Genomic DNA, 72,089 nt, shown 5'->3' with positions numbered 1-72,089 from the left:
AGACAACCTATGTGTAGTTGAGAATTTTCAGTTATCTTGCTGCAGTATTGTATATATTCTGATACCTTTCAGCTTATAATCTACTCACTTTTTGCTTCAGGAATTAGAAGGGTGTAAGACACTAATATATATATATATATATATATATATATATACAGTTGTCACAAGACTGAAGCAGATGAAGGACGTTTGCATAGTAATTGTAGTCAGTTAACTTTAAAAGTCATAGACAAACCATAAGCTGCCACTTAAAATATAATGAATACTGTCAACCTGATATTGGATAACCTTTGCTGCCACAATGCCCTTGAAATGCAACCCATAGAGCTCATCTAGAAACTAGATTACATAACATTCAGCATTTTCTTTATTTAGTCATATATGCATCTGGACTGGGTTACACTTCTTTGTGAAGACACCTATATGTTCTTAAGACATTTCATAATTTCTCAAAGTAAGGACACAAATGGAGGTGAGCCAACCATTATATCTATGATATAGTTGCATTTAAAAATATCTGTGTAATGCAGTGACAAGCTGCTTGCACCCTACAGTCAAGTATTGACACCTACAGTGTAATTACTTTATGGAATGGGAACTTTCTTTAAAATTCTCCAGGAAGTGTCAATAAATGTCTTATTAGAAAATGTGAATCTTCATTATCCTCAATGGCCTAAGTCCTAAGTGTGGTTATTTTAAGGGATGCCTTTATAGCATCTGTAATGTCTGAATTCAGTGGGTGGATTGGACACTCTAAACTGCTTACGAGTGAGTGTGAATGCTAGTGTGTGGTATGCTAGCCAACTGGTGGTGTAAGCCTTGGCTCCAGATGATTATCACAGAAGAAGTGTTACCCTGACCCCATGTGTAAAAACTGGAAAAAGGGGTTGTGGATGGATGGAGTAAGTTTATAAAGGTGCATGTGAAGAATACCAAACTTCCGTCTTCCGTCGGTTATGGGCCGTAGGTAACTTATTTATTGACCAGTAAATCAGTGGAAAGGCTTCTAAGAGATTTGTGATATTGCCCACATTTTCTGTTTCTAAAGGTGAGAAGCTAAAAGATATCCATACTGAAGAAGTTGACTTGTGATTTATTGTAAAAGCCAGGCAAGTCTGCTAGGCACTGGTGTCTCTTTTCAGAAGTGTCTGGTTAAATTGTCTGCAAAGAGTTGCACAGTAGGTAAGTGGAGAGTAATGGAATCAAACCCAGTGCTACAGAATAAAGCTCTTTAGCTACTCATAGCCTTAATCTTATGTGCTAGATTGCCAGGCTACTTGAGCAAGAAAAGTGTCTGTAATCGTTCCACTAACTTTATGTTCTGGAATTATTTACCAAAGATTTCATCTATAAGATGATAGGTTTGATCACAAACTTAAGGTTTGTTGGCCAGTGAAGAGTCTGATGCTTTGAATTCCATGTCAGAACTTGCGGATGACCAAGTAGTCATGCCATGCCTTCTTGAATGTATGAACTGATGGGCTAAGTTTGGTTACAAGCTGGTGTTAATTCCATAAGCGTAAGAGTCATTGAGATATAAAGCCAGCATATATAATGTTATGGTTGATTTGAATTTTCACTAAGGCTGAGTGTCCTCTTGTTTCCAGGTTAACAGAGCTTATTCTAAGCAAAGGTTACAAATATTAAGGGTCCTTTAATGCACTGTATATCAAGCATAAGTCTCAGCTAAGAAGGTGATGAAATAAAGAGAAGTGAGAGAGCTACTGCAGTATTTTGCTATGATTCAAGTCTTAAAGCCCTTTGATTGTCTTTTTTTCACTTTTTTCTTTTTGTCCTGTTGCCCCATGTTTATGTCGGGTCTACCAGTCATCCTCTAATCCCGTGAACTATGAATCAAACAGGCTTTTAACAGTATCAGGTTTTTTACAGTTTATCTGGTTGTATGTATTTGGTGTGGGCTCATTAAGAGGCTTTAAGGCAGGCCATGTGACTTAGAGAAGTTATTTAAGATGGTGTCCACTGTTTTTTAATTATCTGATGAAGTATTGGGAATAACTAGGATGAAAGAGCTTATTTATTTTTTACAGTTTTGCACATTTTAAAGAACAAGTTGGTTTATTAATAAAATCTACATTTTAAAACTGTTTGGAGCTGTGGTTTACCTCACTGCCTTCCTTCTTGTTTGGTTCCTAGTTCACAGCAGCGGTATCTGTGTTTTCCTGTGTTTTTTGGTGGTGTATATGGAGTGGAATGGCAAAAGGAGGACCTGCGGTCACACAGTTACTTTTTGGAGATTCTTTGAATGATTTAAATAAAGTCTGGAATGGAATTGGCAATTTAACCCTCCTTATTGAGCAGCTTTCGCAGAGGGTAGACCAGCTTGCCATGCAACATTTTGAGCCTTTAACCAAAGTGAACTTGGAGAAAGAAGGAAACTTAATGAGAAAGGAATGGCTACCCTTGAATCACAGCATCTTTCTGGGATAAGTCACTATAATAGTAATATTAGACTATCTGCTGGTAACTGTTTAAATGTAAAAGACTAGTTAAATTTGGACATTTGCTTTTCTGCAAGTTCCCCCAGCTATCTAACCATTTGAACAACAACAACATTATAGATTTGTTGGGGGAACTTGATCATATGCTTTTCAAAATTAAGAAGCTTCAAATAGAAGATGCATATTTTTTGGAATGTATAAAATATAATATAGTTCCTAAAGGGCTGAGGTTTTGGAGGTACCCGTTGGGCCTGGAAAATGACTCACCTCGTCATGAGGAACTTTTAGCCCTATTTAACCATCAAGAATAAGAATACATGGAACGTTTAATTAAACATAACAACAAGGTTATTGAAGACTTGACAGCAGACACCATTGCCTTAAATAATACTATTACCAACAACTTGAATTATAGCTCCTATAAAGGGAAACAATTACAGATTTTTCCCATATTGACTACCAGCTTGTTAAAATAAAGGAGAGGAAAACCAGAAAGCTTAACGGGGACCACAAACTATGCTAATGGTGTAGCTTACCCAGTTCTACCCTCCTCATAGGTTTGGGTTTATAAGAAATTTGGAGGCCTCCGAGGGCAACCACAAGGGGAATATGAAGGGAGTGGGGGTAATGGAACTTGTGGTAATGGGCTGAGCACTAATAGGCACCTAGAGAGGCCTACCCGCCACACCCATGATGTTCCTATGAGGACAAATGATCCTGAAAGGCCATTTGTTAACAACCTACTGGATTTTTCACCATTACAGAGATCCGAGAGATTGAAAGAAAATAATCAGAGGTATCAATGGCAGGAAACAGATGTATGAACCTCCTTGAGGAGGAATCAATGGGGCAATCTTATTATGCACATCCCCCTCAATGCAGGATGAACTTTTGGGGATGAAACCTACTATGGAACTGGTAGGAGAAGCTGTATCTTTAGCTATGGCTTACCTCAACATAGTTACTAACGATGGGGGTGACTTTACCATTTATAATTTTTCTTCATTTACAGTTGACATTGAACTTGTTAATTTACTGTCTAAGGAATTGAACTTTGTCCCTTAAAGAATGGACCTGGAGCATTTTACACATAAATTGAAGTTTAGCCTTATATTTAATGTTTTTTCATCTGTGTTTTCTGGTTTAAGGATACCCACCACTTATAACACACCATTAAACCACATTTTACAAACATACGAAAAATATGTGAAATAGATCTTAGGGCCTCATTAGGGCATAGAGGTTCCAAACAGGAAGAATATAATATCACTAAAATGAATCGAAGAAAATTGGATGAGTTAAGGAGATGACAATTAAGGGTCATGAAACCAGATATAGAGGGTGATGTGGTAATTATGGAGAAAAAATGAATATATTAGGAGGATGGAAGGGATTTTAAGGTCTGACACCTATACTTTAGCCAATATTAATGAGCTGAATCAGGCCCATAGGAAAGTTAAAGGGCTATTAAATGATATGTTTATTGAAGGCAGATTACTAATGATGAATTTATTTATATTTCTATGTCTTCCCCTATCATCCCAGCTATTTTTGGGATTCCCAAAATTCATAACAGTATTACAGATCCACCTATGAGACCAATGCATGTGGGAAATTCCTGGACCAAAAGTTAAAACCTCTTTTAAAGGAAGAAAAACAGGTGTGTAAGGACAGATGGGATTTTCTAAAAAAGATGAATCATCTAGCATTTGGAGATGATGAATATTTGGTTACTGTAAATGTGAAAGACCGTAATTCCACACCAACGGGGTATTGAATGGTTTTGTGATTTTTTTACAGGAAAAGAACATTGAACAAAGTAAATTAACCTGTATGAAGAACTACTGGAGATTATTTTGAAAAATAATTATCTCTTTTGAAGAGAAAATATACTTGCAATTAAATGGGGTGGCTATGATATCCAACGTTGGTTCATTATTTGTCAGCATTGTAATGGTCAAATGGGAGAGGGATTTTCTTTTAAATGGTGCTTTTAAAGGGTCATTTAGATTTTATAACGGGTACCTGGATGATTTGTTTTTGAAATGGAAGGACACCAAGGAAAGACTTAATGATTTTATACCATACATAGATTCATAGGCAGGTACTAGGCTATCTGCCCGAAGGCATTTATAAGCCTAGACAGAATGTGTTGGCTTTCGCTGCCCCCTTAGATTAGTTCCCTGTGCCTCTGTCCAGCAGAGCCACTGCAGTGATCCCCGGGGTAAACTTTCTGTTTCCCATCCACTCGTCAAGGTTTCTCTTGAAGAGTGTTAGCGAGGAGCTCTGCCTAATGTAGATTGGAATCTTGTTCCAAAGCATGGGAAGTCTCTGAGACAGGAATATATCCCTCCAGCACATCATATTTATCATTGTGGTGAGGTTTACACCCCTATAGCATGTGGCTCAAAGGGATAAGGTTTTCTTTAGGTGGAGCATGTCCATCAATTCTGGGTTGGACATGGCCTTGTATGTCAGGCAGAGATCACCTCTGAGTAGGCGGTATGCAACCAAGTACAGCTAGAGTTTCTTCAGTCTAGCTGCATAGGGCATCTGTTTGAGGCCAGTGATCCTCTTGGTGAAGTACTTCTGTGGTCTTTCCAGCTGTTGCAGATGTCTTGTAAGGTACATCCCAAATTGGGCATTGTACTCTATGATGGGTCTGATGAGTGATGAGTAGAGGGGGAAATGACCTCTTTTGATCTGGATACGAACCCTTTTGTGATAAGGTGGGCCACATAGAAGGATTTTCTAACCACTTTGACAATGTGATTATCAAAGGAGAGATTACTATCTACTTGGGTCCCCAGATCCCTTATTATGTCTTCTGTATTTAGGGACTACCACCTATGTGGTAGTTTGTAGGTACTTTGTTTTTTCCAAAGGGGATGACTATACACTTTTTGGCATTTAACTTGAGGCCATGATTTTGACACCAGGTATCCGTCTCAGTGAGACCCTTTTGGAGGATGTCTGTGTCAGCCGGAGAGTCAATTATAGCCCCTAGTTTGCAGTCGTCTGTGAACTTGGTCAGCCATAGTCCTCCTGTGCTTGCCTGTACCTCTGAGAGGTATATGCCAAACAGGAGGGGTCCTAGGACTGAGCCCCTGAAGAATGCCACTTGTAACCGGTTTAGAGTCAGACCTAGCTCCCGCAACTCTTACCACATGGGTTCTGCCCGTGAGCCAGTTGGCAACCCATCTTGTGATGTAGGGGTTTATGTTCAGGCTGGTGAGCTTGTCTATAATACCAGAATGGGGAATGGTGTTGAAGGCCTTTGCGAGGTCTGGCTAGGCTGTGTGTACCATCTTTCCCTCGTCTATAACCTTGGTAACTGTCTCAAAGAAGTCCACCAGGTTTAGGAGGCATGATCTGCCCTTAACAAAGCCAAACTGGATAGGGTCCAGGGTTTGGAGGTTCCCAATGTCTCTGTTAATGAGTTCCATGATGATGTGCTCCATAGCCTTGCAGGCCAAGCTAGTCAGGCTTATAGGGCGATAGTTCCCAGGGTCTGTTGTGGCTCCACCTTTGTGGAGCGGAATAACCATTGCTGTGCGCCACTCTATGGGTACGTAACCTGTGGAGAGGCTGAGCTTGAACAGTGTGTTTAGGTGAGGGGTTAGTTCATCTTTGAGCTCGTGTAGGACGCAGCCTGGGACACTGTCTGGTCCCATTGATGTTGTGTTTTTGTTTTTGGAGAGGGCTGTTTTAACCTGAGTGTCTGTGATTTCAAGGGGCTCTACATTCTTCTAGTATGGTTATGGGCCCTCATTAATCAATCTACTGAATTTTCAGTATTTACTGCACAGGTCAAAAAGGATAGAACACCTTATTTCAACATACTTCTTGAGAAAGACTATTTAAAAAAGACATATAGGTCTAATGAATACCATAACCCCACCTTTTCTAACACTATTCTCCACTATTCTAGCATGCACTCAAAACATCAAAAAAAGGCTATTGTGAAGGGACAGTATGTGAGAGCAGCTAGGATGGTTACTGAGGATGAGGACTTTATTAATGAATGCAACCTTCTGAAAGGGATGTTTTTGAATAGGGGTTACCCTAAGGGTATGACTGAAGTATTAATGAAAGAATTAATTGAAAAAAGGAAAAAAGATTTTTGTCACATTTTATCATTGCAACATTGGGTAAATATTAGGGACAAGATGGTATGAGAAGTTATCCCCTGCCCATATCAGTGTCCCTTTATTATGACTTTTAGCTTGGATTGTGATATTATTCGGTGGGTCCTAAATAAAAATTGGATTATTATGAAGGAGAATGTGGACGTGCACACTAAGATGGGTGAACGACCTATGGTTGTATATAGGAAGGGTAGTAGTTTTAAGAATCTACTTGAAAGACCTATAAAAGTACATGATGGTAAGAGGAATGGCATGAAGAAGTGTGGGCAATGCCATTATTGTAAATGGATTAACATGGGAGCCAAATGTGTTATCGGTGGTAGGAATTTCAGCATCAAGGGTATTGTAAAACCCAGGGGGTTGTTTATGTTGCCCTCTGTCAAGTATGTAAATCTTTATATATAGGGAAAATGGAGTGTGCACTTAAAGTACAAATTTATGAGCATTTATATGATATGAAGAAATGGAACAATAGTAATGCCCTGACAAAACATCTAACATTATATCCATAAGATGATTTTAAATTTGCTATCATAGTGCTAAGTATCTCCATCGAAACAGGGATGTGCTTGGTCACTACAGCTGGAAATAAGGGAGCTGTATTGGCAACTGTTTTTTGACACTTTTAAAATCCCCGGGTTTGAGCGATAATTGTAATATTACATGTTTATTGAAGAAAAAAGCAGTTGAAAGATAAGTAAAACCTCATTGTTAGGGGATGTAGTTTTGTAACCTGTTCCGTATATAAGTGGACCTGGATTTATTGAGCTACTAGGAGTTACCTGATAGACCCTGAAACTTTTTAGATGTGTTATTTTTCCATTGTATTGTTTGGATGAGTAAATGGGCTGATATGGTTTAATTCAAACACTGTTTTAACTAAGATGGGTAATGATGGCTAAACCTATTTTTTTCTATTAGATAAATTTGTTTGTTACAGTTTTTATAATCGACCATGGTGTTATATAATATTAACTATGGCCATACCACCCTGTACGTGTCTGATCTTGGAAGTTAAGCAGGATTAGGCGTGGTTAGTACTTGGTTTGGAGATTGCCTCAGAAAACTAATTTACCTAAAAATGAAAAGGATTTTTTTGTATTTATGTGGGCTACTAACTAGATTCTTTTATAGGGTTTTTCACAGGTTTTATATGAATGTACTGCATTTTTAGTAGTCCAGACATGATTTTTAATAGAGAGTATTTGATTGCATTTATTATTTAACAAGCTTTGGCTTTTAACAGTTTATCTGGTTGTGTATTTGGTGTGGGCACTTTAAGAGGCTTTAAAGCAAGTAATGTGACTTAGAGAAGTTATTTAAGATGGTGTGCACTGTTAGTCTTAGGGGTAACCAGGATGAAAGCTATTATTTATTTTTTACAGAGTTTTGAATATTTTAAAGAATGAGTTAGTTTATTAATAAAATCTACATTTTAAAACTGTTTGGAGCTGCAATTTACCCTACTGCATTCCTTCCTGTTTGGCTCATAGTTCACAGCAGTGGTATCTGTGTTTTCCATCCTATGATCCCCTTGACAATGCTGATATTGCTGAGGGCAGTTGTGGATCCTAAGGACATCCTGTGGGCTTGACCATCTGTAGTTCTGTAAATTTTTCTTTTATAATTCTACCTGATCCATTTCCCTGCCCCCCCCCCAATGCTGGTCAATTACATATGAGGGCAACTCACCTGTTTGGACCCTGCCTACTGTTAGTGAGCATCATCTACACTTCCCACCATGCACCTCCATCAGTCTCCCAATCTGCTAATCCAGTCTGGGTCACCTGAGCCATAGCCAGAGCGTTATCCCTCCATGCCACTGGAGCAGCTCATGCCTTTTGATTGTTTTTGTGGAGAATCATTATATTGTCTCCAACTGCAGCAGGTGGAATGTGAGGAGCCTACAGAACAGGTTATAATATTCTATAATTGGTCTGATAACAGCAATATAAAGAGGGACAATTGCCTCTCTGTCATGGCTTTCAACTCCATGGATGATCAGGTGAGTATTTCCATATGCCGATGACAGCAACTATATAGATATCATAAGAAAGGCAAAGGTGGTCAGGAGTTTTGCTTATACCAGAGCACTTCATTTTTGACATTGAAGATAAAGTCGTTTCTACAGTAACCATTTTGTACTATGAGACTCATTAGTGGGAATGCCAGAATTGCGATTCTAAATGACTGAAAATAATGTCAAAAAATGACTCCAGGACAGAACTCTGGTGAAAGTAGGTGGTTAGGATATGAGTCCTCCTGTTCTTACCTGTTGTATACAACTGTGTAGCCATTTGTGAACACAAGCCACTACAATTTCATTTACCTTCATATCCCTGAGTTTAGACATGATCATCAAACCCCCCCCCCCCCTTGCACGATAAGGCTAATGCACAGGCCCAAAACTCATTAGAACTTCAAAAAAGCAAAGCCAGCACCATTAGAGCGTATAAAAAGTTTTTCTTTGTGGCCCCACCATTATAAAAATCAGACCAGTTTCGGCTACCAAGCCTTCATCAATGATCAAATACAAGGCATAAATCCCTCCATTTATACCATAGTTAATCATTCTCAATTAACCAAACATCCATATTTAAAGCAACAGCCAACCCTTACACCAGAACCATGTTTGTTACATATGGTCATTTAATCCTGGGAAACTAAACCACCAAGTTTGATAATCCAACCCTTCTCCTTTTTGTTTAGTATAGCATGCTGGTCTGATTTGTATCATGGTGTGGCCACAATAAAGAAAACCTTTTTATACACTCTAATGGTGCTGGCTTTGCTTTTTTGAAGTTCTGATGAGTTTTGGGCCTGTGCATCAGCCTTATCATGTAGGGGGTGTTTTTGGAGTTCTTGGATTGTCATCTTGCTGTGGGCCTTGTGTGAGAATTTGAATATATTTGTGGCTGAAACACAGTGAAGGTATTTACATTAATTTTTGGTTCCCTGCACCAGATTGGTTAAGACTGTTTATTTTTTGCCATCTCTTTTATGTTGTCAATGATTTTCGGATGGTATGAGTAATGGCATGTTAAAGAAGATCCTCTGCTTTATTTTGTTTGAGGCATGCTGGTTTGCATGAGAAGGGCTGAATTAACAGCGTGTCGTTAAGCTTACGTATTCACCTTCAGACGATGGTCTGGATGCCAGCAAAACTGAAGGTGAGCCATTTCATCATTTGAAGGCTGTAAATAGGACCAAAGGGTCTTTTGTGAGTGGAAGGTGGATATCGTACTAATGGTCATACCATTGTTTGGTGGGTGGCTTTAGTGTTTATTGTGCTTGGGGTCCGTTGGTGTGCTGGAGGAGGCTTAACTGAATAGTGTGGTGTTTGGACCATATGTGCAATCTATGGAGGATGAGAAGGTGACTGTTGCGGTGTCAATGAGCTGATGGTGAGCAGTTTCATCTTACTGAAGGAGAGAGCAGGACCGAAGGGTCGTTTTTGAGTGGATTTTCAGTTGACTAGGGGATTCATTTCACATCGGCTATTTATTATAATCTAGAAGGGCTCCAATAATTTTTTGCTGAGGACTAAGTGGGATTGTTTTGACATTGGCCATTTTCCCTAATCATGAAAGTGATTTTGTTTTATTTTTTTGCATTATTTTTATCGCATGGGCCAAAGCTAACTTTGAATTGGTGTTTTGGTGCTTATTATTTTTTTGAAGGAATAAGCATCAAAGCTTAACAATATTTCAAGTGTTCACTTTATATTTTTTTGGCGGGCATTTTTCTGCTTTGAGAATAAGGTGTTCCAGGCATTGCTGAGTTAAACAATTATAAGGGGCTAATTGTGACCAGTTTGCAGAAAATATTCTGTTCATAAATAGGTTTAATTATTTATGTGAGTATCCACTCTATCTATTAAGGTTTACTGGGGCCCATGGAAGAACAATAACTGTATGTGATTAAGGCAGGTTTACTGCCCAATAGTAACATCTAAACTACAGATTTAATAATGGTTGATGGCATTGGGGAACCCTGTGATGGTCTGGGCCTGTTTAAGACTTGTGTTTGATTAATGAATAACAAAATTTTAATAATTTTGTTTTCAGGAAAGTGCTTGTTGTTCCAGTTTGGAAGGACAGCACATTCTTCTTTTTGTCTATCTAACACATGAGGATTTGTTGGGGTCCATGGACAAATGTTTGTCACACCTGATTGAAGTTGGACTCTCATATTCATGAAAAACATTCTGGACTACTATCCACTATTAAGTTATTTGACTTGTTTTCAATGTGACAGCGGATTTGCTTACTTGGCTTAGTGATAACTGTGACGAATATTTTGGGAAATCGAATGCAATTTGATTTGGGCAATATTAAAACTGTATCCCGATTGTGGAAGAGAAGATTTTTGTCCATTTGTTTGGACGGACTAAGAACATTCATATTAAATTGTTGTGGCCTCAGGGGTTATGTTTGGGGATAAATGTGCTTATTATGTTCAGGCTTGTAACAAATGTTTGGTGAAGGTATTGACTGTGTATATATCTAGCATTTATTGCCTGTTCTGCATTGTTCCCTGAGGGTTACACAACAATTGGAGGGATACTTGTGTCCTTTATGTATAATTGCATTGTATTCTTCGAAAGTGTATATTTTTAGTGAATGTACAAGTAGCCAAGTTGCATTGTGGTTTACTAGGATAGGTTATTTCTGTGAATGTGAGTATGTCCAATATAATTTATGTGATTTTGAAAACTTCATGGACGAGTAGATTATAGATGGTCCAGTTGGGGAGATTCATGTATATCCTTAGGTACACAATATTGCTTGGAACCAGCCAATAAGATTATTGATTAGATAAGGGGGATTTGTTTAGCCCTTAGTCATTAAGGATGGATTTGGTGACATTATTGCAAGGCCTTTCTGCTGATAAGCATGATTTGCAGGCGTTTGGTTTGGATAGAGCTGGAAGGCATCAGAGTGGGGTTGATACTCCTATTATGGTTGACCAATGTGGTGAATTGTTTAACAAAGGACCAAGCGTATGATGACCTTATGAACCAATGTGTGGCATCTGAAGTTGTTCAAGGCCTATCAGGACAAAAATATTGTTCCTATGGGTCTCAGGGTTCGCACAGTACCGTATGTCAGCATGGCTGATGATGCATTGACCTTGGGATGGGCACAAGCACAACAGGATGATTCTATGTCATTTGTTAACATATTGTCTTCCTATTATGAGCGGATAGTGGACAAAAATTGTATTGATGTACAACAGGTATGGGGAGATCTCAAAATGTTTGAAGGATAAACATGATGTCAGGAATGTCTACATTATCTAAAGATTTATCGGGTATTGAAAATATTTGAAAAATAAGAAACTTCAAAAGTTTAATCGTGATGTTAAGGACTATGAGAGGGGGAAGCCTTTTGACTTTAGGAAGAGTATCACATTTTCTGAGGGTGGAAGTAATGTGGTTAGAACAAAAAAGAAGAGACTGAGGTCGATTCTCAAAAAAAAATCAGTTAATGATCATAGTAGTACTTCAGGTGAGGACTCTTCAGCCACAGATGTGGAATAAATACTCACACAGGGGTCACCGAACACTAAGAAATCAAGAGGGTTGGACCACTCTTTGGGGCTAGACGACACCGGGGAGGTAGGAAACATAGAAAACATCAACAATGTACAGATGCTGTTACAAACATTGGGGCATTGGTAAATATGGTGTACAATGTTCACAATATCGCCTCTGTAAGTCTCACAGAAGTTGAACGATTAATAAATAAATGGTTGAACTACATATCTGGTTTCTTTGTGAGTGAAGATAATGTGGTGGATGATGTGCTGGCTTTTTGTCAGACATTGAATCTGAGGTTGTTTTTTGGTCCCCAAGATAGGACTCCGATATCTACTGAGTTTCGGTTTCGGAAATCAAAATTCATGCCCCCAATGGATAAGCATGTGGCCATTTTTCAGAAATCAGTTATTAAAGATTTGCACTTTAAAAATTGTGAAGCTAGGGTATTGGATCAGAATTTGACAGTAGAAGAACAAGGTGCCTTTAAGAATGTGAAAGAAAATAAAAACATTGTTATTATTCCTGCAGACAAGGGTGGGACGGTAGTGGTGATGAATACTGAAGGTTATATTACAGAGACTCGTGGACAGTTGAATAATGCTAGACATTATATGTCAATGCCTCTGGACCCCACTTTTCGTTTCAAAAAGGAAATAGATGCTTTTTTGGATTTGGCCATGGGTGAGGGAGTTATTTCTCCACAAGTTAAACAGCATCTAACAGTGGATGATCCCAAACAGCAGATCCTCTACCTTTTGCCTAAGATAAATAAGAATCTGAACAAACCACCTGGGAGGCCGATAGTGTCTGGTATTGGTTCTTTGACTGAGCTTTTATCAGCTTTCCTAACTGAGCATTTGCAGCCATTGTTAAGATTAGTTAGGGCTAGAATTAAGGATACCACTGAGTTTTTGACTATCGTTGAGAATTCTCAGTTGGAGACACATTGGCTACTATGCACACTTGATGTATCAGCATTGTATACAAGCATTCCACATTAGTCTGGAATACAGGCTGTTGTATATTGGTTGGAGAAGGTGGACATCTACCCTCTGGGTTTTAATACCCTGTTACTATGCATGATTGAGCATTTGTTGACCAAAAATGTCATTTTTTTTCATGGTGAATGCTATTGGCAGATCCAAGGAACAGCTATGGGGCCATCTTTTGCCCCCATATATGCGGATTTGTTCATGGGCTATGTAGAGGATCTGTTGATTTATGATAGTATGCATAATGTATATTTGCCGGATATAGACATCTGGAGAATATTTTTGGATGACTGTTGGTTGGTGTGGCAGGGAGGGGCAGACTATTTCTTTGAATTCATTCAGTATTTGAGCGAAAACAAATGGGGAATTGAATTTACTTTGAATGTGGATATACAACAAATATTTTTTTGGATGTGACAGTCACAAGGAATAGTGACAATACTTTGGCATCCCAGCTATATCACAAATATCCACAGTACAATAATTTGTTATATGCTACAAGTCTGCACCCCCGCTACATTATTGAAAATATAACCAATTCACAGTTTTTGAGGGTTAAGAGCATTTGTTCTTCTCCGGATGTCTATAGGTATTTTGAGGAGGATCACACTGAAAGATTTAAGGTTAGGGGATATCATCCCCACAATATCAGGTCAGCCAAGAGATGGGTAACAGGTAAGAAAAGAATGGTGACTTTAGTATATCAACATAAGAAGCAGGATAATGGGGATGTTATTAGATTTGTTGCAACCTATGGCCGAAATATTAACATTATTAGGGAGGTCATAAATAAAAATTGGAACATTTTGTTAGCTAATGATCAACTATCTGGTTTCCTTATGCCTAGATGTCAATTTTCCTATAGAAGAGGGCAAACTCTTGGGTCTCATTTTAATCATTATAATTGTGGGTATAGAAACCAAAATAATGTTTATCAGGGTACTTTGTCTGGTGAAAAAGTTGTTGGTTCATATCCATGTGGACACTGTTTTTTTGTAAGTACATATTGAAAACAAAGCAATTTTCTAGTAAAAACACTTATAAGGTTTATGATATGGGATTTTTTGCAAACTGTGGGTTGGATTGGCTGGTATATTTGGCTATGTGCTCATGTAATGCTTTTTATATTGGGCAGACTTCGAGGCCCATACGAGTACGCACATCTGAACATATGAGTGATACTCGTACTGAGCATATGTCAAATGCTTTATATAAGCACACATTAAAACACAATAATGCAAAATATCATTTTGTGGTTATTGATAGAGTTTGGGGGGACAGGTTAAATAAATTGGGATGGCATGCTATACTAACCAAAAAGGAGAAGGGTTAGATTATCAAACTTGCTGGTTTGTTTTTCCTGGGTCTAAATGACCATATGTAACAAACATGGTTCTAGTGCAAGGGTTGGCTGTTGCTTTAAATATGGATGTTTGGTTACTTGAGAATGATTAACTATGGTATAAATGGAGGGATTTATGCCTTGTATTTGATCACTGATGAAGGCTTGGTAGCTGAAACTGGTCTGATTTTTATCATGGTGTGGCCACAATAAAGAAACACTTTTTATACGCTCTAATGGTGCTGGCTTTGCTTTTTTGAAGTTTAGGCATGATCATGTCATGAAGTATAGTGTTAATTGTTTTAGTCAGGTCATGGTAACCTGCATGATGTGATAAACCTTCATCCAGGATGGCAGTCACATTATCAAAAAAATGTTTGACAAAAAAATTGTGTTTTTTGTGGGGTCAAGGAGGCAGAGATTTCTGTATTTGAATAAATTCCACTGTGACTCTCTCTATTGCATTGCAAAACATGTGAGATGGTCTGTAATTTCTGATGTCTATGCAATGTCATCTCTTGTGGAGTGGGGTCATAGTAGCCTGCTTGTAGATGTCAGGCATGTAACCAGTTTATGATGCTTTATTAGAAAAATGTGTACAAACCGATATGCTAGGTAATTACTGGTTGCATAAATAAGGCTTCCAGGTATGCAATCTAGACCCATGGAACTAGTGTTTTGTAAGTTACTGAGGTAGAGGAGGACATTTTAGATGTAATTTCAGATGGGATACCTCTCAATCTCTTAGTAAAAGAAATTGGGACACAGTCCAAAATAATGGGGGGGGGGGGGCAGAGGTTCAAAAATAAGGACAGATTTTGACTATTGCTCTTACAAATTTAGAGGGTTGATAGAATAACAGAATTTATGTTTGCATGCATTTTCTGAAGGATATGAAGTCTGAAACTCAAATTTATGTCATTGTTTAAGGACTTTCAGTGATTTGCCAGAAAACTACAAATTTTAAGAGGAAACAGACCAAAAATATGAGGCAAAAATTAGGACATTATTTGAAAATCTGGACAGTTAAGAGGCATGGGTCCCCCTTTGTGATCTAAAATTTGCTCCAAATATTATGCTTGTGAATTAATTATATCTGTTGGCTCTGTTGTTGTAATACTAATTGCTCCTTGCACACTGCATTTTTGTTTTCCCCTTACATTTTGGATACTGCTGTAGAAACCCTCATTATTGCAATCTGTCTTGAACAGCAAGTTTTACCTCAATTGAAACCTTGCTTCTTTTGACCATTTTAGTGAATTATTTGTTGATTATATTGACTTTAGCCTTGCTGCATTCATTTAGATTTCCAGTTTGGTTTAATAATTTTTTGATTGCAACACTACCAGTTATGTTTACGGCACACTTTTGCGCTATAGTGTTGTTCATACCAGTTTTAGAATTTCTGTTTCATTATGGAGATCATTTGAGCAATGCCATATATTTAGTAAGATAATACTTCCTTTCTGCAGGTATATTTAGTAAGATAATACTTCCTTTCTGCAGGTATATTTAGTAAGATAATACCTCCTTTCTGCAGGTATATTTAGTAAGATAATACTTCCTTTCTGCAGGTATATTTAGTAAGATAATACTTCCTTTCTGCAGGTATATTTAATAAGATAATACTTCCTTTCTGCAGGTATATTTAGTAAGATAATACTTCCTTTCTGCAGGTATATTTAGTAAGATAATACTTCCTTTCTGCAGGTATATTTAATAAGATAATACTTCCTTTCTGCAGGTATATTTAGTAAGATAATACTTTCTTTCTGCAGGTTTTCTGTTTGTCAGGTTTTATTTCTGTACCTCATTATTGTTACTTCAGACTTCATGGTGTCAGATACTGATTCCAGCATTCACTCAGGAAATGAATAAGAAAGTTTTAGCTAGAGATGATGCAACAAATCTTTAATACTGGCTTCATCTATCTTGATCAACATTAATAGTATTTGTTTTTAATCAACATGTTACTTATCATCCTTAATAAGTCTAGTTTTGATAGTAAACATAACCATTCCTGCAGAATTTAAGTTTCCATCTGAATTTCTGGATGATGAGGTGGTAGTGTTGTCACCTCACATTAAGAGTTCTCCAGTTTGATTCTTGGCTGGAGTACCTTCGGAGTCTGTATGTCCTCCCTGTGTTCACATGGATTTTCTCTGAGTACTCTGGTTTTCTTCCACATTACAAAGACATGTCTGGAGTGTTTCTCTCTGGGCCTCTGTTGAAAATTGGCTTTGTTCCAAGTTGGACTTTCCCCGTAAGCAAATGTTAAATAAAATAAATTTCACACCACCTATCGTTCCAAAGCAAGCTGTAACCCCAAACTGTAAATTCAGTTTGATTTCAATGATATCCATGAAATGCAGCCAAGTACTAGAAATAGACAAGACATCAGATTTGTAGTGGTATCCCCAGGTTGTAACTCATGTATTTCTTCCTTAAAGCTTCTGCTGTTTAAGAGAATGCACTTTAAAACTTTTTCCCAACTGTGCCCATGGGCAATAATAACTCTTATTGCATGGCAGATAAGCTGTTTCTTAGTTTGGGTGAATGTATGCAGATTTAAGAGAAACTGTATAGATATACAGCATGGAAGAATGCAATATTGTGCAGAAGTATTAGTGTCGGTTTTGGTTTATATTGTCACACACTAACCTGGGACCTAAATGGCTTGTCTTTGTATTTTATTCATGGCATGAATTAGAGACCATAGAGCATTTTAAATCTTATCTTTCTTTTTTATAATTTTTGCCATCATTGTCAGTCTCTGACCAGCACTCCTCCTCTCAGAGTGTCATACATTCAGTTATCCTACACTCCCCATCCACTGGTGAATTGCTTAGTGATTCTTCACTTTTAAATAGCCAATTTTGGAGTAGAGGATCATCCTTGGGGGGGGGGGGGGCTCACCCTCACAGCAGTAGACAGTGGAAGCTTGTTATCCTGGTCCATGTGCTGGACCCCATGGTTGAATGAATTCTGTGCATGCCCATAATGCTTTTCTGAGACCTGCACACAAAACTCCATTGACCTGCTGAGTTCAGTTACTATGTGATGCATACCTTGGTGGGTATGAACATTCCCTGTTGCTGCTTACTTGATCTCCTGCTTTCCTGTCTAGGGTAATAGTTAGTTGTACAGCAGATCGGACTGCCTGTCTCCAACCATGGTGAGACACCCAACTTTGGCTGCCCAGTCTCACCCTCCTACATCAGCAGCTCCAGTGCCCAGCATACATTTCAGTGAAGGGCTATTTGGATTATACCAGTACTTTATCTGTCTATGCCATGAAGACAGCTGTCTGTTTGATAAAAGTGTCCGATCTTACTATCTTCGAAGTATTACTATGTATCTTGAAATGACTTGACAAAATCCCTCCTCACAGTCATAAGGTTTTCAGGAATGTGTTCCAAATTTACAGTGATGAAGAGACAAATGGACTGAGAATACCAATTGGTTTGTAGTTAATATTCAGTTGCAAGTATAGCTAATTATTTATTTAATATACTTAGTGTACAGTGAATTTGGCACTATGTGAGCTACTGAGGACAAGATGTATCAAAAAATTTAGTGAAATGTGGAGAAAGAATTATCTCTTAAAACTACTATAAACTGGTGAGTGTGTAGAACTGAAAAAAATCTTTGGATTGGTCCTATTGTCTATTGTCATGATACAGGATAAAATTTGTTATATGCTCAGAAGCTAAAAACAGTTTTAGTTAAACCACTTAATGTATGACTTGAATAAAGGAGAATGAAACAAGTCTTTTAAAAATCATAAGGCAGTTCAGTAGTTAGTCTAACAATTAAGATGTTAAATATATTAATTAGTAGTGCAGTCTCAAGCGAAACATTAAGTTCTGAGGGAAAAAACAAACAAACTGGGTTTGAAAAAAAATGGCAAATGGTGGCATATGCAAACAGTAAACCAGGCAGAGTTAAATAAGGTATAGTCCGGTGTAAAAGAATCCTAATTATCTAACATTGTCTGAGGATGTTAAGAGTGTTAACCACCACTTTTGCCTGTTCAAAATATAGAAGAGAGAAAGACTGCTTATGGATGTGTCACACATAATCCTTGGGATTCAATAAACTCTGTGCAAGAACAGCACTATTCTGGCACGGAGTGGTTCGTATCTGTACAGCATAGCAGCGCATCTTGCATATTCATGGAGGTGCATTGCTGATCAACTTATACAAACACAAACTGTGAATAAGTGTAGGGGGCATGTTCAAGTAGTGCATGGACATTGAACACACCCCCTGCAATCAGAAAGTGCCGTACAGCACTTTTTAATAGGATCTGCCATAATATTAGAGAATTAACTCTAATATTATGCCAGTATTTCAGTGTCCACAGACACTGAAATGAAATAATGATCATTTCATTGTCCGCAGACACTGAAATAAACACGGCATTAGGAAAGCAAGGCAGGGACTGTGTGACAGGTTCTGTGACACCCCCTGCATTGTAAAAGTGCCGTATGACACCTCCGCAACCTGCTAAAGCAGGAAATGTGGGCAAATGTACAAATAATGGGGGATAAATCCCTCAAAAGGAACACAACATACACGTGTCTCACAAACTTAGAAAGTTGATAGAAAGCAGGTAATGCATTAGCATGAATTACCGAAGGATAGAGGTCTGAACGTAAATGTATGCCAATATTCCCTGACAGTAGTCCATGTGGACAAAGGCACACATAATGGGAGAAAAAGCAATAAAATAGGGACACCTTTGAAAAATTGCCCTCACGCACTTAGAAAGTTGATAGAAAACAGGATATGTATTAGCAGGAGTCCCTGAAGGATAGAAACCTGAAAACCAAATGAATGTCATCATTTCCTGATTGCAATCCTCAATGACTTGTTAGAATACCCCAAGTCTCACTTATATCACATGATAAGATAATAATCTCATATATTTTTTTCTAGGCTAAAGAATGTTTAAGAGTAGCTAAGCAGGTGTGCACGTTATGGCCCTCCACTTACCATAGCTTAAACATCCCATAGGAGATAAATACAAATATACAGGTGAAATTTCCAAGCCAAGATAGTGTAGTTGTAGTTCCAGCTTTACATGCAGGTGTTCGATTACCAAGACAGGTAACTTATTTTTCTATGGGAAAGTATTTTTTAAATTATATTTGTAAACTTAGATTATGTAGCAACTGTTTTTTGCCAACCATGGTAGTGTAGCTGGTGTACAATGTAAATGTGAGTACATATAACATGTGAAACTACCCATGTACACACAAGTGCCTGATACAGTATATTCACACCCCTTGCCAATGTAAGGAAAGCACATAGAGGGATATCATGTAAAGTATATGATATACACTTAATAAATGAAAGCAATCCTCTGATATATTAAAAACATTAAAAGTGAGTAATGGTTAGCAATGCTCAGCTATGCTTAGCAAGTGTAACCATTGCTAAGACGTGATTGCTAAGCAGTAGGTAGCTCAGCTAAATGGATATGAGCACAGTTAAACACTGCTCAAAAACTTTTCCTTTAAGCAGTGTTAAAACTGACTCAGCAGGTTGTCACTGCTTAGCGGAGCTTAACCTTTTCAAAATGGTCCAATGACAGCAAAGGGTGGGAATATCGCACTATTTAAATGGTGCAGGTGGGAATACAGCCATAAACTGTTATAGTCCATCTGTGCAGATACAATGGCTGGTGTTGGAGAGGGAGTGCACTTCCAGGCAAAATGCTGGAGCATTCGGGAGTCCAGACTAATGGCTGGACTCCTAGTAAAAAAAAACATAAAGAGAGACTGCTGCAGGGCCAGTACCAGGGCTCCCAATACAAAACGGATGCCTGGGACCATCTCGCACATGACCTCACCAGTGCTACTGGCATCCCCTGGACTGGTGAGCAGGTACGGCACCACTATGTAGAGGAAGAGGGATCTCTTGGACCAGTAGATCCAAGATGGACAGGCACAGAATGCTCCAGTATTGTGTAAGTATCACTATCAAGTAGTTTGAGCAAATACTAACCTTAGAATGTGATAGACAGATGTGCATAATGTGTGATATTTCTCCCCTACAGCTGCAGCAGAGAGGGCTGTGAACACTGAAGCCCACAGTGACAGACTGCTGAGGCTGTGTCGACAGGCTGGCAAGTACAAATCTATTTTACAGTATTTAGTCCAAATAGCTAAGAAGGAGTACATTGCATACTGCTAGTATGTATACTCGTACTTTGTGAACTGAATAAATATAAAAGTTTGACTGACTATTATTGATGTGAAATAAAGACCCTTTACAAAAAACTGTTGTATTTATTCTGGTAAGCTGTTGTAGACATGTATACTGCACTAATCTCTGAACCCTGAATAGTAATGTGTAAAGCATAAAACTGTGTTCCATGCAGCATTGCTTTGTGTTAACCTTTGCTTTGCAGATTGTAGTAATCCAAAGGATTAATGCACAGTACAATAATTATCTGTTATGTATGAATCACAGGATTTCAAGTTCAGACTGTCTAACTAAGAGACTATTAGGCAAAAACCAGGGAAACAAAGGACAGTCATTCCCAAGTAGCTCATTGTGATGAAAAATAGGTTAGTTGTTATTTTGCACACACAGCTGTGGTTTGAATCCACGGAGTGGTACTAAGATGTGTGCAAATCTACACATACAAGGAATCAGGAATAAACGTAAAAACAGTCAGGTAGTGTTAACATAAATTTTCCCCACAGGTTTTACAGGTAAGGAAATGTTGCTAGTAGCTGTATGAAGGGTATACTAATAAACTGTGTACAGCTGTTCAATTGTAACACCACATGCCTGCAAATAACAGCAGGATAGGTACATACAATATGCACTGTTCCCGAATCATACCTCTCAACTGTACAGATATTCACTGAATGTTTAGATATTTGTGAATTTTGGTCTGTTTTAAATAAAGTAGTGGTGTCATGGCAAATGATTATAGACTGAAGTAGAAAATAATGATAGACATATGTGTCAAATGTCATATCCTTCAGAAAAGCCATGAAAATGCAAAACCTGTTATGCTATTAACCTTCTAAGTTTTCAAGAGCAATATCTAAAATGTGTCCATATTTATGGTCCTTTGTCCCATTCTCATGTATGGCTTTGTCCAGATGTCATGCTATAAGAGGTTGAGAGGTATGTCCCGATATATGTTTCCCAAATGACACACTGTCATGGCTAGTGTTCACTGCTGCAAATAATCCTGGACACAGATAGGAAACCATTTGATGTATGCCAGTAGCACACTCACATAACAGCAGGTAAGGGTACCCCTCCTGTGCTAGATATGTACCCCTGACATGTACGAGTTCCCTCTAGTCATTTATCTAGAGTTGTTACAGTTTGCCACATACCATTCTAGGCTGACAGTTTAATAGGTATGTTTGTGCTGCAGAAGCTATGGGCCATAGGTAGATGTAATATGAGGGCAGACCCATAGAGCATTGAGCAGTACTGTTGTGGAAAATAGAAGCATAAACAGATTTTAATGGACTCTTTGTCTCTTCCCCCCACCCCTCATCTGGATCAATACAATAATTCATATACTATGGGTATGTTTTACTCCAAACCTAATGTTGGGACTTGAGTTATATTATTGTTCTTATATTTGATTGCTTGCATGTTAACATACTTTGTTCAAATATCATTGTTGGTGGCCTGTTGCCATCAGTGTTAATGGAATGCTGTTATGGTACATACTGTTGTTCCATTCCTGCATGTGTTATGTTTGCTATGCAACTGTTCCAAATCTGTTTTATGGGGTTAATTGGAACACCGTTGCATGCTGTGGTAACTAATCTTGAGATGTATTGTTCATGAGTAACCAAAATAATTTGTAAAACCTCAACACAATAGCACATCTGGAAAGGCAGATCCGCTGGGATCTGCCTGTCGCACCTCATCTGGCCATGGCACTGGGCCCCAGCACGTCTGGGACCTGACCTGGATCTGCTTCCTTGGCTGGTCCTGCACTACCTTTGGGTGGAACCACCTCAGGGAATGGAGTACGTCCACTCCCGGGGGTAGGTACGGACAGGAGGCTGTCACTCACCATCATGTCCGGGGTTTGGTGTGCAGCACCCTTAGATTTGAGTTTGGAGATCAGCTGCACCAGATTGAGGGCTGCCTAGCACAACTCAAGGACCAGACCACCCCTCCTGTCCAGCCCCCAGCACAGCCACCTTTGGGACCGTGAAGATGCAGTGGTGACTACCCATGGGTGGGGATCTCAGACCCACTGTAACCAATCTATGAACATTTGGGTTGGGAGGGTGGCCTAATGGTTAAGGTGTTTGCCTTACAAACACAAGGTGCAGGGTTTGAATCTCACAAGGGATAATTGACTAGGCTTAAAATGGCTCGCAAGGGAAGTTAGTTTAGTACTAATCTATGAACCTATGAATCTATGAACCTATATGGGCCCATGGGCTTTGGATTCCCAACCACCCTTCCTGTCAAATGTATTTATCCCCTCATGTGTCATATACTGCCCCTGTCTGCTGTCCTGTCCATCTTCTCTGTCTCCCTACCCAACCTACATCCCCAGACATACCTAAAATTCTTCTCCAACATTCCACTCTCACTTTAAAAAAAAAAGAAATCGCCATTTGTCCCCCCCAAAAAAAGTCTCCCCATACATAGCTGCCCATTTTGCACACGTGTCCACTGGACACACGTAATCTGGTCCAATTGGCTTGACAACACATTTATGTTGTCCTCACCCCTCTCTCTGAGGTTTGAGTGTCCAAATTCACCTCCAAATTCTGTACAAATGCACAGCTGTTGCTGTATAAGAAATGGACAGCTATGGACCTTCCCTACACCTGTCCTGCACATCCCTAGCTATCTTTTATATTGTTTTTCCCCTCTGCATGCCCCTTCCACTTTCCTATCACCTCTTTTTCTTTTCAAGAAATTAGCTCTGGTGTAAGCAAGTTTGCGTGATGCTAAGTGAAGCCAACACAGATTAAGCATCTGTCCATTTAACTGTGTGTTGGCATCACGCAAACCCACTTTCAACTGCTTTAATCACTCTGTTTCCATCAGCCACCATTCTGCCTAGCAACAAAGTAACTAGCCCTGACAACTCTTGAACCCAGGGCCCTGTACACCATAGTCAGAGCAAGTACCACAACACCATTTGAGTTGTGAGGGTTGTTGATGCTTTTTCAAACATAACATGCAGTAAAGTCATTCAACAGTAGGGAAAATATTCTGTAGAATCATTCAGGTTTTGTATATATGCATATACACATGTATATATGTATGGAGATGCATATATATGGAAAAGAAAAAAAAAAAAAAAATATATATATATATATATATATATATATATATATATATATATATATATATAGTGTGCTCGTAACATGTAATGGAGTCATACCTCAGAACCATACCTCGCAACCTCTTAGTGTAAGAAATCTGGCCAAAGGCTGTCCAAATGGGGGGACAATGGGCCAAAACTAGGGACATATTTTAAATATTACTCTTATAAATGTAGAGTGTTTCCAGAGTGACAGGGTTTGAGAGTTTGTTTCAGCATACATGTTCTGAAGTATGTGAGTTTTGAAATTGAAATGTATGTCATTTACTGTCAGAAATCCTCAGATCATCACAGTGATTTACCAGGGATATAGAAATAATGAATCTGGAACAGACCAGAAATATGAGCAATAAACCTGGACATTCTGCAACAGTCCGGCCAGTCACGAGGCAGGCTCAGATCCCCTTAGTGCAACAAATCTGGACCAAACCTGACAAAGTGGGGGGAGAAAGCCATGAAAATAGGGACATATCTGAAATACTGTAGTAGATAAGCTGACACAGTTCTGCAGTAACACCCTGATGTCTGTCCTAACATATTTTGACTGAAATAGCATAAGTCCAACACTCAATTACTTCTGACTAGTTAGTGAGTGAAATCCTCACATCACCCACTGATGTGTCAGAAATACACAACACTTATGGGGGCGAGGCAACAGTACATCCTACAAATATTTGGACATAACATCACATTAGGAAACTGCACTCAGCTGCTAAGCATGTCACCAAGCACCGTCCAAATTACAGTCAGACTGACACAACATGAACCCAAATCTGCTATGGGAATTACACATGTATTGGCAAACATATCAGGCACTACAGGGATGTAACAGAACTGAAAGATAGACACCAGTGTGAAAGTGCAGACCTACAACCAATAGCACTACAGTCACAGTGACATACTGGTAAACCAAAGGAACAGTATAGCATAAGGACTGTGTGAACAAAACCATCTCAACATGTTTGCCACTCACACATTACTCCTACGTATACTGGCCCAATTCACAGTGTAGTATAACACCTGACCGTGGTATGGGGCATGTCTCAGTCTTCCCCTACAAACATATTCAGCTGACAGAGCACCAGAAACTGGAACAGCATGCACAGGCAGATAGAAAAGGAGCCATAACACCTACATCTATCCCCTCCCTAAACAGGCCAAATAACATTGACACACTGCACTGCTACACAATCCTGACAGTCTGTCAACAATTGCCAGACATACACAACTGTTCAGAGTCCCACAGAATGTTCATACTTTGTCCTCATATATAAGGCCTCTTACACATAACATGTCTGGCAGTCTGATACATCACTGGAATGGTATTAGGAATGAAGGCACTAAATAATGATATACCCAACCTATCACCCTCTTACTGCATGACATCTGGATAAAGCCTGACATACTTGGGGGACAGAGGCCCCAAAACAGGGTCATATGTAAAACATTGCTGTTATAAACTGGGACAGTTGCTGGTGTAACAGGGTTTGTTATAGAGGGATATGAAGTCAGAAACACAAATGGGCAATACCATTAACAGAGTTTGTTGTAATATATCTTTTCTGAGGGATATGAAGCCAGAAACACAAATGGATGATACCATTTACTGACTGCAGTCCCCACATTATTTTTACAAAGGCAAAAAATGTCTGAGGAACATGCCAAACATCAGAGTCCAAAATCTGGCCATTCTGTGGATAGCCCTCCAATTGATAGTTATATCAGCCACATAACACTGTCAGACTTAAAATCACGTAGAAAAGCTATGTCCACACAAACCCTGTTAAACTAGCATTAATTCAACTGTATAACAGCAATACTTACATTCTGTCCTTATGTCTAGAACATTCTCCCCCAGTTTGTTGGGCTGTATCCACAGTTTTCGTTGTAAATCGTATTTCCAGCTACCCTCTTTGATTATGTTGTTCACACACCACCATGAAGTCCTCCTCACAGGCAAGGAAAAGGGGCAATGCACACATGAAGTGCTCAATTATAGGAGTGTGTTACCATGCCATTGGCTATAGGAATAACATCACAGCTTTCTGGATGCAATTAGCAAGTGGGGGACACCAGTTGGTCTACAAGCCATCAGCTGCTTATGAGTACTGCCTACAAAAGGCAAGCTGCTGCCTATGCAAAACAGATGTATAGCCTACATCTGAGAGAGAGACACACACACACACAGACCAAGAAACCAAGCTACACATAGTGGAATAAAACCAACCATACTTGGAAAAACAAAAAAAGGTATGTCAAACAAGTAAGCATGTAATAGAATGCAGTAGGGGGTATGTAATGATGGGAAATAGGAAGTTCAAAAAATATGTCTCAACAAGACTTGCTGTACTGATATACTGCTGATCAGAACGTATGACCATAGCAACTGGGTCTGTCAGCAGTGACATAGATCACAGCTCAGTCCCCTGAGTCACCCCAGGACAGGATGGCTCACATATGACTACTACTGGAGTGTGTGTTGAACAATACTGACTGTGACACTGTTAGGCCAGCTACTGGGATGTCGTAGTTATCCATATGTTAATTGTGAATACAACTATGATATACACGTCTGTCACACAAATGTGAGAGACCTATACAGGGTATTTGCATAGTGAAATACTGTTGCAGATGTGTGTGTTGAACTGCATGTGATATACTGAGCTCATACCATTTAACTGTCCACTGTTATGGACACTGACCATATGTGTGCCTCATATTTGTAGTCATTTTCTCATATAGAGTTGTGTTATGTCTGGCAAATCATTGGCAACCTATGAAGACTGACATTACAGCATCTACTTCCCATTATTTTGGCTGTTCCCATTAGGGGTCACCACAGCTGATCATCTGTCTCCATTTCCTTCTGTCCTCTGCATCTTGCTGTGTCACACCAACCACCTGCATGTCCTCTATCACCACATCCATACACCTTATCTTAGGCCTTCTTCTTTTCCTCTTACCTGGCAGCTTCATCCTTACTATCCTTTTCACAATATACTCAGCATCCCTCCTCAGCACGTTCAAACCAACATAATCCTGCTACTGTCTGGCTTGGTCTCCAAACTGTCCAACCTGGGCAGACCCCCTAACATACATATCCCTAATTCTGTCCACCTCGTCAAATCCATGCAAATCTTAACATGTTTAATCCTGCCACATCCAGCTCTGACACCTGCCTTTAGTCAGTGCCACTGTCTCCAACCCATATAACATAGCTGGTCTCACTACTGTCTTGTAGACCTTCCTTCTCACACTTAATGATACTCGTCTGTCACAAATCACTCCTGACACTCTTCTCCACCTTCCCCATCCTGCTTGTACTCTCTTCTTCACCTGTCCCCCACACACGTCATTACTCTGAACTGTTGATCCCAAGTATTTAAACTCATCCATGTTTGCAAAGTCTACTCCCTGCATCCTCACCATTCTTCTAGCCTCCCTCCCATTCACACACATATATTCTGTCTTAGCCCTGTTGACCATCATTCCTCCCCTCTGTAGAGCATATCGCCACCTCTCCAGGGTCTCCGTAACCTGTTCCCTACTCACTACAAATCACAGTGTCATCTGCAAACATCACAGTCAACGGGGACTCCAGTCTGATCTTGTCTGTCAACCTGTCCATCACCACTGCAAATAAGAAAGGGCTCAGAGCTGAACTCTGATGTAATCCCACCTCCAGCGTAAATGCACCTGTATCTCCCACTGCAGAACTCATTGCTGTCATACTACCCTTGTACATATCCTGTAGCACTCTTACATATTCCTCTGCCACTCCTGACTTTCTCATTCAATACCACAACTCCTCTCTAGGCACCCTGTTATATGCTTTCTCTAAGTCTACAAAGACACAGCGCAACTCCTTCCGACCTTCTCCGTACTTCTCCATCAACACTCTCAGAGCAAACATCGCATCTGTACTGCTCTTTCCTAGTGTGAAACTATACTGCTGATCACTAATCCTCACCTCCCTTCTTAACCCAACTTCCACTACTCTTTCCCATAATTTCATGCTGTGACTGATCAATGTTATACCTCTGTAGTTACTACAGCTCTGCACATCGCCCTTATTCTTATAATCAGTAAGCAAACATTTTTTCTCCACCCCTCATGCATCCTCTCACTTTCCGAGATTACATTAAACAATCTGGTTAAAGAAAACACTGCCATTTCTCCTGAACACCACCATGCTTCCACAGGTATGTCATCTGAATAACAGCCTTTCCATTCTTAATCCTCTTCATAGATATCCTTACTCCCTCCTTGCTAATCTCTTGCACTTCCTGATTCACCATACCCACATCATCCAACCTAGTCTCTCTCCCATTCTCTTCATTCAACAGCCCCTCAAAGTACTCTTTCCATCTGCTCAACACACTCTCTTCACTTGTGAGTATGTTTCCCTCATTATCCTTTATCACCCTTATCTGCTGCACATCCTTCCTAGCTTGGTCCCTCTGTCTAGCCAATTGGTGCAGGTCCTATTCTCCATCCTTAGTGTCCAACCTTTCATACACCCCTTCATACGCCTCATCCTTAGCCTTTGCCACCTCTCTCTTTGCCATGCACCTCATCTCCTTATACTCCTGTTTACTTTCTTCATCTGTCTGACAATCCCACTTCTTCTTCACCAACCTCTTTCTCTGTATACTCCCTTGTACTTCCTCATTCCATCACCAGGTCTCCTTGTCCTCCTTCCACTGTCCAGATGTCACACCAAGCACATTTCTAGTCATCTCCCTTACTAGCTGTGTTGTAGTTATTCAGATATTCGGTAACGCTTCACTACCACCCACTGCCTATCTTAACTCTTCCCTGAACTCAACCTCACAATCAACCTTTTTCAGTTTCCACCATTTGATCCTGGGTGCTGCACTCACAATCCTCCTCCTCTTCTTGATCACCAACATCATCCCACAGACCAACATTCCATGCTGCCTAACTACACTTTCCCCGTCACCAATTTACAGTCTCAAATCTCCTTCAAACAGGCCCTCCTGCATAGAAGATAATCCACATGTGTGCATTTTCCTCCACTCTTGTATGTCACCCTATGCTCCTCTGTCTTGTTAAAATATGTATACACCATAGCCATGTTAATCCTCTTTGCAAACTCCCCCACCATCTCACTTTCTGCATTCCTTTGCTTAACACCATACCTACCCATTACTTCTGCATCCCCTCTTTTCCCTTCACAAATGTGCCCATTGAAATCTGCTCCAATCACCACTCTCTCACCCTTGGGTACAGTCATCACCACTGCATCCAACTCACTCCAAGATTTTTCCATCTCATCCATCGCACACGCAACAAGCGGAAGATATGCACTAACAACAGTCATCATTACACCATCAATGTCCAGCTTCATTAACTTCACTCTATCTGACACTCTTTTCATCTCCAAAAACACCCTTGCCATACTGTTCTTGCAGGAGAACCCCTACACCATTTCTCCTCCCATCTACATCATGATAGAACTATTTGGACCTGACTCCGATACACCTAGCCTTATGACCCTTCCATCTGGTCTTTTGCACACACAATATATCAACCTTCCTTCTGTCCATTACATCAGCTAGCTCTGTCCCCATACCAGTCATACTGCCAACATTAAAAGTTCCTACCCGCACAAACACAATCCTAGCATTTCTCCTCTCTTCCTGTCATATGAGCATCAGACATCCTTCAGGGTATGTCTGTGAATGCAAAGGCTGCTGTGCTATCAAATGACTTGTGGGTTACAGCAACATTAAGAAAGTGTCATTAATTTCTGGATGTCCTGCTCCAACAGGTTGACAGGAATGACTGAGCAGTAAGAGTATAAATGCAGTCTGCCATACAGGCATAGAACAGAAATGTATATCAGGTATTACCTGTGCACATCTATGTATGAGTAGGTGTACCTGGCTGCCTCATAACAACAAACATGGGATGCAAAATGTCAGGTAAATTAAGCTGTACATGTTGTACATGTGTATAATCTCAGTTTCTGTGCATCCAACAGAGTTAGATTTCTACAGCTACTGGTTGTTGCATTGCCCTGACACAGACATGGGTACTAGAATAAGCATGATTATCAGGTTGAAACTTCAGAAGTGTTCAACCATGTTATGACCTTGTGTCCATGCCTACTGCAAACAACCATATGATCACCGACATAGCTGTATAGACTCAGCAATACCTTACCTGTAAAACCTGTCTCCACCAAAGTAGAGTAATCTCCTTTGCTGGACAGCAGCAATAAACGAACCACATAATTGGTCACTATGTCAGCTGTACAGGTCAGAGTAGGAGCAGGCACCAACTTGTCAGCGAGTCAACCTTTGTCTGAATGCCCTTATAAGGTCACAGGTGGATTACTGTAAGGCTAACTATGAGTAAAAATTGGACACAATCCACAAAAAAACAAAACCAAACTCAATCAGATTTTATTTAACGCTTTTGTCAGCATATATCAGTTGACTTCTTCAGAATAATTAAAACTGCAATTAAAGCACAAATAAATACCATTCAGAGAACATCATCTGAGTCAGTTTAACTAATAAAAAACATCTTACAATAAAACATGCAAATTAATTAAAGCTGTATTCTACAGAAAATGCATATTCTAAAAAAACACACAAAAACATATGAACACCTTACAGTTCTAAACAAACACACAAAAAAAATATATATATATATATAAGTCAGTTGATTTAAACATGTTGAAGCTTAGAAAAAATACTCAATTTTGATTTAAGTTTAACTAAACTACGTAAGACCGCAGTTTTAGAAGACTGCTCAGACTAAGACTGTCATTGAGACCTAGGAAAGTGAGAGCATTTAATCTCACTTGCCAACATAGTTCCTTAAATTCAATGAGATCTTCTCATGGTCCCCCTCTAGGATCTTGGGGGACCTTTTCAACCACCAAAAACTTAAACTCATGGTTGGGATTCTTTTCCATGTGTTTAAATAAAGCACTATTGGAATTATGATTTTTAAGATCCCTCCCATGTTCATAGATTCTCTCTTTTACTCTCCTCTTAGTTTTCTCGATGTAAAAACCTTTCCATTTTGTGCAAAGGGCATAATAAACAACTCCTTGTGTATTACAGGAGAATCTCCCTGATGGTCTAATAACAGTGTGGTTGATTTTAATCTTCTCAGTGCTTAAAATGAAACTACATTGGCCACAAAACCTACATTATGTTAAGTTGTTGACATCCACCATGGACACATCCACCAAGGGCAATCACAAGGCCGTCTTCACATATGTCTGCATTCTCAGAGGTGACAACACAACCTACCCTGTAATGGTGGTCACACACTACATACACACACACCATATAGGCAACCTGCTGCAGACAGGTTTAGGGCAAACATCACCTACCTGGCTCACTATCAGTATAGGTGGATATGCAAAGCACCCTCACCCCTCCCCTCATCATCAGGGAGCAGGTGCATACTGCCTAATCAAAGTCAACAAAAGCAGAGTGAACACCTTGGTCACCATGGCCGCACATATGATCAGGTCAGGCATTGGACAACTGACCTAATACATTGTGCCTGGCAAAGGGCTGCTGCTGTGGCCAGGGACTGTTCCACCAAAGGTGGGGGTCCTGCTACGCAGGCCCCACTTACACCAATGGAGGAGCTCCTTGCCAACCTTGGGGCAGCCCCAATACAACAGCCAACACATGAAATGCCAGTCTTGGTGATGGGTGGTACCCAGGCAAAAGGCGAAGAGCATCCAAGTAAGGCCACAGTGCACAACCAATTTAATCATTTAGCAGTCCTATTGTCTTCAATAGATATCTAGATGCATATGTCAGTTCAAACTTCGCTTATGGGTGGGGTTTAGTAATGTGCACAAGTGCACATCTATGGCGAGGAATAGCAGATTGTGTACTATCATAGCTTGTACTGTACCTGTGCAGACACATAGCATTCATCTTGTACCAATGCCAAATGTGAGTCTGCTGACAATACCTCTCCCCCCACAACTACATAGGTACCTCTGGTCTGCATGTGGGACCGCAGCCTGATGGGATTTTCCTGTTGTGGCTCACCAGTACCCCAGGAATGTTAAGGTTATGCATGTGACCATGCACACAACTGTTACTCTCAACTATTTTGCAATATCTTCATGTTCACTTGTGGTGGGGTTAACTGCATTGCAACACAGTGGTCATCACAGGGGTCTATTTGCAGGAGATATCACATATCTGTAGTATACCTCACAACCTGTTATTGCAGGAAATCTGGACAAAGACTGACAAAATGGGGGGATGAAGGCACAAAACTAGGGACATATTTTATAAATTAGTGTTATACATTGCATATAAATGGTGTACACACACCTGCTAGAATGCCAGGTATTTGTAAAATACAAAATTGAGAGCACAATAACACATTTCCGAACCCTTCCAACCTTTCATTTGACCTATAACCTGTACAATCCAATTGTAAAACAAATCTGGTAGGGGAACAATTATGACACACAAAAAACTTACAAGACGCTAGATGCATATGTGTGCACAGGCTGAAGCTAATACTGTGTTGAAGCAGCTTTCAATGTTATTACAGCAATACATCTTCTTGGATACACACCTGCCATCAATTACAGACACTCTTTGATTAACAGCAAATAACGGTCAGCTGTCCTACCAGGGTCATCCTAAATTTACTCAGCTGTCTCCTAGCTACAGCAACAGCCATAGTTCACATGCAGCTTATGAAGCAGCAAAGGGATCTCATTTGTGAAAGTTATCATCCCAGAGAAGGGTACAAACACATTTCTACAGCATTGCATATACCATGGAACACAGTGAAGACAGTCATCACATGGTGGTGGAAATATGGGCAACAGTTGCATTGCAAAGAACTGGACATCCCTCCAAATGTGTGGAAAAGACAAGACCCAAACTGGCCAGGGAGTCTGCCAGGAGACATACAGCAACACTACAGGAGTTGCAGGAATCACTGGCAAGTACCGGTTATGTACTACATGTGACAACAATCTCCCGTATTCTCCACGTCTGGCCTATGGGGTAAGTTTGGAAAATGAAAGCCTTCTCACACACAGAACAACATCCAGGTCTGGTGGATTTCTCAAGAAAAATACATGAGGTTCCCCAATAATATATGGGGAAATGTGTTATGGTGTAATGAGACCAAGGTTGCACTTTTTGGCTACAATACCAAAAGGTTTGTTTGGCACAAGAACAACACTGTGCATCACCAAAAGAACACCATCCCAATGGTGAAGCATGGTGATGGCAGTATCTTACTTTGAGGTTGCTGTTCATAGACTGGTGTCCCCCAGGGATCCATCCTGGGTCCACTTTTATCCCCTCCACCTTGGCTACAGGTCCACTTCCAGCTTGAATGTTAAGGTAAAGGGAGATTGAATTATTCCATTTTGATGCTTGCTGTCAATCTGAAAGAGAACTGGAAACCAATTCAGAGAGAAGGGAGAGATATTAAGCTGGGAAAGCTTAATAAGAAGTATGCTGTGGGATAATGTATCAAAGGCCTTAGGTCTAAGAGAAGAGCGGATACAATATTATCAGAATCACAGGGGCAGTTGATATTTTCGAGAAGGGATAGTAGGGCTGAGGTGGTGCTGTATCCAGGACGAAAACCATGTTGTGATGGTGTAAGTAAGTGGTTGTCAAGTAGATAGGGTAGAAGCTGAAGGTGAATAATTTTTCAAGAATTTCTGAGAGGGGGGAAGAAAATGGCAATGGGATAGAAACTGGAGATGTCAGTGTTGTTACCTCCTTTGTGTAGGGGAATGATAAAGGTTTGTTTCTAGATGAGGGGTGTGTAATATTCTTGTATAGAGCAGCTTATTAGTATACTAATGGGGAGTGCGATGCCATCTGCAGCTAGCTTAAGGAAGTTAGATGGAAGAAATAACTTCCAAGAAACCAAGGCAAATAAGATAAAAGATAATCGACAGACAGGAAGAACCGAACCAAAAAGCACAAAGTGCAGCTTTATTGAACAACAAACAGGTCAATAAATCAAGCGCTTTCGCCAGGCAAATACCTGGCTTTCTCAAGATAAAAAGTAGTGTGACTGAAAAGTTTAAATACTTAAGCATCTGATCACATGGTACTTAATTAGTTCAACAAACATCCACTTAAGAAGGCAGTTAATTAGTAACTGAACTCAGTGAGTGAAAAGTATGCATATGAAAATGCAGAATAAAAGTTCAAATGGTGAAAACACTAAAAAATCATTTAAAAATCATTTAAAAATGATGTACAAATGTGTGCATAAAAAATCACAAATGTATAAGATAAAAGACATTTACTAATTGTAACAAGAAAATCATAGCCTAGCCCTTCTCAGCTTTAGTACACTGGATATATTAATGGCCTCATTGAGACCAGAGGGTTTTGCATCATTAAGTCTAAGCTGCCATAAAAGTTCTTTATATTCAAGGCGGGCTTCCCAGTCACCTCCTCTGGCATCCTGAGTCACCTGTTCAAGAACCATAAACTTAAGTTTCATGTTAGGGCAAGAAGCAAGATGTTTAAAAAAAGCATTAGTGTCCTTCTTTTTTGTAATGTCATATTAATGTTCATAAATTCTTTTTCTAAGGGGTCTCTCAGTCTTCCCTATGTAGAAACTGCAACATTCTGTGCATAATCCTAAATACACCACCCCTTTTGCTCCGCAGTTGTAATATTGGTCAGCGTCAAATCTAAATTTTCTAGATGGAAGATAAAAAGAACTATCATTCATGATAAAGGAACACTGCTTGCATGCCCCACATTTATAGGTACCAAGTTTAGGGGAACAATGCCTTGAATCTGATAGATGCTTTCTTTCAAATAACCCTTTTAGGTTAATATCCCTTCTAGTCACAAATTTGGGACTTTCCTGGATTATTCCTTTAAAGTCATCATGTAGCGTCAAACGGAAACAGATAGCTGGTGCCAGAGCCATGGCCTGAAGTTAAACGCCAAAAAATGTATAGTCATACCCTTCGGGAAAAACAAGGTAACCCCAAGCTACCATATAGGTGGCAATCCACTAAGCACAGAAGAGGTTATCAGGGATCTGGGGACCCAGGTTGACAGTGGCCTTTCTTTTGACACTCACATTGCTAAAGTGGTTAGAAAGACCTTCTACATTGCCCACCTGATCATGAAGGGATTCACATCCAGATCTAGTGAGGTCATTGTTCCACTGTACTCTTCACTTATCAGACCAATGATCGAGTACAATGCCCCATTCGGGATGTATCTCACCCGACATCTGCAGCAATTGGAGAGACCCCAAAAGTTCCTCACCAAAAGGATAAAGGGACTCCAAAATCTGTCATATGCTGCCAGATTGAAGAAACTCCAGCTCTATTCAGTCGCATACCGTCTGCTCAGAGGTGACATGTGCCTGACATACAAGGCCATGTCCAACCCGGAATTAATGGACATGCTCCACCTCAAAAATCCAAATCCACCAAAACCACTAGAGCAAGCGACTTAAACCTTAGCACGGCTATAAATAGGACATGCTGGAGGGATAGATTTATCACTCAGAGACTCCCTATGCTGTGGAATAAAATCCCGGTCCATGTGAGGCAGAGCACCTCGCTGACTCTGTTCAAGAGAAATCTAGACCTGTGGATGGGAGATCGTAGGTTTACCCCGGGAATCATATCTGTGTCACTGCTGGACAGAGGCACAACAAACTAATGGGCACAGTATTTTTTCATATAAGGGGTGGCGTAAGCCACAAAAATTTGGGCTAGGCTTATAAATGCCTTAGGGCAGATAGCCTAGTATAAACCTATGAACCTATGAACCTAAAAGTGGCCAGTGTTTAAGCACTGTGTGTTCCACCAGTTGGGAATCCTGTGAAAATGTATGAATAAAACTATTATGCAAGTTAAAGTATTCCAAATTCTCAAACTGCTCAACTTGCTGAAAGCCACTACCTAACAGCGGAAAATACTTGGTTTGTCTATTATCTGTCACTTCTTGGGCCGTGTTGTTAATCAAGGAGGCAGGGTAACCTCTTTCTAAAAAAGGTTTTTTTAAAAACTCAACTTCTTCAAGAAAATATTCATCAGTGCTAGACATCTTAGATGCACGAATGAATTGCCCCTTAACCAAGCCCTTCTTCTGGTGAAATGGGTGACCACTGTCAAAATGAAGGTATGAATTAGAAAAGGTGGCTTTCCTAAATACCTTGGATTTAAATGTGTGATTACAGTAGTCCTTCTGTATTGATATATCCAGGTAGTTCAGTACGTCCTTACTAACATTATAAGTGAAAGATAGAAAGTGTGTGCTGGAATTAATATAACTCATGAACTCAAGAAAGTTGCTCAGGGTTCCTTTCCACAATAGGCGGATGTCATCAAGGTATCGCTTATAATGGACTATGTATTGTACCCAATGTGTGGAAAATATAAAATTGTTCTCCCAGTAATGCAAAACTATGTTGGCGTATAATGAGGCACATGCAGCGCCCATCGCAACCCCCTTTTTCTGTTTAAACAGTTCTCCATTGAAAAAAAATAAAGCTGCACTTTGTGCTTTTTGGTTCGGTTCTTCCTGTCTGTGGATTATCTTTTATCTTATTTGCCTTGGTTTCTTGGAAGTTATTCCTCGGTTTACATTTCCATGGCTGAAGGATTGGACCAGACCAATTTTCAGCAGACACCACTTCTACTTAGATGTGAATCAGATGAAGCTCCGGTAGCACGTGGGGAGTTTAAGCAGGTACTGTTTTTGTTGACTCAGTTAAACAATTCACTGAATCTGGGTTCCAACGATCCTGCTAGTATACCTCCTGGCAACCAGCAATTAGACTGTAGGAAGAAATCTACATTATCACCGAAACAAGGATTGAATGGTTTACTGCAAACGGAACTTCCTGGCGAGATCTTATTGGGCAACACCGATCTACAGGAGAAGTCCGGAAGTAAACACACCAACCATGCTACCAGTTTGGCATCTTCTAAAAAAGATTTTAGTTTTAGTGCCTGGACTGAGTAGACATTTCTTTTTAAACAAGGTACTGTCTTAACTACAACAAATTCTCATGTTGGTGCAGAGAACGAATTTAATAATTTAAGTGACAAGCTATATGCTTATAAAAGCATGCAGATGGAAATAGATTATCTTAAAGAATGTGTTCGGGTGCAACGTGTTCCGAAAGGACTACGTTGCTACAAATTTCCAAATAGTGCTCTCCCTGGCTCTGAACTGTACAACAAATTGGTTGTTTTGTTTGATAAAGTCGGCTTAGAAATGTTGAATTTTATGATTGAGGATTATGAGGCGAAAGCCGATACTTTGTTAAAGGAAGTGAATACGTTAAATAATTCCGTTGTTAAAAATAAGAACTTTTTAAGTATTAAAAGGAATTATGATAATATTTTTGATGAAGTTGATCAATACTGTGTTAAAATAGTTAATAGAAAAATAAGAAAGCTTGAATGTGATCTCATTGAATACAGGGACGGAAGGGCTTATCCGGGTCCTGGCAAGGGTAAATTTAACACCAAAGAGGTTGGTGCTAACAACTATGATACTGTAGATGCTCAGGGTACCCCCAACAACCGATTTGCCTAGGAGAAGTGAAAGATTAGATCAGAAGACCAATAAAAACAGCTTTCAGGATTTTCACTATCCCCCGGGCAGACCAGGGGGCAGGGGCATCACCCACCAGCGGCAAGGATGGAACAGGGGGCGCAGATAGGTAACATGCTAGGATCTGAACCTTCTGACTTACTACTTGAATCATCTGACAACAAGTACACTATAATAAAAAAAGATATTTTTACTATATTTAATTTTACTGATTTAGTAATAACTTCGGATTATTTTGAGCTTTTTACTAAGGGTTTCAAGTTTGTTCCACTACGCCCCTTAAAGTTGACTGATGCTTTAGTGGATTTAAAGTTATTTGTCAGACATTTAAATCTAGCATTACAATTTAAGGGACAACCACACACAAAAGAAGAGCTAGCAAGGGCTAGTACCTACAATCCCCCTCTACACCCCTCTCTTAAGGTTTTTGAGGAGGTGGTGGAAATGGATTTAAGAAAGCAGTGTTTTAGCAGAACACATTCTCCATCTAATAATTTGGACTCTAAGTCACAGCATTTAATTAAGTCCCATATTCAGGACGGTGTTAGGGTGATGAAACCTGACAAGGGAGGGGGGGTGGTCCTGATGTATAATTTTGCATATGACACCTACCTCCACAACATGTTGCAGGATCCTGAGCAGTATGAATTGATTTCTAGGAACGAGTTAAATTTAGCCGATTCCAAGATCAATTTTTTGTTATCGGACCACCTATTACAGGGAGTTATTAACAAAAGGTTATACAACTATTTACACGTCAATAAACCTAGGACCCCGGTAATTTCTGGAATACCCAAAACCCATAAAGGTTTAGACCCCATGAGATTTAGACCTATTGTCTCGAGGGCTGAAGGTATCACTGAACCATTGAGCAAGTTTATTGACCATATTACAAAGAAATTCTCTTCTACGCTACAGCATGTATGCAAGGATTCTTGGGATTTTCTCAAGGGTTTAGAAATTAGGTTATTTCATCCTGATTTACTTATGACAACCATTGATATTGTAGAATTGTTCCCCAGCATCTCACACTCTATTGGATTAGAGTGGTTCAATGAAGTTTTGGCCTCTGAATCCGGCCTTAGTTCCAACACAATCAGCTTAATTGTTAAGTTTATGGAAATTGTTCTCGATAATAATTTTCTTTTTTTCAATGGAGAACTGTTTAAACAGAAAAAGGGGGTTGCGATGGGTGCTGCATGTGCCTCATTATATGCCAACATAGTTTTGCATTACTGGGAGAACAATTTTATATTTTCCACACATTGGGTACAATACATAGTCCATTATAAGCGATACCTTGATGACATCTGCCTATTGTGGAAAGGAACCCTGAGCAACTTTCTTGAGTTCATGAGTTATATTAATTCTAGCACACACTTTCTATCTTTCACTTATAATGTTAGTAAGGACGTACTGAACTACCTGGATATATCAATACAGAAGGACTACTGTAATCACACATTTAAATCCAAGGTATTTAGGAAAGCCACCTTTTCTAATTCATACCTTCATTTTGACAGTGGTCACCCATTTCACCAGAAGAAGGGCTTGGTTAAGGGGAAATTCATTTGTGCATCTAAGATGCCTAGCACTGATGAATATTTTCTTGAAGAAGTTGAGTTTTTAAAAAACTTTTTTTAGAAAGCGGTTACCCTGCCTCCTTGGTTAACAACACGGCCCAAGAAGTGACAGATAATAGACAAACCAAGTATTTTCCGCTGTTAGGTAGTGGCTTTCAGCAAGTTGAGCAGTTTGAGAATTTGGAATACTTTAACTTGCATAATAGTTTTATTCACACATTTTCACAAGATTCCCAACTGGTAGAACACACAGTGCTTAAACACTGGCCACTTTTGACGCTACATGATGACTTTAAAGGGATAATCCAGGAACGTCCCAAATTTGTGACTCGAAGGGATATTAACCTAAAAGGGTTATTTGAAAGAAAGCATCTATCAGATTCAAGGCATTGTTCCTCTAAACTTGGTACCTATAAATGTGGGGCATGCAAGCAGTGTTCCTTTATCATGAATGATAGTTCTTTTTATCTTCCATCTAGAAAATTTAGATTTCAACTGCGGAGCAAAAGGGGTGGTGTATTTAGGATTATGCACAGAATGTTGCAGTTTCTACATAGGGAAGACTGAGAGACCCCTTAGAAAAAGAATTTATGAACATCAATATGACATTACAAAAAAGGACACTAATGCTTTTTTTTAAACATCTTGCTTCTTGCCCTAACATGAAACTTAAGTTTATGGTTCTTGAACAGGTAACCCAGGATGCCAGAGGAGGTGACTGGGAAGCCCGCCTTGAATATAAAGAACTTTTATGGCAGCTTAGACTTAATGATGCAAAACCCCCTGGTCTCAATGAGGCCATTAATATATCCAGTGTACGAAAGCTGAGAAGGCCTAGGCTATGATTTTCTTGTTACAATTAGTAAATGTCTTTTATCTTATACATTTGTGATTTTTATGCACACATTTGTACATCATTTTTAAATGATTTTTAAATGATTTGTTAGTGTTTTCACCATTTGAACTTTTATTTTGCATTTTCATATGCATACTTTTCACTCACTCAGTTCAGTTACTAATTAACTGCCTTCTTAAGTGGATGTTTGTTGAACTAATTAAGTACCATGTGATCAGATGCTTAAGTATTTAAACTTTTCAGTCACACTACTTTTTATCTTGAGAAAGCCAGGTATTTGCCTGGCGAAAGCGCTTGATTTATTGACCTGTTTGTTGTTCAATAAAGCTGCACTTTGTGCTTTTTGGTTCGGTTCTTCCTGTCTGTGGATTATCTTTTAAGTTAGATGGAAGGTTATCAGGGGTGTTGGAATATGGTTTTAGTTTTTGGAGGAGTCTTTTTTTATTGTGGAGACTGGCATGGATTTGAAGGAGAAAAGAAAGGAATGGGAGGTAAAGGGGGTAGAGGGAGAGTTGAGGGTAACAGGAGTGGAATGATTGGTTGGGTTTGGAGGGAAAGATGTGGTGAGTTTCGCAATAGAGTCTATGAAGATCGAGTTGAATTTGGAGGCTGTAATGTGATCAGAGGAGCTGGGGTCAGGGCAGGGCTTAGTTTTCTGTCCAGGATTGAGGAGGGAACTGATACTATTCCAGAATTTGTTTAGATTGGATTTGTGACAGTTTTGAAGCTTAGAGTAGTAGGATTTACAGTCAGAGGCAATTATTTTTTTAACTTTATTATGAAGTTGTTTATATTCAGTGAGGTCGTTGGGTGTTTTATATTTTTGATAGAGTTTCCATGATTTGTCACAAGAATGCATAAGGGATAATGTGTCTTTAGTTTATGTGGTGACCTGAAATTAAACTGTGCTTTATATTTTCTAATAGTATGTTAAGTTCTTTGCTGGCATGTTTCAGTGTTGCATTGAGGTAAGGATGGGGTTTTCTTACAAGCTTTCATCATTTTTCTTCTTTTCATGTATAGTTTATTAATATGGGAGTTGCACCAAAGAAGTTTGTTCCTAAATTTACCATTCTGTTTAGGATGGGCAGACAGAGACTATTTCCATGAAGCTATTTAGTTGCTGGTAAATAATGGAGGTGGATGTGGCAGCCCTCAAAAATGTTTCCAAGGTGATTGTTGGGAATTCTGCATATGTCTTCTACAAGATGAAGTAGTTTGCACTGTATGAGTTTCTAAAGATGGTGTCATTTGGTGTTTGGGTTGTACCACTTACCGTCACAGAAGGTAACTGACATTTGGTCAGATTTAACCACAGATGAGGTACAGGTGGCGGCTAGGTTGGTTAGGACCAGGTAAGGGATATTAGGGCCTTTAGTAGATTGGTTTACAATTTGCTCAAGTGCATTGGCACTAACAAAGTCCTGGAGATAATGAGTATATCCATTTTAGAGGTTTAACTGTGCCAGTAAATGAAGCCCCACAGCAAGAAGGTATTTGGTTTGTCAGCGGTATTAAGATAATTTCCATGATTTTGGGGGACATCAGTGGGGATCTGTAGTTAGCAAGAAGGAGCAGTTTGAGTTTTTAGGAGAGTATTACACATTGAGTCACACTGGACACAGCCACTCTGTGATTATCAAGACTTGTGTGACAAAATGAACTTTGGATAATTATGTATTTATTTTATATGTTAACTAGGGTAGAGAATTGAGCTACATTGACCTTTTTTTTTGAGACTCGGCCCAGGTCTTGAGCACTGTCTGCTTAGGTGACTATACTAGGCAAATGGAGGCTGAGAGAATCAAACCTTGGCTATAGGAAACAGATCATTAATAGCTCATAGCCTTAATTCTCCCATACTCTGAATGCTCCAGCTTGTATCCCTTTCCATCTTTTCTTCCTTATCTATGTTGTTCAGCTGGTTGCTTGTCTCATTCACCTATTTCACCTCTCCCCCCTCTACTCTTAGGTTATAAAAGTCTATAAATCACACAATATGAATTCAAGTAACACCTACAATCTTCAGTCTGCAGTATACCAAAATAAAGTGGTAGAGGTCTATAAATCACCTAACATGAATTTCAAGTAACACCTACACTAAGCTCAGTGCTTTAAATCTCCAGTCTGCTGCACACTGAAATAAAGTAAATGTTTGAAAATAATTTTATCACTCTCCTGCAACATATACATTCTTTGTAAGGCTCTCTGCACACCACTGGGCACCATCATTACTATCCCCTTCTTGTTCATCTCTATTTCTCTACAAATAATTGCCTCCCCCTTAAATTTCCTTCCTTTTTACCCCCTCTCTGTGCTTTGTGTTAACTCCGTGATATCTAGTATACCCTGCCTGATACTGCAGCTCAAAACCTTGCTTTTCCCTTCCTTTTATCCTTTCCTTTGCATTCTTGTCTTTAAATATTCTATAATAATCTAAATACTGATTATTGTACTCTACTTATGTTTCCAGTGATAGGATTCTGCTTATAGCTGCAATCTGGTTCTTCCCATTCTGTTTGCTCCGCTCACTCCGCTCCCCTCCCTGACCCCAGGACCTCTACTGTTAACCCCAGCAAATCACTCCCTCTAATTTTCATTATCCAATTATATATAACTCTATACTGTTCTCACCCGCATCACATTCATAGCCTACATACTTTTATTTAACCAAACTGATCTCCTTTACCCTTCCTCCATCACCTTGAATCTCATTTCCCCCTACTATAATTCTTTGCATCTTACTGTACTTCAGTCCTCCCTATACAGACACCACCTCTAACTATCTTACAGTAACTCCAGGATTACCACCTTCTCTCCTACTACTACTGTTTTTTTTTTCATTCCACCTAGTAATACACACATTAAACTAGCATTGCACCATAAATTTACTATTGACAAATCACATCTCCCCTATGTATCAAAAATGTCAAGACAAAACACCTGACTAAGCTGCCAAAGTCCACCCTGAAAACAACACATTTCCAACCTTACCTTAAGCTGCTCACGTATCACTAGATAACATACATCTCTAATTACATCTGATATTTTTTTCTAACTTATATTTGTATACCCACCCTCATACTAGACATGTTCCTGTTAACCTCCCTATCATCTTTACTCTTAATTCTCAACCTTGCTACAACTATATCATCACATACCCCATTCACCAATACACATCAGTAACCACCTCTAACCATCTCCTTGATAAACAACACAACTTCTCACATATCTCCACCCAGCTTTTCCCCTATACCCTCCCATACTCTTCAATCCACAAATTGGCCTCTTCGACTCCTATGAAACCACACTTGATACCAGTACCATCACCTATGTATAAAAAACACATTCCATTGTACTCATTCCTCATCACCTATCTACTCAAAAGTGGAGACATACATCCTAACCCAGGCCCACCATTTAATCCTAACCCCCAAAGTAACCACAAAGATTTAAATAAGCTAACACTGAACCTTAGAAGTATATGTAATAAAATACCCCACTGCATGCCTGGATTGATCAAAATAAACCTGATATATTAGCCCTTCCCAAAACAAGGCTAGCAGCCCAATGTAAAAGACTCAGAAATAATACCTTCAAACTTTGCAATAAGCAGATGAGCTAGATCTAAAAAGGAAAGGGGAGGGATAGTCCTTTTATATCCCTCTGCACTCAATAGCACACCCTATACCAGTAATGTACCCACCTTTTCTAATGCCGAGGTACTAATCTCTTTCTTGAGCCTCAACACAACAAAAACAATTTGCATAATAGTACTATATTACCACCAGGTCACATATATCAGTGTTGGAAGATATATTATCCTGGACATTCCAAACAATAAATCACAGAGCAGTAATCCTAGGAGACGTTACTATAGATTGGCAGACCATTGCTTCCAACTCCCCCATAAATATTATCAGTCTGTATGGCTTTTCACAGCTTATCAATAGTCCAGCAAGATACAGAAAATATCTTAACTGCCAATCCACCCTAGACTGGATCCTAGTATCCCACCCCACCAATTACCCCTCTTCAGATACACTGTCTACTTCCCTGATATTAGAACAAACTACCAACAGCTAAGAGTACACACCGTAAAATTGATTAGGAATTTAACAAATTTTTGTCATTATAAATTCAACAATATCCTACATGAAATAGAGTGGACACCCCTTAAACTACTACCCCTTAATGATGCCATACTATACTTTAATAGCACCTTCCTTCACATACTTAATACCCTAGACCCCATTTGTATGAAAAGAATCAAAAAGAACACAGACCCATGGCTCTCTAGAGAATGCATCTGCTGAAGCAAAGGGACCTAGCCTGGAAAACCTGGAAACTAAACAAAAACAAATAAAATCATGTTAACTTCAAAACACTGCATACCAAAGTTACAAAATTAATCAATAGAGATAAGAAATCATACTATTCCCAGCTTCAACTCCACCATAAAACCAATCCCCAAAAAATGATGAGGCTCCATATCTACTCTACTTAACCCTGGGATAAATAGAGATCACTTCCCATCACCTGATACCCCTCCGTCACAAATAGCCAAAAACTTTAGCAAGCACCAGACCTACTAATTAACACCCCTAACAGTGGACCTCCCACCGTTCACCCAATGTAGACACCAATCCTATACCATCTACTACCTCTAATCCTATCATTAATAACCCCACAGTCAACAAAATGTCATACAAACCCCATTCTCATTTCAGTCCATACCCACAAACACTATAAAGAAACTGCTACAAAAACTAAAACCCTGTTCTACCTCAGCTGATAATCTTCCACCACAATATCTGAAATTGGCTACCAACTAAGTCACCTACCCAATCAGTATCCTTATAAATAGGTCTTTATCCAAATCATAAGTACCATCCATATGGGACTAATCTTACATCACCCCTATCCACAAAGGAGGCAATTCTACTGAGCTAACCAATTTCCATCCTATATCCATCTTGTCACCCATTTCCAAAATTCTCAAGAGAGGTATCCAGCAACAGATAATGCAATACCTTTTGCAAAACAATCTTTTAATCCAAACCCAGCACGTTTTCTGACACAGCCACAGCACAACTACAGCCCTATTATCCTTTACAGACACCGTGAGCAAGGCCAGAAATGCAGGATGCTATATAGCCTCAGTATTCCTTGACCTCTCTAAAGCCTCTCCTCCCCTACTACTAAACACAGTGTCTAACTTAGGCTTCTCACATAACACAGTAAAATGGTTTCAGAGCTATCTGGAGCATTGTAAATAAGCAGTGAAATGATCCAACAAACTCTCACCCTTTCTCTACAACCCTACTGGAGTTACTCAAGGCTCCATCCTCGGACCCCTACTCTTCAACATTGTTATTAATAACCCTCACACTGCCTCCCACCCTGGAACACTCATTCAATATGCTGATGATTCCACCATAATTTATACAGCTCAAGCACTATCAGAACTGTATTCAAAAACTCAGCAGTCCTTTACTGCAGTCGAATCCTGGCTAAAAAATGCTAAACTCTTTCTTCATCCAAACAAGACTAAATTAGTACTCTTTCACCCTAAAAACACCTCCCCTGTCACCAATCATTTCAACATCTTTCCATCTGACAGCACTGTCATAGAAATAGTGCAGGAAACCAACTTCTAGAAGTAATCATTGACGAATTTTCCTTTGACCACCATATACAGCAAAATTTAAATAAAACTTATCAAAAACTGGGACTCTTATATAGAAACAAACCTTTCTTAACTACAGCAAGTAAATTTCCCTAGCAAAAACCTTTTTACATCCATCCCTTCATTACAGTGCCCCTATCCTAACTAATTTACAAACTTCTACCATAAGCAAGATGGAACAGCGCTACAACAAAGTAGCGGAGTTTACCACAAACTCTAAATATCGCGGACGTCACTGTGAAGCGCTACTAGAAATAAACTGGCTTGAACTTTCCAACCAACTTGCTTTTCTTCAGCTATCCACTTTGCACAACCTTATTTTCAAGACTACTGCCTGCCCTGTGCTAGCCAACTTAGTCACACATTATACACCAAATAGATCCCTATGATCAGAAGACAAAAATCTCTCAGTCATCTCAAAACCCACAAAAAAAAAAACAGGCCACTCTCTGTATTCATATTATGTCTCTAAGCTATGGAATTCACTACCTCTGGCTACCAGCTCTATGCTTGGCCTAACCCGCATTAAGGCCTCTAAAAAAATCATCTCAAAAATACATGCTTGTGCTCCTGTATAAATCTGGCCTAATGCTCAGCCCTTCCTCTTCCACACAACCTTCATTTTCTTCTTCTTCTGTTGTATCTCACTCCATAGTCTACAAGATCCTAATGTCTCTCGTAATTCCTTCTCTGTTTCTGTACCATATTCTTAAGTTACTGCTCAGTCTGTAATGCTTCTATTCTTCTTAACTCTCTCACTATCTGCATCACTAACTCTTCTGCTATTATTTTCCTAACTGAAACCAACATTTTATTTTTCATGTACTATAGCAACAGATGTCATATATTGTACTACCAACACACTACTTTTGTGCAGTTTATCTACTCATAGGCTATGTATATGTTGCTAGAATGACTAAAATTGTCTATAATGATATAACTCTATAGAATTGTCTACATGTGTAGTATATCTTGTAACCTAGCTTATTTTCTATCAGCTTATTTTTGTATGCTGTGGTGCAGCAGTAGCATTGTTGCCTCACGGCAAGAGGTTCTTCAGTTTGATTCTCAGCTGGGGTGCTTTCTGTGCGGTGTCTGCATGTCCTCCCTGTGTTTATGTGGGTTTCTTCCGGGTGCTCCGGTTTCCTCCCACGTTACAAAGATATGCATCTAGAGTGTTTCTCCCTGGACCTCTGCTGAAAATTGGCTTTGTTCCAAGCCGGACTTTCTCGGTTAACAAATGTTAAGTAAATAAAATAAATATAGTATTCCTCATGTTATTTGTATTGTTTTTGGGCTATAATGCATTTGTATTGCAAGGTATGTGGAGCTTTTCTCCCTGGGCCTCCACTGAAAATGGGTTCCTTAGATCCAGTCAGACCACCCCGGTAAACAAATGCCAAATAAATAAATAAATCATTGGTACTAACTGTCAGAGTTAGCTCGATAATTCAGGTAGTGCAAACGTTTCAGTGCAGATATCAATGATAAAGATCAAGCTTTTGTATTGTAGTCAAGTAACTGGACTGTAAGATGTTTTACATTAAAATTTGTACATATGCAGGATGTTAAATGGCCATTTACTAAACAGGAGGGATTGTTGCTGTAACAGAAAGAGAGAGAGAGAGTGAAGATAATAAAAGTCTTCTCTTTTGAAGAAGAAGTGATTTGATCTTCCATTTTACAGATGTGGCAGTGAGCTCTGTGTATGATGGGTTTCATGTCCATGCAGTAGCTTTGCTTGACCAGTAGGATGAACATTCTTGACAAGGGCTGCTGTATGATTTTATCTGCTGAAGCACACTAACAACATAGGTTAAGCAAATAACTTAACTATGAAATTATTAAAAAAAAAATTAAATCCCGTCATGTTGAAAAACTGATAATTCCATAATGTCATGTTATAGGGGCATGAATGTACATCATATTGCTCAAATTCTATTACATCTAATGTGCAATCATTTCTGATTTAAAGGAGAACTGCACCCACAGACTCAAAAAAACATGTTTATTTCATCATGGTTTGGTGTTTCCTACATTTTAACACTACTCTGGGACTATTTACAGGTTTTTGAATATTTTTATACATTATTTCTGAGTCTGACCACATGGAGTCTAGCATCTTGAAGTGATCCTGATCATTTATTCTGCCTCTAGGTATCCCAGAATGCAATGCTTGCCTGTAAAAAATTGCATCATACAGGCCTCTTTCTTCCTAAAGCTCCTGACACTGCATTGATTTTACATGCACACACTGCTGTCTTTCAGTCAGTTAGTTGTAAGTAACATTTCGTGCAGTTTGATGACTACTTAAAATACAAACAGTGCAAATGTCACAGAACATTTAAAGTGATTTTTACTGCTGCTTCTTTTTAGAACAGCTAAATTGCAGTCTTTTGTAAAGCCTGAATTGTACTACTTCAACTCCTCTCCCATCCACCTTCACACCTAACTTCCCTAGCTGGCAATGCGTTAAGGGCAGTTTGAGTTGTTACCTGCGGTGACTGACACAGCAGGAGACTTGACTCATGTACTGTTTCCTTATTCTAGCCATTACTTTCTGTATGGGTAGGAGAAGGACCAGGGAGCTGTGACTTCACAGCATGGGTTGGTTTTTAGGATGGTTGTAGTGATGTCAGTCTGGGGAGAGAATTGTCTGGTAAACTACTTGTATTTATTGGTCTTGAAGACATCAATGAATTGGAGACTGCAGCAAGCTTTTCTAGGGTGGGATAAAAGTTTTTTTTAAAGTAAAACCACTACAGTACAGTAAGGTACTGTTCTAGTGGAGAGAAACAGTTGATTTAAAATATTTTAAATGCTGTATTGTTTATTTATAGAAGGGACTGTAAATAGGGAGAAAAAGGACAGACAAGTTGAGTGTTTAACTCATTCACATCAATGGAGCTCAAGAAGTTTGCACTGTAACTTCCCATGGGCAGTGCCTAAGCCTTTTGCCAGAATCAGATTATGTCCTCACATTTCAAACAAATGTTCATATTTCTGGAACCATAGGGGTTATGAAAGAAGTATAAAAGGCAAACTCTTCAGCACAAACTATTTTTATAGTGGTAGTATTCTTTAGGTTCTAGGTCTTAAACCAAATTTTATAAGTCACCGTAACTATGTATACTTGTAATATTTTGTAAACAACTTACAATATCTCAGCAACTACTCATGTTACACACAGACTGTCAGCAACATTTTATTCATATAGCTGAGAGCTTTCATATGAGGCTAAGGAGTTCTGTCTGTGTTACTTGGTTGTTGAGATATTTAGAAAAATATGAAAATTATATCTCTATAAATTAATATCATACAAACAACAGTGAATATCTATTTACCTGCACTAGACACAGGTCAAATATTAATGCAGTTGAGATTGTCAGTGTGTAACCTTTAAGATGAAATCATTTAAAACCTTGTACATGGCATGATTTTGGAATTATTGATGCAAACATGAACAAGCAATATTTGACACCTAGAGGCATCAGTAGGAGTTAACTGTAGATGCACCTGGAGGCGTCACCTGGATGTAATGAGTTAATAATAGAATCCTGTTGTTGTTTGTTAACTTTGCTCATTTTAGGATTGCCATATCCCTCAACCTCTTAGCACAAGAAATCTGGACAAAGCCAAACATAATGGAGGGACAAAGGCCCAAAAATAGGAACAGATCTTAAATATGTTTCTTATAAATTTAAACATTTGATAGAATAATAGGTTTTGTATTAACATACATTTTCTGAAGGCTATGAAGTCTGTCATTATTAAGTGGCTTCAATCCTCAGTGGTTTCCATTTACACTACAAATATTATGAGAAACAGAACAAAAATACAAGGTTAGGAATCACCTCCTGTATGGAATCTGGAATGTCAGTATGGTAACAAAACACTCTTGACCAATAGTTATTTCCTTCTTTGTAAATGTTATTGCTTGCTTGTTCTTTACTTTCTCCTCAAAAACTTACAACCTCACTCTCTATGTGAAACAACATTGGGGTGACCCCATACATCAATGCTTGCCACTCAACAACTACAATTGGGATGCTTGTTGAGTAGGAACCTCTTTGATAACTGATTTACCATAAGCTGAGAAGTAACAACTACAGAAACAAACATACACGTCAAACAGGTAAGTATACCTTCGAATGATAAACAGGCCAGTCAATATTCTATCAGCTGAGGATCTATTTGAGAATAAGCCTTAACGTTCATATCAAAGAGAAAAAAACTGCCTTAAAGAAAAGCATATCTTTCTATTATTTGGTCTTTTTTGCTTAATTTAGTATAGATAATATACAGGACAGAAAATATGGTTGTTTTGAATTAACCCAAGTTTATTCCAGTAGTTAGACTCATGAAAGCCTTGATTCTCAGCTCTGCCATACTATTGAGACAAAAGAGATTATTGGCATAACCCCTTACATTATGTTTACAAATGTGAACAAGGCTGTCTGCACCAACAAGGATGAAGTCTGTATTTTTTTTCTTTTTACATATAAGAACATTTAAGATTACAAGATCAAGTGAAAAATCATCTCCATATCTTTTTCTTAGAAAAATTCAAATAAGAAACAAGAAAAATTCAAATAAGAAACACATGGCTTAAATCACCTTGGCAGTTCGTTGAGTAAACAGAGTAATAGATTTCAAAAACTCTCCAGCATGTTGAGGTGAAAATAAAAAGCTTTCAGTCTACCATAAGACATACCAGCAAAACAGAACAAGCCGGTTTTGTCCAAAGAATTCTTCAGTGTATTACATCCCACTGTACTTAACAAATTAAATACGAGAATCAAGCATGTGGTAAAAAAACAAAACATGAAGTATCAAAAAAAAATCCAAATACATTCCAAAGTCCTAACCTAGAATGAGACAGCATAGCAACATGCAGTAGACTATGAGGATGATTTAGGGAAACATTTCTTAAAGGGAGGGTGGTGGTATGACATAATTTATAGTGTGAGGACATTGCAGGTCAACAGATAGATTCATGTGAAGTGAGGTGGGTGGAGGGCTGGAGATGGGGGTAGAATGGGAGGAGCATATACATAGTGGCTAGTTGCATTAATGGGATTGAAGGGTCATCATCTTCTCATGTTGGTTTATCTGTGTGTTTATATACGGAATCATGATTACAAAGAATATATGCAAAAGTCGGTCAGAAAACACCCATTTCAAATTCTAAAGTCCTGCGCATTGTCATATTTCTCAACCTCTTAGAGCAAGAAATCTGGACAAAGCCAAAAGTAAAAGGGGTACAAAGCCCCCAAAATAGGGTAGATTTTTAAATATTACTCTTACAAACTTAGAAAGTTGATAGAATAACTGTTTTTGCATTATTATGAATTTTCTGAAAGGTATGAAACCTGAAACTTAAATGTCTGTCATTATTTTCTAACTTCAATCATTAATAATTTGATACTAATTTGACAGAAAACCACTATTTCATAAAAAATGGACCAAAAATATGTGGCAAAAATCTGGACAGTCTGCAAAAATCTGTACAGTTGATAGGCATGTACATTGTACATTTAGGAAACAACTATAACCAATATATCACTACATTATGTTCTACCTAGAATATGTTTTGTAATGCATTCAAAATGAAACCAATTGTTTTGTGCTTCAAACCTCTGAGTGGTATATTACTCTTGAAACCACGTATGGAAGGTGTGAACATTGGCTCAAGATGACTGCCTCTGTTAAAGTGACACACTGAATCCCATGTACAAAAATTGGAAAAATGGGTTATGAACTGATACTTCAAATAATGTTAAGTAGACCTATGTCATTTAGTGATGATGTCTCTAATCTACGATACTTCAAATAATGTTAAGTAGACCTATGTCATTTAGTGATGATGTCTCTAATCTATGATACTTCAAATAATGTTAAATAGACCTATGTCATTTAGTGATGATGTCTCTAATCTACAATACTTCAAATAATGTTAAATAGACCTATGTCATTTAGTGATGATGTCTCTAATCTACGATTCTTCAAATAATGTTAAGTAGACCTATGTCATTTAGTGATGATGTCTCTAATCTACGATACTTCAAATAATGTTAAATAGACCTATGTCATTTAGTGATGATGTCTCTAATCTACGATACTTCAAATAATGTTAAATAGACCTGTCATTTAGTGATGATGTCTCTAATCTACGATTCTTCAAATAATGTTAAATAGGCCTATGTCATTTAGTGATGGTCTCTAATCTACAATACTTCAAATAATGTTAAATAGACCTATGTCATTTAGTGATGATGTCTCTAATCTACAATACTTCAAATAATGTTAAATAGACCTATGTCATTTACTGATGGTCTCCAATCTACGATACTTCAAATAATGTTAAGTAGACCTATGTCATTTAGTGATGATGTCTCTAATCTACGATACTTCAAATAATGTTAAATAGACCTATGTCATTTAGTGATGATGTCTCTAATCTACGATACTTCAAATAATGTTAAATAGACCTATGTCATTTAGTGATGATGTCTCTAATCTATGATACTTCAAATAATGTCAAATAGACCTGTCATTTAGTGATGATGTCTCTAATCTACAATACTTCAAATAATGTTAAATAGGCCTATGTCATTTAGTGATGATGTCTCTAATCTACAATACTTCAAATAATGTTAAATAGACCTATGTCATTTAGTGATGATGTCTCTAATCTACGATTCTTCAAATAATGTTAAATAGACCTATGTCATTTAGTGATGATGTCTCTAATCTACAATACTTCAAATAATGTTAAATAGACCTATGTCATTTAGTGATGATGTCTCTAATCTACTGAGCTATTCCATTTCATGACTATAATTACATCATTAAAAGATGCCATATATCATATTAAAATTAGATCAGTATAGTTCCAATTGTCTGGAGATACTATGTTTTCTTTTCTTCAGTTGTTTCCACTTAAATCCAATCCAGCTTTTGTTATTATTAATCATTTTGTAACTGGCAAATATACTACCCATCATTTCACTGATGCTGTTATTAAAATTTTCTAAATACACACTTGTTAATCCCTGACTACCCCCAGCATCAATCCTGCCTCACACAAAACCCTATTGACCTATTCTTGTCATTCTGTGCTAGTATCCACCTATTTTTCATCAGCCAGGCAAGATCCTTATGGCTAATTTCTTCCCTGAATAAGATAAGAAATCAATGAGTCATTTTGTTCCTTTTTGGAGGTGGGACTCCAGTGCCAGGCAGGGCTTTCATTTACATATTAGCCCACTCCCTTCCTGCCTAGCTCCTCCCACACAGCAGCTAGTGGTTTGGCTGTATACTTCTGCTCAAACTAATACATAACCTCTGTATATCTACATGTGCATTGGTATCTCCAAGCTTTTAATTTTGCTACTAGCAATATGGCAGCACTTCCTTTTGGGATTAATGGCATAGCAGCTCCCTTCCCCCTATGCTGGGTGAGCTGGCAGTGGTCACTCAGTCTCCTCCCCATCTTGGCCCTTGATATCCTACGCCACCTAAGCCACCAAACAAACCTGAGTCATCTGGATTGTACTGTGTGCCTCGTCCATCTATGTTCCAGAATTAAGACACTCTGTAGCTGTTTAGTATTCTCTTGTTTCCCTGAAACAGGACTCATCACAACGATTAAATTAAATATATTCTAACTGCTGTTCAACATATGTATCTGTATCTCACTAAATTAGGTTTCTTGTATCTCACTGAATTAGGTTTCTTGTTAATGCTAAAATATTTGGCTAAATTTACATAAATGCAAATATTGTACTTCATAAAACGCTCTGCTCTCACTGTATACACATCTGCCCATTTTCCAGCTCCATTTATGGTTGTGTGTAAGAAAGCAACTTAAATTCAACCCCAGTGAAAACTACTCGATTTCTGTATAATTAAAATATAACACCTACACCTGGCCAACATATGAATGGCCGATTCTGAGCAAAGTCACAAGTTAGGACTATGTGACTTGCTTGTTTTCTTCTTTCCTTTTGCTCTCTTTCTTTCCATTCTTTGATATATAGGAGATGGTCTTTAAAGTGAATATAAAGCTATTAGAAATTAAAAGGATACTGATTTAATGATAAAGAAATTTGGGTATATATTCTTGGTAAGTTTGTGATTTGGAAACCCAGCTAAATGCTTATACGATGTCAAGAGGCTCAATTTACTAATACAGGAAATGTTAAGAGAAAAAAATAGACTAAGGTATACTCTTAAAAAGACTCTAAAAACAAGAAAGCATATAATTTTATAATCTACCATGAGTATGCTTTTCAAACACAAGTTATATACAGTGGCCAAAGTCTGACACAAGCTAGTTGGGGGTTAAGATGCTTACCTCAAAGACACATGATACATGGTTTGTTTTTCACCTTTAGTCATTTTCTGGTTATTGGCTAGGCATGTAGTAGTCTACAGACTGACTGGACTCGTATTTACTTATGAACCTAGTGGGAACGCATTTACAGCTTTAAAAGCATATTCATAGTGGATAGCATGACACCTGTTAAGGCTAGAAAGGTGTCCTGAAACCAAAATGTATTTACATGGATGTTAACCTCCTTCAGTTCCCTTTCAAATTAAGTAACTTGTTCCTTTAGATACTTGGGGTTAAAAAACTATTGTGAGTTTTACTTTCTATTTTTTTTTCTGGCTGACCTTTAAACTGTGTGGTAGTAAAGGAATCCAATTTGCTGCTGAGAATGTTGCCTCACTGATCTGAATACATGTTTCTTGCAAAGGCCCTTTGGAGGTTGACATAATAGTTAATGGTTTACCTTATAGACAGAAGGTGCAGAGTTTGATTCTCAAATGGAATAAATAGCTAGGGTTAAAATGACATCCAAAGGCAATTAGCCTAGTTATGAAATAAAAGGAGGAACCGAGGATGCTAAATGCAATTCTGTGAGGAACATCAGTATGAAGAGAAATGACAAAAAAAAAAAAAAAAAAAAAGAGTTTTTCATTTGGACACATAACACATCTGCAGTTATGTACTGCTCTAACTCATGAAGAGAGAAAAACAATGTGACTATATATATATATATATATATATATATATATATATATATATATATATATATATTTGTAGAGACTTTTGGGACTGATATCCAGAGAACTTAGGTGGTGCACTTCAAGGGAGTAGAACTCTTTGTTTCCAACCCATAATTTCACTTTCTTTTTGATAGTAATATTTGAGTAGAAGTTAGCAGATTTTACTTGAATAGAAATGCCTAGATTTTTAAAGCAAGGAACTTAAAACTTGTAAAAGACAGTATATTCTAAAAATATGACACGAGATGTTTTCTGTAGTTGTAACTCTAAATGCATGCAAGATGCCAACAACCCCTTAAAGGATACTGTTGTGAAAAGGAGAACCATGTATCTTAAAAATTCTATGCCTTCAAGTTTATTTATTCAGCTTTCAGTAGCCAATTGATATTTCTAACACGGATTCACAGTTTAAAAATTCAGGTAGTGTTTCTGCAGTCTCTGCAAGTGAGATTATGTACATGCATTACAATAAATAGCAAGGGTAATGCATATAGCCTGATTGGGAAATGAAGCTGTGATTTGCATGTTGTTTAAATGAAGAAGATAAATGCTTGTATAGTCTTCTGTGTAACATCATGAACTTGAGAAACTTTACATACATTACTGCTGTTCTATACGTCTGTATAAAGACATTTTTCTATCAAAACTATTACTTCAGTGCAAGGGACTCTATTTGAAATTGCACGTAATTTGGAATGTTTTACATTTTCAAATACATTATTTTTGGTCAGAAAAAAACATGAATACAAAACTTTGCTACAAGTCCATCTGGACAGCAGAGGAATGTTAAATATTAAAAATGCTTTTAATGGATTTGAATTGAACACTGCTGGATTGCCATCTTTGTATATCATAAATGATAATTTTACATGATGGTTAACTGTTGAGTAATGAAACTGAAGTAGTTGATTGAAACAAACTTGTCACAAAATCATAAAAGCCCTAAAACATTTAGTAGAAGTGTGAGAAAAAAAGGCAGTGACAGAAAAAAAAAAGAATGCATAGAAACATATGCATATAAGGAATCCTCTCTCTCTCTCTGTCTATATAAATAATATATATTTTTTATGGAAAGTTTTTTTCTTATTGTCATCTTTTTCTTATGTCCTTGGTATATCAGTTCCAGAGGCAATCAAATCACAAGCTGGACACTGACAAATTCAACTTTATTGATGGGTGGGCAAAAGACATCAGGGCCAGCTTGGCTGGGGAACTCGGGAATAAAGAATGAATGAAACCTAAAGAGAACTTTCACTTGAAAGAAAGTTACTGTTTGTCGTTTTTGCATTTAAGTTACCTGTAACACATTGCATTTAAGTTACCTGGCACTTGCTCACTAAAGCAATTATATAAGTCACCACTAAAATATTAAAAGCACTACACCCTCACAAACTCCCCTTGAGTACCTCGTTCCCCATTGGCCCTTTTTTTTCAATTATAAAGGAATTCCCAATACTATTCTAGCATGTCCAATGCTCAGTTGTCAATCTCCTCTCCGGTCCAGCTGGTGAATCTGGGAATCTTGAGGCAATGTTACAACTGCCTCATGTACACAGACAACCCTCTCCTCCTCCCAACAAATTCCAACACATGTGAGAGATGCAACCATATAGCCATACTGGAGGCTAAGCTCTCTCAACTCAGTACTGGCGAAACCAGTCAGGAGGAGAAGGAAACCACACTCATTACAATTCCAGTCTCACATAGACCTACCATGACAGCAAACCAAACACATAAACACACAAAAACATACTCGGAGGCTCTAAATAAAAATCTGCCTAAGCAGCAGAGACCTCCAAAGCAGACACCCAAGCAACCGCTACCCCAAAAGAAAACACGTGCAACACATAGCTCACAAAGCCAGTGTGCCGAACAGTCACAGCCCTTAAGGCTAAACAACACACCTGATACACTTGTAATAGGTGACTCTATCACCAGGCACACTGACGTCCCGCTCACCAGGCTGAACAAGGAGAAGGTCACGGTGAGCTGCCTGTCAGGCGCTAGGATCCGCCACATAACACAAGCACTCAGGTCACTCCAAGGCAAGTACAAATATGACTCAGTCATTGTCCATGCTGGTGTGAATGACCTGAGACATACCTCCCTGGACTACATGAAAAGAGACATAGAGGAGCTCTCTGAGCATGTAGCCCAGGCTGGTATGACCCTGACCTTGAGTAGCATCTTACCCTCACCAAGAATGATGCCACAATATGAAGACAAGATGATCAATTTCAACAATTGGCTTAAGTATTGGTGTCATTCAAAGGGGATCCAATGCCTGTCAGCCTGGGATGACATGCTCGACAAGCCACGATGCTTCACTAGGGACGGCTTGCACCTGTCACCCCTGGGCTTTTGGATATTGGCAAAGGCTCTTGCTACCCCCATAGTGCCTTTTTAGGCAAGGCTCAAAAGATAAACCCACCTCCATAGGTATCACAAGGGATAAGAAACTAAGAGTAATGCTACTCAACGCCAGAAGTCTAAACCTCAAGATGCACGCACTCGAAACTCTCCTTAGCATGGAGAACATCGATATCTGTGCAGTAACAGAAACCTGGTTCAAGGCTCCCGAGAGCACCCCAGCAGTACCAGGTTATACCTCATACCATGCTTTTCGGCCCCAAACTTGGACCGAACGACAAACGGAGGGGGAGTATCAATATTCATCAAAGATACCCACACCTCCAGGTTGGTGGCACAGCACGAAGCATCAGAGACTATCCATGTGCAACTAACAGTGGGTAAAACTGCCTTCCAGTTTATAGCCTGCTACAGACCACCCTCCCAAACCCAGGAACCCCACTCAGCCTTCCTGAGAACACTGGAAAATATGAAGGTCTCTCCAAACACCATTATATTGGGTGACTTCAACTACCCAAACATAGACTGGGAGCATTACTCTAGCTCCAACACCCTAGCCCAAAGGTTCCTAGAATTTATAAACTCAAATGCTATGGAACAACTTGTTACCACTCCCACAAGAGGGGAAAACATACTGGACCTGATCATCACCAACATGGGGCTCTATGCTCCAGACCAGAAGTGTATCCCTCACTGGTAAGATCAGACCATAAACTAATCTCACTGAATATTCACATCCTGACTCCACCCCCTGCCCTGAAAACCACAGTGAAAAATTTCTCTAAAGCAAATTTCACACTCCTCAAAACCGAGGTGGAATCCTTCAAAGCCCCCGGGCCTGTGGAAAATACGGCCCAGACTGCAGAATCCTTTATAAACGCATTCTATGAACACCTTCAGGAATGCATGGATCATGCAATCCCAAATAAAACCAAGACCCAATCCCCCAAAGGCAGACGTCCTGTCTGGTGGACCCCAGCCATAAACAAACTATACAATAGAAGGAGGAAGCTACTACATGATAGAGCAAAATCCCAAAAAGGGAAGGCATCTCTGATCAGTATTAGCAAAACACTATGGGTACTCATAAAATCGTCTAAGGCCAGCTTCGAGAGAAAAATTGCACAGGACACTAAGGATAATCACAAGGCTTTCTTTAGTTATGTTAGGAACCTGGGTGGGAATTCCCAGATATGCTCAGAATTAGTCCAAAATGACAAAAAATACACCGAACCCACAGACATTGCCAACATCCTAGCTGACAGATTCAGCGCAAACTTCTCCCCTCCCCACCAAAAGGGCAAATATCTATCCCAGCAGAGTGCTGCCCCCCTGACATCTCAGATGCTCAGGTAAGAGCTGCCCTCTCCAAAGCACAAAACACAGCATCAATGGGACCAGACGGTGTCCCGGGCTGCGTCCTACATGAACTCCAAGAAGAGCTAAACCCAAACATAAAACTACTGTTCAATCTCAGCCTTACTACAGGATATGTACCCAAAGAGTGGTGTACAGCAACAGTGGTCCCTCTCCACAAAGGTGGTGCCTCAACAGATCCTGGAAACTATCACCCCATAAGCCTGACTAGCTTGGTCTGCAAAGCTATGGAAAGGATCATCATGGACCTCATAAATAAAGATATTGGAGACCTACAGACACTGGATCCTACCCAGTTCAGCTTTGTTAAGGGCAGATCCTGCCTCTTAAACCTGGTCGATTTCTTTGAAACAGTCACCAAGGCCATTGACGAGGGGAAGGTGGTCCACACAGCCTACCTGGACCTTGCAAAAGCCTTCGATACAATACCCCACTCGGGCATTATAGATAAGCTCACCAGCTCAAATATAAGCCCCTATGTCACTAGATGGGTTGCAAACTGGCTCAAGGACAGAACCCACATGGTTAGAATTGCTGGAGCCATGTCAGACTCCAAACCAGTTACAAGTGGCATCCCACAAGGCTCAGTCCTGGGACCTCTCTTGTTCGGTATATATTTCTCGGAGGTACAGGCCAAAACGGAAGGACTGTGGCTGACCAAGTTTGCAGATGACTGCAAACTGGGCACCATAATCGACTCTCCAGCTGACACAAGCATCCTCCAAAAGGGCCTCATAGAAACAGACAACTGGTGCCAGAGCCATGGCCTCAAGCTAAATGCCAAAAGTGTATAGTCATCCCTTTGGCAAAAACAAAGTGCCCACAAATTACCACATAGGTGGTAATCCATTAAGTACAGAAGAAGTAATTAGGGACCTGGGGACCCAAGTTGATAGCAATCTCTCATTTGACAACCACGTGGCGAAAGTGGTTAGAAAAACATTTTATATAGTCCACCTAATCATGAAGGGATTCACATCTAGATCAGGGGAGGTCATTGTGTCTCTTTACTCATCCCTCATCAGGCCCATAATTGAGTAAAATGCCCCTTTTGGGATGTACCTTACCAGACACCTGCAGCAACTGGAAAGACCCCAAAAGTACCTCACCAAGAGGATCAAAGGGCTCAAACAGATGCTTTATGCTGCCCGGTTAAAGAAACTCTAGCTCTACTCAGTGGCATACCGCCTATTCAGAGGCGATCTGTGCCTGACGTATAAAGCCATGTCCAACCCGGAATTAATGGACATGCTGCACCTCAGAAAATCCAAATCCCATCGAGCTACGTGCTCAAGAGACTTGAACCTCAGCACTGAAATAAATAGGACATGCTGGAGGGACAGATTCATAACCCAGAGGCTCCCTTCACTCTGAAATAAAATCCCAGTCCAGGTTAGGCAGAGTCCCTCATTGACTCTCTTCAAGAGGAATCTTGATGAGTGGATGGGAGATCATAGGTTTACCCCGGGTATCACTTCTGTGTCACTGTTAGACAGAGGCACAGTATACTAACCTCGAAAAAGGGCATAGCAAAATTAATTTAAAATGGGTGGCGAAAGCCCAACACACTCTGGCTAGGCTTATAAATGCCCTAGGGCAGATAGCCTAGTATGAACCTATGAACCTATGAACAGAAAGAACTTAATACAGACTTAATGTAGTAACCTGAAAAGGAGGGGTGGGGGGGTTTATACCCAACCAAAAGTAAAAAAGTAAATAGCAGAGCAAGTGGGATGCAAGGGGATGTAAGCATTCCTCCAGTAGACCAAATTAAAGGTAAAAGATGAGGCAAGATCATGAGCCCACAGTACCTCAAGGGTGCAAAAGACAATAAAGCATACTAGGGAGACAAGAGGTGAGTGGTCCCCTTTTCAAAAAGTGTATACATGTAGTTACAGAAAGGGTGCAGAAAAGTGGGGAGGGGAGGGAAGATGAGTCATTTGGTAAGGAAGAGCAAATGGAAGGAGAACGATAACAGTGAATCTGTGTGACCCAAACAAGGACACAGAGGACTTTTATATCAGGTTCTTGAAAAATGGAACCAGATAAAAAGGAATGGAGGGTAAATCATCCAAGGGGACTTTACTGTCAGATTAGATCCTAAGAAAGACAGGCAGGCTTTGTCAAAAAGGCAGTGCAGTATAAAGATGGAAAAAGGCTAAGACAGGAGCTTGAAAGAAGGAGAGTAGAAGGATCTATGGAGAGAAACACACCCTGAAAAGGGAGTACGCATGTTGCAGAAACTGCTTGATTCAAGCCAGTACACTGGGCAGGATACTAGGGAGTGATGAAACTGTAAATATTGTGGAAGAGATAGAAATACATTATTGATACATATCAAACCATGCAGCAGTAGCAATGACAATAAGGACAGTGAAGGAACAAGAAAAGGGTCTGGGGTGGAGATGGGCAGGCTACAAGTAGAAAGATCAGGAAAGGAAGCAGCAGTTACAAAAACTGATTGAGGAGACAGTGGAAAAGAACACTATAGAGAAGAAAGAACTGGTGAAAACTTCTAGGATGAAATCACAGCAGGACTTAAGGGAACAGTCATGAGAGAGGATGGGTGGAAAAGAAAGTTAATGGGGAAGAGATAATTCTGCAAGAAGATGTGAACAGGATTCATAGGAAAATATGGAAAACAGTACAGACAGAGAAGCACTAAGGACAGAAAAGCAGTAATAAAAAATGAACTAGAGGGAAAGGTAACAACTGCAGTGGAAGTAAAACAATTGTACTAGGAGAAACAGGGAGCAACACTTACTGAGAAAGTATAAAAAAGAAATGGTGAGAGAGAAAAACATTAGAGGAAAAGAGGGAGCGATCTTAGAGGAGGACAGCAGGGTTAGAAGAGACTTTACTGAGCACTACCCTTAAATATACCAACAACAAAAGAAGAAAAAGAAAGTCAAATGGGGGGTCACAGACAGAGGAGAGGGGTACCAAGTAGAAGGAATACAGATGGAGAAACGGAATACAAAAATCAGGATGGAGGAGATCAAAAAGGTAATGAAAGACAGAAAAGTGTGATGCCCAAATGTTTACCTGGCAAAGTATTACAAATGGGGTTGCGTAGCAATATGGGCAGTTATGAAGGAGGAGTATGGAAGGAAAAGTGAAGTGGGAAATAAGAGACAAAATTAAAATAGCCAGGGTAGTAGTGATCCCAAAACAGGGGGTGGCAGGGTAGAAGTATAGGAATATGGGCCAATCTCCTTAATAAATGGGGAGACAGGGTACAAGTATGTGAATATAGATCAATCTCGTTCATAAACAAAGGGGATAGGGTATAAGTATGGGAATATAGACCAATCTATTTAATAAACAGGGGGAGGCAGGGTAGATGTATGGGAATATAGACTAATCTCCTTAATAAATGGGGGGGACAGTGTACAAGTATGGGAATATATACTAATCTCCTTAATAAATGGGGGCGGTCAGGGTAGAAGTAGGTGAATATAGACCATCCTCCTTAATAAATGCACACATCAAAGTGATGGCAAAAGTGCTAGCAGGAAGACTGGATAATTCTGATGAGAGTAGTACATGATGGAGTAGAATGGCTTGGGAAAGGAAGAAAAGTAGAAATGAATTAGAGGCCCTAATAATGTTTATGGACAGAGAAGAGCCAATGGGTTGGACTTTCTTGATCTGATGGCCTTTGACACAGTTAGAAGGAATTCCTCTAGAAGACACTAGCAAAAAGACAATTTGGTTAAAAATTTATGGGAGTGATAAAGACAACTTACAATGAGCCAGAAATAGAAGTAATTGTAAATGGAGTAGTTTCCAGTGTGATAAAAGTAGGGATGGAAGCCAGACAGGGGTGCCTTCTCTGCAACGGGGCTCTTCAGTTTAGTCATAGAAGAGCTCACCCAGATTCTGCCATAGACTGCTGTGAGGCAAAAGGTTAGCTTTTCTTTCCTTATACTATTTTCTTGTAAATTGTATTGCTTTACTGCTTCCTTCTCGTATTTGTATATTGTGGTGTATTTTTATTACACTGTGTTTTAACTGTATTCTGTTTTCTATTACTTATTTAAACTAGGAAAGAAACCACAGCTGTATCTTTTATGAGCCACACAGAAATTAGAATAAATCACATAAGGTTAATTACATGTGAATTGAGGGAGGAGCTAGGAACTAAACATAATCATGCAGTACAATTTACGAGAAAGCAATATAAGGAAAAACAAACTAACCTTTCCCACACAGCAGTCTGTGGTAGAGTCTGTGTCAGCATCATCATCAACCTGTTTTACCTATTTTTTCTAGATGGGGTCAAGATGTCATTTCAACTGTTGCCATCTCTCTTTATTTAAGGCCACTTTCATGCCTTCTTCAGTACTCATGCTAGGAACTAAACCTTGTATTTAAAGGATAAAATAAAACATTTCAAAGCTTTATTGGAAAAGCTCACACAGATGCTGCCATAGACTGCTGTGAGGGAATAGTTAGTTTGCTTTTCTTTATATTGCTTTCCTGTAAATTGTACTGCTTTATTGCTTTCTTTTATTTTGCATATTGTGGTATATTTTCATAACACAGTGTTTTAATTGTATATTGTTTTCTATTGCATGTTTAAATTAGGAAAGAAACCAGAGCTGTCTGTCTTGTAAGTAACACAGAAATGAAAACAGATCACTTAAGATTAAGTACCTGCGAAGTGAGGGAGGAGCTAAGAACGAAACCGTATATTTAAGGGGTAAAATAAAACATTTCAAGGCTGTACTGGAAAAGCTCACATAGACTCTACCATAGACTGCTGCCAGGGAAATGTTAGTTTGTTTTTCCTTATTGTTTTCTTGTAAATTGGATTGCTTTATTGCTTTCTTTTTTTCTTTTTGCAAGAAACATCTTTATTAAATTATCATGTGTGATGTAGATGATTTTACATTTATATAAATGAAAATAAATCATAGCAGCACAATCTCAGTTGCAAACATTATGTCTTACAAACCATGCCAACACAACTGTAGCTGCAAACATTATACATCACTTTTAATATATTCAGTCATCGTCACTCAACCATTACATAGCTCATTCAGATCCTGCCTTCTTTTAAACATTGTTCCTCCCGTATGCAGTGGTCCAACATTTCCAATTTTTTCCTGTGTAATTTACACCTACCCTTTTCTAAAGATTCCAGTTTCAGTTGTTTTATCTCTGTTACTATCTTTGTTACTTCTAGTAAAGTTGGTTTAGACATTGATTTCCATTTTCTAGTTATTGCTTTTTTGTCAGCCATTATAATTAGACTCAGCAAGGCCTTACTATGTCTAAACAATTCCAACACTGTATCATAGCTCAAAAAATCATTTCCTTAGTCACTCCAATTTGCTCACCCAGCATCTCCAACAGAGCAAACTGCACAGAATCTTTAAAGTCAGCCAACTCATTACACTCTCAGAAAGTATGTTCCCAGTTACCTCTTTCTTCCCATCACATCTCCTACATTTGCTGTCTACCTGATGAAAGATTCTTTGGAGCCTGCTTAGGGCATAAAAATATCTATGGAAACACTTCCAGGCAAAGACCTAAATCTTCTAGATTTTGTTGCATATTTGGGAGTCAAACATATATCCCCCACTATTTCTTTGTGATTTGCTTATCCAGTCTCTCTTCCCAGTTCTGCTTTCTTGTATTTTGTACAACATGGTGTATTTTCATTACACTGTGTTTTAATTGTATTATGTATTCTATTGAATATTTAAACTAGGAAAGAAACCAGAGTTGTCTCTCTTGTGAGTCACCCAGAAATTAAATCTTCCCTACCTTCTCACCCTGCTAACATTGCATTTATAAACTTATTGTCTCTCTAGTTGCTCACCGCTTATGTTAATTTACCATAATAATTCTTTCCCTCTCCTCTTTGTAGGGTTGACATGAAGGTATGGTCAATATGAGAATGGCCACACCCTGTACCATAACATCACCACAGAAGTGGTGAAGGAAATGCATTCATGGGTATAACAGTGTGAAGTTATTGCAGCATACTGACATCTCACAAACCATTTCAATTATGCAGCTTTAACAGTAAAAGTGAAGCATTACTGCAAAAACACACACATTACTCAGTTGTAACAGTAAGTAAGCTTTACGGAAAAATGCTACTCATATAAAACAGACAATTAAGTTTATTTAAAAAGCAAAAAAAACCTCTTAAATTATATATATCACACTAACCATGATTACTCTGATAGAAATAAACCTATAGCACTAAATTACTTAGCACAACGATGCAACAAAGAACAGGCCCAACAGCAACACAGCCATAGTTTCACTCTAATCATAGCAGTAAATAAAAATAAACACATTTCCACTCATAGAAGCAATCTATCTTGAAACAGCCACAAGAATATGTACCTAGTAGAATACCAAATGCACTGCATTTACCTATGAACATGTCCCCTCAAAAAATAAAAAGTTAAAAATACACACACACATTTTCAATTTTAAAAGAAGTTCTTGCAAGTCATCACTAAACAACCACTATAAAAAATGTCCAAAGCTGTACACCTTAACTTCTTGAACACAGCATTAAGAAAATAAATTATATATATTTCCACCCCAAAAGTGCAAACAATCCCAAATCATTTCCATATGTAAATGCAAAGTACCCTGAATCAGTCAGAATAACATTAGAAATATCATGTACACTACAATTTTCCATGAAGATTGCCCCCACCAGAAATAAAAAAACACTTCTATACATACATTTTAACCTTTACAAACTACTGTTCTAAATCATCCCAAAACAACCACAAGTATAGATTTAATTTTATATAATTTATATATATATATATATATATATATATATATATATATATATATACATACAGGTTTACTATCAAAATGCTGCCATTAAAAACAAATTCCCTAACGTAACATCGAAGGAAAGAGCAAAAGTAAAAATATACGTCAGGACACATTGTCGAATCTGCTGAACGAATTCAGCAGATTCAACATTTTCGCTGAACAGAACATGTGATGTCCATATAGGAGCTCAGGTAAGTGAAACTCCTACACCTCACATCATGTTTTTGCAAGGGGGTAAGCCCCCCCTGCACCCCCCCCTACTAACTATATATTCCAACTCTGAGATCGCACTACAGTGAGGAAAGGTGTGAATGTCCCAAACCACATTGTACCGTAGTCTCTGTGCAGTACTTCAAGTTCATGCATTCGCTGATATGAACTTTCGAACATGGAATGTTTAGCAACATAGACAATTGAACATTCATCTTTTGATTTTCCATCTTCAGAGCATCTCTGTTCATCTTTTTGATAGTAAATCATGCATATATATATATATATATATATATATATATATATATATATATATATATATATATATATTATATATATATATATATATATATACTTTTTGTACCTTTAAAAACTATTTGCAAATCTCAAAATAACCACTTACACAGATTTACATACTGTACAGTGCACCCATTTACTTCTAAACATTAAAAAGTTAAAAATTGAAATAAAACACAATATTCCCATTTAAAAAAAAAAGCTAAAGCCATAAAATATTATTTGTGTTTACCACTACAATCACAGTCTTTGCTGGGCTGGCTGGCTGCTGGAGTGGCTAGCTGGCTGGCTGACTGGCTAGCTCTTTGGCTGGCTCTCTGGCTAGGCTGTTAGAAAAAAATAAATAAATCTCAGTCTTCATTTTGTTAGTGGCTGTAGAGGTGCTAATAACAAACCAGTCTACGGACGTGATCTTAGTAGGGATCTTCCTGACCCAATCCCTGCCCCCTTCCTGAATTGCAGCCAATTGCTGCATGATCTACAACACCTGGACCTAACAGGGAATAGATCTGTCAATGATGTAAGTGAATTACCGTGGAAATGCCAGAAATAAGTGTGGCTTTTCCACTGCTATTCAGTGTGACTGAAAGCAGAATTTTTTTAGGTCCCACTGCTTTACATAGTGGGCAATTGGAAAAAGTAGCTCAACATGAGAGTGTCCCACTGATAACAGGATGGGGGGCAACCTTATTTCACTGGTTAATGTCAGTAAGCAAAAATATCATTTTCTGAAGTTACTCCACTTCAGCTATTTAAATTCATCGACCCTCTCACTGTTCTCCAAGAACCAGAATATTGTGCCCACCCTCATTTAATTTATATTGCCTTTTTAAAATTAGCAGCTCTCCCCTTAGACTGATTAAGCTTGAGTTACCCTATTTTACATATCTTATAGATTAATGTACACTGCAACTCATAGGATATTAGCCCATTTTTTTCCATCTTATCTTTAAAATCTGCAACATCTGGTCCAAGACTACCAAACATTAGAGCCCACACTCTGCATCTCAGTGGTCATCTTGGGATTGTGCTTCTGCTTTGCTCCTGGTTAGACAAGGAGTATAGGTTCACTATTTCCTGAAGACTGCTGTTCACCAGAAAGCCTGATAACATTTCATAGGTGCCATCTTGCAATTGATGATACTGTTTGCTCCTGATGAGAGAAGAAACAGAGAATATTAATTTCTGAGTGTCTCTGATTGTGCATTAAGTGTCTGTGTGGACTTTCCTTTTGTTCAAGGCATTTACCAGGAAAAGGAGACAACAAACCTACAGACCCCAGCATCATGTGGGACAAGATGGCTGGTCACCAAAGAGCCTGTGGTCTGCTTCTCATCTTGAGATTGGTGCTACTGTTTTGCTTCTGATGAGAGAAGAAGCAAAGGGGCATTGTAATCCAGCAGTTTGAAGCTGTGGTGAAACTAGCACTAGAAGCAGCCAGCAGGTAACTAGTAAGGTAAATCCCCTCTATTCGTCATTCTTGACAAAGCTAAGTCTTTATTTTCAGCAAGTACTGCTTCATTATCTATTGTCTAACCTAACTTCAGAATATCTCCCTAAATACTTCATTCATAAATTGTCAGGGTCTACTTTACTAGTTTCCTTTTAAGTGTTTGAGGTGCCCATTATGGACACAGGCACATTGAGGTGACATTTTTCCTGTAAAAACACCCTTGAAATTTCACCAGTACCTAGTTACACACAGGATAACTTATTTGTGCAATGACAAGCCCTGTCTCCAGAATTGCAAACCAGTTATTCCTGACAAATTCTCACCATAACTGTCTAATTGGGTCTATGTTCAGCCATCAAATGGGCTAACCATTGAAAGGCTGAACAGCGAACAATAAACAGTGAAGGTTCAGTCACTGAACTTTCATTTCGTTGACAGGGTAAGTAGCTAGTTGTCCAACACTTCCCAGTCTTATACACAGACGTGTTTCAAACCCCCTTTCCCTACTGTAGTGCGGTCTCAGAGTTGGTATGTATAGTAAGGGGGTGGGGTGGGGTGAAGCCCCCCACCTGGGTGGGTTTGAAACACTTCCGTATATAAGACAGAGAAGTGTTGGACAACTAGTTACTTACCTTGTCAATGTCATGGAAGTTCAGTGACTGAATTTTCACTTTATTGTTCACTGTTCAGCCATTCAATGGCTGAAGATAGACCCACCTAATCAATACAAAAGGGCCCTTTGCCATGTATATGAACTTTCCCACTATCTCTGTTACCAGCTTGATGGATATGGGCATCATGGGGCAATGTAGAAATTATCTCATATTTACTGATAACCAGCTAATTCTCAAACAAACTGATAATGTATATGTGAGATGCATTTATACATCACTGGAGGCAAAGCTTTCACATAAAAGTACTCCTAATGTCGATTTCTAAGCTTATAAGGCAAGCCACCACACAACCCGACATTCTGGTCATTAGACTCCATTATGAGACACACTGATGTCCCTATCACCAGGCTAAGTAAGGAAAAAGTCACAGTCACTTGCTTATTAGTGGTCATGATACACCGTATTACCCACACACTCAGGTCATTGGATCATGAGTAGCAGTAGGACTCAGCCATAGTCCATGTGGGTGTAAATGACCTGAAACATACCTCCCTAGACTATATGAAGACGGGCATCATGGAGATCATGGAATATGTGTGTGTTCCAGGCTACTATGAGCCTTGTATTAAGCAGCATTGTACCTTCTCCAAGGATGATACCACAATACAAACTGAAGACGACTAACTTTAATAATTGGCTTAGATACTGGTGTCATTCTAAGGGGATGCAATATTTGTCAGCATGGAAGGAGATAATCAACACATTTGCCAGGGATAGTATGCACCTCTTCTCTCTAGGTTTCAAATATTCGCTCAAACATTGTTGTCCCCGTAGTGCCTTTCTAGGCAATGCTAAACTAAAAATACTTTCAACATAGCAAATTAAAAAATCTAAACATGTTAGTGCTTAATGTTGGGAGTCTAAACATGAAACTCCTCTCCCTACAAGGTTTCCTCACCCTAGAGAATGTTGACATCTATACAGACATTGAGACATGGTTTAAAGCCTCGGAGAGAACCCCAGCAGCACATGTTATAATCCATGCATACCTTTAGATTAGCTAAATGATGAAAATCCCATATCACTTCTTTGCAAGCTATAGGTCCCCCTCTATGACCCATGACACCCATAACATGAATTTAAGCTTAATAGGAACAGTCATCATCTGACCCAATACCATATTCATGGGTGACTATAATTACCCCACTATTAACTGGGAATCATATATGACACCAAGCATGCAGGAACAGAGATTCCTGGATTTTGTAAACACAAACTCCCTGGACTATATTGCCAATACACTGACCATGAGCAAACATATTGGATATGGTCCTCACTAATATGGGAGATCACTGTACACCCCCTAGTGTAATGTCCTGTCTGGTGAGGTCAGACCACAAAATGAAGTAAAATTAAAGCCCAGAACCCCAGCTAATATTGAAATGTTCAGGGACTACTCTAACTTCCTTCAATTAAGTGATAATCTGGCAAAATGTCAAACCCTCCTAAACCCTGACAACACAACTGCCTACATGGAACTTTTTACAGAAACCCTATACAAGTATCTTAATAGCTGCATAGAGACAGCTGTACCTACCATGATAAGTACAGAAGTAACTCAAAAACAATAACAAGCCACCCTGGTGGAATCACATCAATAGGCTGTATAACACAAGGAAGAAAATCATGGCAAATATTAGGAGGTGTCGCACCCAGCAGGATAAAAGTGCTGTCAGCAAACTAAACAAACTCAGAGGACAAATAAAGTCTTTCAAACCAAATTTGAAGTAAATTTGGTGTTGTAGGCCAAGGACAGACACAAGGTATTCTTTAGCTATGTCCACAACCTCAAATGAAATACAAAATTGTGTGCAGAGTTCATTGTTAATGGGGCCACCTATACTGAGCCAGAGATTTTTGAAAAGTATAAAAAAGAAACATGGACATGGGAAAGAAATGGAGATTTGATATGGTGCATTATTTATTCAAAGTCAAAAGCCAAATTAATCAATACAAAAAGGCAGCCCCAAAGATATTCAAAGAGAAATACAGGCAAAGGCATCCAGATATTGGAAATTTCAAAATAAAAAAAATATCACAAAGAGGGAATGTAGAATAGAAGATTAGTAAAGTAGAAGTTAAAAAATAGAAGCTGAAGTTATGTCATGCCTGTGAAGGATTTGGTGTAGAAGGTCTAACACAGGTTACATCAAAGAATGTAATTTGGCTTTACTGGAAAGGCTCACCCAGACTCCACTACAGTTTGCTGTGAGGGAAAGGCTAGTTTGCTTTTTATTTGTTGTATTTTGTATTACTTTATTGCTTTTTTCTATTTTGTATACTGCGATTTGTTTTCTTTACACTGTGTTTTGCTTGTATTCTGCTTTTAACTGCATATTAAAACTTGAAAAGAGACCACAGCTCTGTCTCCTGTGAGTCAGACAGAAATTTTTCCCACCCTCCTACCCGGTTACTGTTGTGTTCTTAAACACCACTGTCATTCTAGTTGCCTGCCCTTTATGTTAATTTGATCATATATCTCATTTCCTCTCTGCTTTTACTGGCTGGTGTGAGTAATCACAAAATTATCATTTTGTGAAATCACTCCCCTTCAACTATTTAAATTTATTGGCCATCTTACTGTATTCCATAATACCAGAATACAAAACCGACCACCCCCTTTCAATTTATCTTGCTGTTTTAAAAATAGTGACTCTCCACTAAAACTTAACTTTTTAGACAGGTGAAACTTAAGATACCTACTTTCATACCTAACTCCTCTAGTGCACACTGCAGTGTTTAGGATAAACCATTTTGTTCATCTTACTTTAAGCATCTATTGCAAGGCCACCAGTTATTAGAGAGCCCAAATTCTGCCTCTCATTAGTCATCTTGGGATTAGTGCTTTTGTTTTCTCCTGGTGAGAAAAGGAGTGCAGTTAAATTATTTCCTGGAGACTGATGGTCACCAGAAAGCTTAATAACTGCTTTATAGGTGACCGCTTGGAACTTGTGCTTATATTCTGATCCTGGTGAGAGTAGGAGCAGAGTGCATTGATTCCTGACTCTTTCTGGTTGGAGAGTGAGTGTCTGTACTTAACGTACCTGATTGGTCTGGTTGCTATTCGAGGCATCTACCAGAAAAAGGCTACAAGCCTGCATACCCTTGTATCATCTGGGGCAAGACTGTGGATCACCAAAGAGGCTGTGGCCTGCTTCTCTTCTTGGGATTGGTGCTAACATTTTGCTTCTGGTGAGAGAAGAAGCAAAGGAGTATTGTCTCCCAACAGAGTGAAGCTGTGATGAGACCAGCATTAGTAGTAGCCAGGCACTAGCCATTCATACGACTCCCCTCTTTTCATCATTCTTGATAAGCTATTTCTTTATTTTTCAGTAAGTACTGCTTTATTTCTTTCTAACTTCAGAATATCTGTCTAAATACTTCATCCTTAAATTTTCAGGGTCTATGTATTAGCTTCCCCTCAAGTGTTTGGCAGTGCTCTGTATAGACTCAGACACCTTGAGTGACATTTTCCTGTAAAAGGAATATATAAGGAAACAGCTCCAGTACTTAGTTATAATGGCCATCCCTTCTGGCATGTCTAAAGGTCAGTTCCCTGTGCTTTCTTCTATTAACCTTGTGAACTTGGGCACTCTGAGGCAGCGTAGCAGCTGCCTCATGTACACAGACAACCCTCTCCTCTTACCTCCCAACAATCGAACTTATGAGAGATGTACTTATATATCCAAATTGGAAGCCATGCACTCTCAAACCAAGACCAGAATAGCTGGTCAAAAGGTAAGGTCAACACCTGCACCACACCACATGCAACACATAACCCTCCAAAACACTCACCATCACAGCTCTTACATAAAAACACAAACCACACACCCACCTTCATGGAGGCTCTCAATAGAATTCTACCCAAATAAAGACCTTTGAGGCAGAAACGCACTCGACCACCACAACAAAGCACAAAACACAAGACACATAGTTCACATACACATTGTGACCTTCAACCTAAGCCCCTAAGGCAAAACAGCTTTCCCAATACACTAATCATAGGTGACTCCATAGTGAAACACACTGATGTCTCACTCACTAGGTTGAATAAGGTGAAGGTAACAGTCAGCTGTCTGTCAGGTGCCAGAATCTGACACACAACACATGAACTCAGGTCACTCCACAACAAGCATAAGTATGACTCTGTCACTGTCCATGTGGGTGTGAATGACTTGAGATGCACCTCCCGGGACAACATAAAAAGAGACATGGAGCAGCTTTCGGATTATGTGGCCCAGGCAGGTGTGACCCTAGCTCTGAGC

The sequence above is a fragment of the Protopterus annectens genome, chromosome 6.part0, assembly GCF_019279795.1.
Source record: "Protopterus annectens isolate FY-2018-M chromosome 6.part0, PAN1.0, whole genome shotgun sequence".
In the NCBI taxonomy this organism is placed as follows: domain Eukaryota; kingdom Metazoa; phylum Chordata; order Ceratodontiformes; family Protopteridae; genus Protopterus; species Protopterus annectens.
This window is presented reverse-complemented; position numbering follows the sequence as displayed.